The 60,793-nt window shown below is 46.9% G+C and overlaps 2 protein-coding genes across 3 annotated transcripts in view; both read left to right on the top strand.

The window, feature by feature from the left end:
• The first annotated feature begins 9,336 nt into the window (after positions 1-9,336).
• On the top strand, positions 9,337-49,103 carry dldh (dihydrolipoamide dehydrogenase). 2 transcript variants are annotated; one of them, XM_055652751.1, is made up of 14 exons: positions 9,337-9,464; positions 11,899-11,971; positions 17,073-17,152; positions 19,435-19,503; positions 20,771-20,840; positions 26,570-26,670; positions 28,104-28,247; positions 29,508-29,609; positions 32,552-32,742; positions 33,224-33,394; positions 40,064-40,253; positions 44,839-44,976; positions 45,065-45,154; positions 48,836-49,103. In XM_055652751.1, exons 1-14 carry the CDS (start codon positions 9,444-9,446, stop codon positions 48,899-48,901), a joined length of 1,506 nt encoding a protein of 501 aa, XP_055508726.1. In that variant the 5' UTR covers positions 9,337-9,443; the 3' UTR covers positions 48,902-49,103. The 2 variants fall into 2 exon arrangements, with proteins under 2 accessions (XP_055508726.1, XP_055508727.1); XM_055652752.1 differs by lacking the exon at positions 19,435-19,503.
• Positions 49,104-59,041: 9,938 nt separating this feature from the next.
• nopchap1 (NOP protein chaperone 1) overlaps positions 59,042-60,793 on the top strand; it is a 7,943-nt gene continuing 6,191 nt past the window's right edge. The window contains exons 1-2 of the mRNA XM_055652750.1: positions 59,042-59,187; positions 60,271-60,354. Of these exons, the coding sequence (XP_055508725.1) occupies positions 59,118-59,187; positions 60,271-60,354 (154 nt within the window). The 5' untranslated portion in view covers positions 59,042-59,117. The remainder of the gene's footprint in view (positions 59,188-60,270; positions 60,355-60,793) is intronic.

Genomic DNA, 60,793 nt, shown 5'->3' with positions numbered 1-60,793 from the left:
CATCTCCAAGTTTGCGGATGACACGAAGCTGGGGGGCAGTGTTAGCTGTGAGGAGGATGCTAGGAGGCTGCATGGTGACTTGGATAGGCTGGGTGAGTGGGCAAATGCATGGCAGATGCAGTATAAACATAGAAACATAGAAACATAGAAATTAGGTGCAGGAGTAGGCCATTCAGCCCTTCGAGCCTGCACCGCCATTCAATATGATCATGGCTGATCATCCAACTCAGTATCCCGTACCTGCCTTCTCTCCATACCCTCTGATCCCCTTGGCCACAAGGGCCACATCTAACTCCCTCTTAAATATAGCCAATGAACTGGCCTCAACTACCCTCTGTGGCAGAGAGTTCCAGAGATTCACCACTCTCTGTGTGAAAAAAGTTCTCCTCATCTCGGTTTTAAAGGATTTCCCCCTTATCCTTAAGCTGTGACCCCTTGTCCTGGACTTCCCCAACATCGGGAACAATCTTCCTGCATCTAGCCTGTCCAACCCCTTAAGAATTTTGTAAGTTTCTATAAGATCCCCTCTCAATCTCCTAAATTCTAGAGAGTATAAACCAAGTATATAATGTGGATAAATGTGAGGTTATCAACTTTGGTGGCCAAAACAGGAAAGTAGACTATTATCTGAATGGTGGCCGATTAGGAAAAGGGGAGATACAACGAGACCTGAAAGTCATGGTACACCAGTCATTGAAAGTAAGCATGCAGGTGCAGCTGGCAGTGAAGAAAGCGAATGGTATGTTAGCATTCATAGCAAAAGGATTTGAGTATAGGAGCAGGGAAATTCTACTGCAGTTGTACAGGGTCTTGGTGAGACCACACCTGGAATATTGCGTACAGTTTTGGCCTCCTAATCTGAGGAAAGACATTCTTGCCATAAAGGGAGTACAGAGAAGGTTCACCAGACTATGAAAGTGCTGGGATGTCAGGACTTTCATATGAAGAAAGACTGGATAGACTCGGCTTGTACTCGTTAGAATTTAGAAGATTGAGGGGGGATCTTATAGAAACTTACAAAATTCTTAAGGGGTTGGACAGGCTAGATGCAGGAAGATTGTTCCCGATGTTGGGGAAGTCCAGAACAAGGGGTCACAGTTTAAGGATAAGGGGGAAATCTTTTAGGACCGAGATGAGAAAAACATTTTTCACACAGAGAGTGGTGAATCTCTGGAATTCTCTGCCAGAAGATAGTTGAGGGCAGTTCATTGGCTATATTTAAGAGGGAGTTAGATGTGGCCCTTGTGGCTAAAGGAATCAGGGGGTATGGAGAGAAGGCAGATATGCTGAGTTGGATGATCAGCCATGATCATATTGAATGGCGGTGGAGGCTGGAAGGGCCAAAAGGCCTACTCTTGCACCTAATTTCCATTTTTCTATGTTTCTATATTACAATTTATCAGTGAATACTAGTGAGGTGCTGGAAGATGAGGATGGCAAATATTGTGCCTGTATTTATTAGGGGCTGCAAGGAAGAGCCTGGGAACTATACACATTTGTGGTATGCAAGTTACTGGAGAGTATTCTCAAGGATTATATATATATATCCATTTAGGGGCTGATTAGAGATAGTCAGCATGGTTTTGTATGTGGGAGATTTGGTATGAAAGATGAAGATACACAAAGTCTGCTGAGGGCAGAGCTGTAGACGTGATCGATATGGGTTTCAGCAAGGCATTTGATAAGGTTCTGCTTGGTAGGCTGCTCTTGAAGGATTGATCGTTTGGGATCCAGGGAGATAGATCCCGACTGGTTAGAAAAGAGATGTCGGGGACAATGCTGGATTGGGCAGTCCCACACCAACACTCACACTAGGGCGAACTCACGTGATATTTTATTTACAGTGGTCAGAATGTCCAGGACCACATGTCAGGGTTGCATGTGTGGCGGCACTGGTAATCTCGGGCTTGTCCCGGCAGCTCAGTCCTGATCACCATGAAGGAGGTGTGGCGATATCAGGCTTCGCCCTGCAGTTCACACTTGCCTCGAGAGGAGGCGCTGGCAGTCCCAGGTTACCCTGGCAGCTCAGCTCAGTCTTCTGCCTCTGAGTGTGGGGGGCGCAGTCCCTCGTGGCCGTGGGCAGGAAGAGGCACTGGCATCTCAGGCTTGCCACAGACACTCAGTCGAGCCTCAGTAAAGACTTAGCCTCAGTTTGGGGCTTCTTCCTGACAACATAGTCTTGACCACATGGTGGCGCTGGTGGTCCCAGGTTTGACCCAGTGGCTCATTCCTCTCAAACCTGCAACAGGGAAACACAGCGAGCAGGGAGGCAGCCCACTCTCTCTCCTCTCTCCTCCCCTCTCCCCCTCTCCCCTCTCCCCCCTCCCCCCCCCCCCCCCCCCCCCCCCCCCCCTCCCCCCCTCCCTCTCCCCTCTGGTAGATGCTTGGGTTTAAAAGGAGGCTGATGAGGCACAATTGGGTCAATGTGATATCAGCTACTTGAGCCCAACTGTTAGCAGTGATGCTGAGGATTGGCCTCTCCTGACCTGCCAGCCAGTGATGTGGATCACAGCCACAAACGAGGGAGCGTTGCTGTCACATTTCCCGCCCCCTGTCCCCCCCCCCCCCCCCCCCACTTAGTCCACAATCATAGAAACATCGAAAAACAGGTACAGGAGTAGTCCATTCAGCCCTTCGAGCTAGCACCACCATTCAATATAGTTAGTTAGTTAAACATCTTTAGTTCAGTCTAGTTTAGTTTAGAGATACATTTGTGGAAACAGACCTACTGAGTCTGCACCGATCAGCGATCCCCACACTAATGCTATCCGACACACACTGGGGACAATTTCCAATTTTTAACAGAACCAAATAACCTACAAACTTGTACATCTTTAGAATATGGGAGGAAAACCAGAGCTCCCGGAGAAAACCCACGCTAGTCTCAGGGAGAACGGGCAAACTCCATACACCGGGACTGCAATCCTTCAATTGGATCTCTTCTCCCATAGTGTGAGTAACTAGGGTGGTCTTGCCCACATTGGCATCGGTGTAGTGTCAAGGATAATGCCAGGGTGGGCAGTGACCACACCCACAATTACAATAGGGTGAACTCACATGCTATTGAGGGAGTGCAGCGTAGGTTCACCAGCTTAATTCCCAGGATGGCGGGACTGTCACATGATGAAAGAATGGAACGACTGGGCTTGTATTCACTGTAATTTAGAAGGATGAGACGGTATCTTATAGAAACATAAAATTATTAAGGGATTAGACACGCTAGAGGCAGGAAACATATTCCCAATGTTGGACAAGTCCAGAATCAGGGGACACAGTTTAAGAATAAGGGGTAGGCCATTTAGAACTGAGATAAGGAAAAACATTTTCACCCAGAGAGTTGTGAATTTGTGGAATTCTCTGCCTCAGGCAGTGGAGGTTGATTCACTGGATGCATTCAAAAGAGAGTTAGATAGAGCTCTTAGGGCTAGTGGAAGCAAGATACTGATGGGGGGACAGGAAGTCCTACTGATTGTGGATAATCAGCCATGATTCACATTGAATGGTGAGTAACTAGGGTGGTCTCGACATTGGCATCGGATGGCCTACAAGGATAATGCCAGGGTGGGCAGTACCACACCCATGCTTCAATAGTTTGAACTCACATGCTATTGAGGGAGTGCAGCGTAGGTTCACCAGCTTAATTACCAGGATGGCGGGACTGTCACATGATGAAAGAATGGAACGACTGGGCTTGTGTTCACTGTAATTTAGAAGGATGAGACGGTATCTTATAGAAACATAAAATTATTAAGGGATTAGACACGCTAGAGGCAGGAAACATATTCCCAATGTTGGACAAGTCCAGAATCAGGGGACACAGTTTAAGAATAAGGGGTAGGTCATTTAGAACTGAGATAAGGAAAAACTTTTTCACCCAGAGAGTTGTGAATTTGTGGAATTCTCTGCCTCAGGCAGTGGAGGCTGATTCACTGGATGCATTCAAAAGAGAGTTAGATAGAGCTCTTAGGGCTAGCGGAATCAAGTGATATGGGGAGAAGGCAGGAACGGGATACTGATTGTGGATAATCAGCCATGATCACATTGAATGGTGATGCTGGCTCGAAGGGCCGGATGGCCTACTCCTGCACCTATTGTCTACGTATCCATGCTTCTATGTTTCTATGTTTCTATGTTTCTATCTTGTATTTACAGTGGTCAGAAAGTCCAGGAGCACATGGGGGCCTGTCCCTGACCGTCAGGATTCATGTGAGGTGGGGCTGGTGGTCTCGGCCTTGTCCCAGCAGCTCGGTCATGGTCTCGAAGGAGGAGGCATGGCAATCTGAGGCTTCTCCCTGCAGTTCACCCTTACCTTGAGAGGAGGCGCTGGCGGTCTCCTGATTATCCTGGTGGTTCAGTCGTTGCCTCTGTGTGTGGGTGCAGCCCTCTCATTGTTCGTGTGCAGGAAGATGCACTGGCATCTCAGACTTGCCACTCAGTCTTAGCCTCAGTTGAGGCACTGGCTGTCCAGAGCTTCATCCTGGCAGTCCAGTCTTGACCACATGGTGCCACTGGTGATCTTGGGTTTGTCCCAGTGGCTCAGTCTTCCTCATACCTGTGACAGGGGAACACAGTGAGCAAGGAGGCACCCCACTCCCTTTCCCTTCCTCTCTCTCTTTCTTCCTTCTTCCTAGGGATTAGAGTGGCATCGAGGGAAGGAGTTGCTGTGACATTCCCCTCCCCCCTACTCCCACCACATCTTTAGCGACCATCCCAGGACATGAGAGCATATTTACAGCAGCGATTGTCGAGTTAGTTAAACATCTTTACTTTAGTTTAGTCAACGCTGCCAACGTTAGGTGAGAGTAGAGAGTGAGAAATTGCGAAGGAGTGCAGCGACCAAGCCCGAGGGAGTGTAGCGACCAAGGGGGGGAGGGTGTGGGAGGGGGTGTTTTGTTTTGCATTTTTCAGTTTGAAATTGTGCAATCTGGTGCATAATGTAGCGAGTCTTTTAACTTACACTTGAATGCAACATTTAAGCTTTAAATTGGATTAGTTATGAATAAGGTTAGGCTAAATTACATTCCTAATTACATTCCACAGCAGAGCCAGGCTCTGATCAACAAGTGCAGCACATGAATGACCTTAGTATGTAGGGAAATCAGATTATAATTCTTGCTGTTATGCATATATATATATATATATATATTTATATTTATATATATATATGTGTATGTGGAGAGAGAGAGAGAGAGAGAGAGAGAGAGAGAGAGAGAGAGAGAGAGAGAGAGAGAGAGAGAGAGAGAGAGAGAGAGAGAGAGAGAGAGAGAGAGAGAGAGAGAGAGAGAGAGAGAGAGAGAGAGAGAGAGAGAGAGAGAGAGAGAGAGAGAGAGAGAGAGAGAGAGAGAGAGAGAGAGAGAGACACACACAAGAGGAGTGGGACTTCCATCACTGTTCTGCACAAATAAAATTAATCAACCTTACCCTTTGACTATAGAAATAAGACTAAATAATGCCGCATATTCAACCAAGTATATGGTTCAATTAAATTAAAGTATATATGTAAAACATAGATATGGAAACAGGCCCTTCGGCCCACCAAGTCTACACCGACCAGCAATCTACCATACACCAGTTCTATCCTACACGCCAGGGACAATTTACAGAAGCCAATTAACCTACAAACCTGCACTTCTTTCAGATGTGGGAGAAACCGGAATATCCAGAGAAAACCATGTGGTCACAGGGAGAATGTACACATACTGTACGGACAGCACCCGTAGTCAGGATCAAATCTGAATCTGTGGTGCTGCAACTCTACCGCTGCACCACCGTGCCACCCCATTAAATTATTTTTTCTGTAATATATTTATTATGGTGTTATGTCAATAAAGATGAACACATGATTCTGATTTCTGCCCATGTCTGTCCTTTTTTCTTTTTGTTATTTTTACTCAAGTTTATTTTCGAGTTTATTTTTGGAGGTCTTTTAGTCTTTTTTTATGTGGCGGGGAAACTGTTTTCTTAGTCACTTCCTGGGCGAGGATGCGACCATTCTCTGAACCGCATCTCCCACCCCCTCATCGCGGCCTACCACTTGGATTGGCGCGGCCTTTACTGCCAGAGACCGGCTAGAGCCTCAGCTTCAGCAGCAGTGGTGCAGCACTGGATTTCATCATGGAGCGAACGATGCCTTACCAGGGTCACCATGTTGGAGCTCCGGGGTGCTGGGACTGCCGACTTTGACACCGTGGAGCTGTGGTCTGCGGAGCTTTCAGCCGCGGGTGGCATTGACTTTCCAGCTGCTGCCTTTCCAGCAGTGTGCGGTGCTGACTTTAACATCGCAGAGCCCTGGGATCTCTTGCCGAGGTCGCCAACGTTGAATCTTCATCCAACTCAGCCTGTGGACTTCGGAAACCGCGGTCTCCGGTAGGAAGCGGCCGATTCGGAGGCTCTGGGCCGCTGAGAGTGTTCTTCCGTTCGAGGGTCTGAAACATCGGGCCGCTGTTGCGGCGACTGCGGAGGCCTCAAATAGGCCCCGACCACTGGTGAACAGAGGAAGAGGACTGAACTTTGGTGCCTTCCCTCACAGTGGGAAACGTTGCTCCCTCTTTATGTTACATTCTAAAGTGTTGTGTTTATCTTATTTGTGTGCTGCATGGTAACTCAAATTTCACTGCACCAATTGGTGTATGTGACAATAAATGTCCTTTGTCCTTTGTCTCATAATATTATTCACCACAACTAAGTATTTTCTTTGAGAATACAATCCCAGTTATCAAATCTTTCTTCAAAGTGAAAAAAAAATTACAGCCCTGCCAACATCTTCATAAATCGCCCCTGGATCCTCTCCAGAGCAATTGCACCCTTTCTACAATATGTCATAGTCTTACTGCATGGAAACAGGCCCTTCATCTCAACTTGTCCATGTAGATCAAGATGCCCCATCTAAACTAGTCCCATTTATCCGCCTTTGGCCCATATCCCTTTAAACCTTTTCTGTCCAGGTATCTGCCCAAATGTCTTTTAAATGCTGTCATTTTACCTGCCTACCTGGCAGCTCGTTCATGACATACCCACCATCCTCTGCGTGAAAATGTTCCTATTAAATTAGGTTCCCATTAAATCATTCCTCTCTCACTTTAAACCAGGGATGTCAAACTCACTTTAGGTCACGGGCCGGATTGGGCAAAATGCAACTTTATCAGTTGCGCACGCGCAAACGCACCCTTTGCATCAATAAATCATTTGAAATGGAACATTAGCAAATACAAATGTAGACCTAACGAAACAAATTGTAAATGTAGGCTACACAACTGCACCTAATTTTTAGTAGCCTGCTTCCAGCAATCAAACTCAGACAATGAACACAGTTAGCCTCTAATTTTTATCGAAGTGATTGAAGTGAGGGTGTGTGCGCAGGTGTGTGAGTGTGTTGGTGTGTGTGAGGGTGCGTGTGAGGGTGTGTGTGAGGGTGTGTGTGAGGGCGTGTGTGAGGGCGTGTGTGAGTGTGTGTGTGAGTGTGTGTGTGTGTGTGTCAATGTGTGTGTGTGTCATAGTGTGTGTGTCAGTGCATGTGTCAGTGCGTGTGTCAGTGAAGCGGCAACAACACCCAGAGTGAGCGGACATTTAGAGACTTGGTGATGTCCGGGGAGCATTTCCCTTTCTTCCACCCCCCCCCACCCCCACCTCTTCCTCTCCCCGGGAATGCGGGCCAGCCCATGTGTTGTGTCCTGCTGGGGTCAGGGGGAAGTGAGTGACCTGGGGGTCCGGGGCAGTGGAGGGTCAGTGACCCGGGGGGTCAGGCATCGGAGCAGAGCCTTAGCCCGAGATCCATCCCCGCGGCTCCAGAGGCGACACCGACGCCCCTACTCACCCGGTCCATTCCTGGCTCCTGGCTCCTGGCTCCTGGCCAGGATTAAAACTCCATGGGGTGTGAACAGAGCAGCCGACGGACACAGAGCCGCTGGTGCATCAGAGGTCGGTGCTGGGACTTCCGCCGTGTCTCACCTACTGCACCATCTGCACGGGAATGTGTAGTCTAGTTTAGAATCTAAACTAGACTCTAAATTAGATTCTAAACTAAACTACTTTTTCCCTCAAACCATTCCGCGGGCCGGGTTGGACCTCTTCACGGGCCGGGTTGGACCCCTTCACGGGCCGGTAGTTTGACACCCCTGCTTTAAACCAATGCCCTTTCGTTCTTGAATCACATACCCAGGGAAAAAGACTACGTAGGTATGGTACAAAACTTACCATCAGCGGCGCTGCAGTTCTGCCACTGGCCGTGTGCACGACTTTGGCGCCTTTGAGGGAGAGGGGGGCGGGGTTAAAATGCGTTTTTTTCCTACCTGTCCTGGATATAATTTCTCGGAGTGCAAGCTTTTGCTGAAGAATTGTTCTGACGGCCGTTCTGTGATTTTTTTTTTTAAATCGCCAGACAATTTCAGCACTGGTTTAATTTAAAAATCAGCTTCTAAAGCCGTCAACGCCGACAACGGGGATGGATTTCACGTATGGTACAGGTAAAGGAAAGCCGTTTATTTTACATATAAACGTGCTTCTTAGGATGACCTTAATCCACATTTTACATGATTTAGGCCCCCATACGAACCGGCAGTGTTTTTCCTGCCGATATGGGGTTTAAATTCACCGCAACCACAACGTTCCAAACGATTACGTTCCTCAAAATCCCACTCGCAAGATGATTTAAATGGCCATTATTTTATGGGAATTCAACACTAAACTCCTTCCATTTGGCCTATAAATTAATGATAATGAGATTTTAAAATCATGTTATGTTGTGAATTCTTGTGTGAATGTTATTTGGACACTTAGGCTATTTAAAAATGTTCATCTTTTCTTAAGAAATGGATAGATGTTTAGATCTAGTAATTGAATTTTGTAATTAGCTACAATTCGGTAACTAACTAATCATATGCTTTAATTTCAGGTCATCCAAGTAAGATTGTTTCAAATTTGTTTCAGAATGCTTCAATCTATAATATCTGAAAATTTCTTTCAGTTCTCTTAATTTTTAAGAAAGTTATGGGCTTTTGACTGTCCGAGATCACAGCTTTTGTGTTAAGTCAATGGAAAAGCAATAGGGAACAAGATGCTAATTTCCGAGTATGGAAAATGGCCATAACTTTTTTAATACTGAAGATATGAAAGTGAATTGGGTGTCAAATTCCCCCCCCCCCACACGTGACCTCCTTCCCGTTGCTGGGTGACGCGCCTCGTCCACGTGACGAACGTTTCCTCCTTCACGTGACGCACGCTATCCCCCTCCACGTGACACACGCTTTCCGTGACGCACGCTTTCCACGTGACACACGCTTTCCGCTTCCACGTGACGCACGCTCCCCCCCCCTTTACGTCACGCGCACACACGCGTCCTACGTGATGGCTCCTCCCCCTTCGCGTGACGGGCGTGGTGTCGTGAGCGCTGACGGATCGCGCCTGCGCAGCGCGCTGTGGTGCCGAGGTGGAGCCGGGTGGCCGCGATGATCCGCCGCTTGTTCAAGGTCAGCGGCCGGGGCCAAGCGTCCGACCCAGGGGCCGACCGACCGGCCGGCGGGTTGCGGGTGTCGTCGGGCCGCATGCGGCTGCAGTGGCCGGTCTCAAGCCTCACTCGCTCCTGCAGCCTCTACGCTGCAAAGGCCACGGCCTGCGGCTCCAGGCCGAGCCGCCGCCTCCTTTACCCTCTACATACCGGCTCCTCTACCCGTTCTTATACCAACTCGGATACCCTCTCTTATACTTGCTCCTATGCCCGCTCCTATGCCCTCCATTCCCGCTCCTTAACCCCCTTCTACACTCTCTCCGTTTTCCGGACAACCTCCCCTACCCTTTCCAAAACATGTATACCTGCCTCCTCCTCCTCCTCTCCCACACCTGACTTGCATAATTTTGCCCTGTCCAGCCAAGTGACTCCCATCCATCCCCTGCAAGACCTTGCTCATAAGGTCATACGTTCATGCCGTAGGAGAAGAATTAGGCCATTCGGCCCATCAAGTCTACTCAATTCATTCGATCATGGCTGATCTATCTTTCCCTCTCAACTCCAGCCTTCTCCCAATAACACCTGACACCTTGCCCTTGCTTCTTTTCCCCTTCCTGTAGTTATACAATGATATACACTTCTTAACCAGTCTAACAGTTATACACTTCATAGCAAAAGGATTTGAGTATAGGAGCAGGGAGGTTCTAGTGCAGTTGTACAGGGTCTTGGTGAGACCACACCTTAAGGATAAGGGGGAAATCCTTTAAAGCCAAGATGAGAAGAACTTTTTTCACACAGAGAGGTGAATCTCTGGAACTCTCTGCCACAGAGGGTAGTTGAGGCCAGTTCATTGGCTATATTTAAGAGGGAGTTAGATGTGGCTAAGGGGATCAGGGGGTATGGAGAGAAGGCAGGTACGGGATACTGAGTTGGATGATCAGCCATGATCATATTGAATGGCGGTGCAGGCTCGAAGGGCCGAATGGCCTACTCCTGCACCTAATTTCTATGTTATTGCGTACAGTTTTGGTCTCTTAATCTGAGGAAAGACATTCTTGCCATAGAGGGAGTACAGAGAAGGTTCACCAGACTGATTCCTGGGATGTCAGGACTTTCATATGAAGAAAGACTGGATGGACTCGGTTTGTACTCGCTAGAATTTAGAAGATTGAGGGGGGATCTTATAGAAATGTACAAAATTCTTAAGGGGTTGGACAGGCTAGATGCAGGAAGATTGTTCCCGATGTTTTCGGAAGTCCAGAACAAGGGGTCACAGTTTAAGGATAAGGGGGAAATCATTTTAGGACCGAGATGAGGAAAACATTTTTCACACAGAGAGTGGTGAATCTCTGGAATTCTCTGCCGCAGAAGGTAGTTGAGGCCAGTTCATTGGCTATATTTAAGAGGGAGTTAGATGTGGCCCTTGTGGCTAAAGGGATCAGGGGGTATGGAGAGAAGGCAGGAACAGGGTACTGAGTTGGATGATCAGCCATGATCATATTGAACTGCGGTGCAGGCTCGAAGGGCCGAATGGCCTACTCCTGCACCTATTTTCTATGTTTCTATGTCTATGTTTCTATGATACAGTGTGGAAACAGGCCCTTTGGCCCAACTTGCTCACACCGGCCAACATGTCCCAGATACACTAGTCCCACCTGCCTGCGCTTGGTCCATACCCCTCCAAACTTGTCCTATCCATGTACCTGTCTAACTGCTTCTTAAAAGATGGGGCAGTCCCAGCCTCAATTACCTCCTCTGGCAGCTTGTTCCATACACCCACCAAGTGTGTGAAAAAGTTACCCCTCAGATTCCAACTAAATCTTTTCCCCTTCACCTTGAACATATGTCCTCTGGTCCTCAATTCCACTACTCTGGGTACGAGACTCTGTGCATCTACCCAATCTATTCCTCTCATGATTTTGTACACCTCTATAAGATCACCCCTCATCCTCCTGCGCTTCAACAAATAGAGACCTAGCCTACTCAACCTACCTATAGCTCACACCCTCTAGTCTTGGCAACATCCTGGCAGCTTGCAGTTTTCTGTCAATTTTCTCTCTTCCTGTTGTGCAAGGTTTGTGTCAGTTTCCTACTATGGGATGGATTACTGTCTTTGATTATATAGTCCACAAATATTCAACAATAATTAATTTCTCCACTGTGCAATATCATCATATTTGGTATGTGCCCTCAGAAAGTTTTAAACAATCTTCTTCTGACTGCTTCTGGTTAAAAAGTCAGAACGGCTGCAGGGACTTTGCACAAGTTCATTAAAGCAGTGACAGCAACTTGAGTAATGTCTGTCCAATGAGTGTCTGCAGTGGTTCACTGGATTTAAACAGCACTTGTGCAAGAGGCAGTCTCCTCGATCCTGGGTGGTATTTTGAGGAGTCTATCGGAGCTTCGAATAGTTATGTGTAATAGATATTTTCTAATGATTGTGTTCTGTTATGCAGAGTGGAAATGTTTGCAGCCGATTCCAAGGTCTTCCGGCTATCAGGTTGCGGACGTATACAGATGCTGCACTAGGTATGGAACTTACCCTCGGAGCCAGGCCGTCCGGGTTTAACTTTTGTTATTTCAAGTACTGATTATGTACCCGGGGCTCGGTGGGCTGAGGAATGGTTGATGGAATTTAATACAGAGAAGTGTGAGGTGTTGCATTTTGGGACGTCTAACAAGGGCACGACCTACACCGTGAATGGTAGTCCTCTGGGTAGTGTGGTAGAGCAGAGGGACCTAGGAGTGCAAGTGCATGGTTCTTTGAAGGTCAAGTCGCAGGTAGATTAGATGGTCAAAAAGGCTTTTGGCACTTTGGCCTTCATCAGTCAGAGTATTGAGTATAGCAGTTGGGAGACCTTGGTATGACCACATTAAGAGTATTGTGTTCAGTTCTGGGTACCATGTTTTAAGAAAGATATTGTCAATCTTATAGTATAGGGTGATTTCACTAAAGGTCACTGGAGCGTGGATCCGCACCCACGTGACCAAAATTCTCAGGTGGAGGACACATCCGGGTCCCGGTACATGTTAGTGGATGGGAAAAATCGCATTTTCCCACCCGTTAAAAACATAGAAAACGGCGAGGTTGAGAGCTGCAATTTACTGTGCCAGTCGGGGTGACTGTGAGGCACAGCTACCTAGATTTACAGGGGAAAAAAAAGATAGCAAGTAAGGTAAATTCAAGAGGGAACTGAAGGTGCCTATCCACCGGAAGTCAGGAGCCGACAATTGCCGAGGATATTTAAAGGTCCAAAATATCGGGAAATATCGCGTTTTCCCGCTGAATTTCATCAAAAGTAAGGCATTATATACTTTTTTTATCTTTATTCATTTGTTAGATGAGAATTTTTAAAAGTGAAAAATCACTCAGTAAAAGTTCAAAATCGGCCATGGTTCTCAGGTTGGTTTTAACATGCAAAATCAAAACGCCTCTGAAGCTGCATTTACCATTTAAATAATGATAAACTATCAATGCATTTTTAAATAAATTTCACTCAGATGCAAGCTAAGGAATGTGATAATTATCAGCTGTCAGTTAGACAAAATTAGGACATTTTATTATTTGCCAAAATATATTTCTCAATGTTTCTTGTTTAAAGCCTGCACATTCACCCAAACAACTTGTGTATTAATTGGGTGAATGTGCAGGCTTTAAACAAGAAACATTGAGAAATATATTTTGGCAAATAATAAAATGTCCTAATTTTGTCTAACTGACAGCTGATAATTATCACATTCCTTAGCTTGCATCTGAGTGAAATTTATTTAAAAATGCATTGATAGTTTATCATTATTTAAATGGTAAATGCAGCTTCAGAGGCGTTTTGATTTTGCATGTTAAAACCAACCTGAGAACCATGGCCGATTTTGAACTTTTACTGAGTGATTTTTCACTTTTAAAAAGTCTCATCTAACAAATGAATAAAGATAAAAAAAGTATAAAATGCCTTACTTTTGATGAAATTCAGCGGGAAAACGCGATATTTCCCGATATTTTGGACCTTTAAATATCCTCGGCAATTGTCGGCTCCTGACTTCCGGTGGATAGGCACCTTCAGTTCCCTCTTGAATTTACCTTACTTGCTATATTTTTTTTTTCCTGTAAATCTAGGTAGCTGTGCCTCACAGTCACCCCGACTGGCACAGTAAATTGCAGCTCTCAACCTCGCCGTTTTCTATGTTTTTAACGGGTGGGAAAATGCGATTTTTCCCATCCACTAACATGTACCGGGACCCGGATGTGTCCTCCACCTGAGAATTTTGGTCACGTGGGTGCGGATCCACGCTCCAGTGACCTTTAGTGAAATCACCCTATACAAACTTAAAGCACACAGTATTGGGGGTTCAGTATTGATGTGGATAGAGAACTGGTTGGCAGACAGGAAGCAAAGAGTAGGAGTGAACGGGTACTTTTCACAATGGCAGGCAGTGACTAGTGGGGTACCGCAAGGCTCAGTTCTGGGACCCCAGCTATTTACGATATATATATAATGATTTGGACGAGGGAATTGAATGCAACATCTCCAAGTTTGCGGATGACACGAAGCTGGGGGGCAGTGTTAGCTGTGAGGAGGATGCTAGGAGGCTGCAAGGTGACTGGGATAGGCTGGGTGAGTGGGCAAATGCATGGCAGATGCAGTATAATGTGGATAAATGTGAGGTTATCCACTTTGTTGGCAAAAACAGGAAAGTAGATTATTATCTGAATGGTGGCCGATTAGGAAAGGGGGAGATGCAACGAGACCTGGGTGTCATGGTACACCGGTCATTAAAAGTAGGCAGGTACACAAAATTGCTGGAGAAACTCAGCCGGTGCAGCAGCATCTATGGAGTGAAGAAAATAGGCGACGTTTCGGCCAAAAGTAGGCATGCAGGTGCAGCAGGCAGTGAAGAAGGCGAATGGTATGTTAGCATTCATAGCAAAAGGATTTGAGTATAGGAGCAAGGAGGTTCTACTGCAATTGTACAGGGTCTTTGTGAGACCACACCTGGAGTATTGCCTACAGTTTTGGTCTCTGAGGAAAGACATTCTTGCCATAGAGGGAGTACAGAGAAGGTTCACCAGACTGATTCCTGGGATGTCAGGACTTTCATATGAAGAAAGACTGGATAGACTCGTTTTGTACTCGCTAGAATTTAGAAGATTGAGGGGGGATGTTATAGAAACTTACAAAATTCTTAAGGGGTTGGACAGGCTAGATGCAGGAAGATTGTTCCCGATGTTGGGGAAGTCCAGAACAAGGGGTCATAGTTTAAGGATAAGGGGGAAATCTTTTAGGACCGAGATGAGGAAAACTTTTTTCACACACAGAGTGGTGAATCTCTGGAATTCTCTGCCGCAGAAGGTAGTTGAGGCCAGTTCATTGGCAATATTTAAGAGGGAGATAGATGTGGCCCTTGTGGCTAAAGGGATCAGGGGGTATGGAGAGAAGGCAGGAACAGGATACTGAGTTGGATGATCAGCCATGATCATACTGAATGGCGGTGCAGGCTCGAAGGGCCGAATGGCCTACTCCTGCACCTATTTTCTATGTTTCTAAGCTTGAAAGCTTCAGAGAAGATTTACGAGGATGTTGCCAGGAGTAGAGGGTCTGAGCTATAGGGAGGCTGAGTAGGCTGGGTCTCTATTCCTTGGCAGTGCAGGAGGATGAAGGATGATCTTTTCGAGGTGTATAATATGAGGGGAATAAATCGGGTGGATGCACAGAATCTACAGGGGAATCTGCAGAAACAGTAGGGGAATCGAGGACCAGAGGGCATAGGTTCAAGGTGAAGGGGAAAAGATTTCAAAGGTTCAAAGATTCTTTATTAGTCACATACACCAATTGGTGTAGTGAAATGTGTATTGCCATTGCAGCACATAAAAAAGAAAACAACATAACTATAATAAAGGCATTTATCAATAATAAATAAATTTAATTGGAATCTGAGGGGTTACTTTTTCACACAAAGGGTGGTGGGTGTATGGAACAAGCTGCCGGAGGAGGTAGTTGAGGCAGGAACTATCCCAACGTTTAAGAGAGTTAGATAGGTACATGGATAGGGCATATTTGGAGGGATATGGACCAAATGCAGGTAGGTGGGAGTAGTGTAGCTGCGACATGTTGGCTGGTGTGGGCGAGTTGGGCCGAAGGGCCTGTTTACACACTGTATCACTCTATGACTCTATTTCCAGAGGATTTGTAGTACTTTTTTCACCCAGAGAATGGTGAGTGCCTGGAATATGAGAGTTTTGGAAGCAAGAGTTGTTGACAGCATTTTTGAAGAAGTGTTTGGATGAGCACTTAAATGACCCAGTTGTCAAAGGTGGTAGGCCAAGCATTGGAGGATTGGGTTCATATGGATAGGTGTGGATGAGTTGGCATGGGTGTAGTGGGCCTGTTTCCATGCTGTGTGACTGTATTTTAATTATTCATTAAGCAAACCATGTTGACATTTGAAATAAAAAGTATGGTTGTTTTGGTGAAAAGTTTTTTGTTATAAATTTACATTCAACAGAACAGATTTAAAATCAGTTTACGCAGATTAGCGGTAGATTTTGTTTGCAAATCCTAGTTCACTTATTAAGCAGTTTTTTGTTCATTGTGTTACAAAGTTCCTACTTGTGTGCTGGATCCCACATTCCATCTGAAAATGTCTCCTATACATTTGGCCTTGACATTCTACTGGAGCTACAGAATGGTTTTAGTGCAGGAAAAGGATTTTTTAGTGCACTGTTTAGTTAGTTTAGAGAAACAGCGAGGAAACAGGCCCCTCAACCCATCAAGTCCACGCTGACTAGCGATCCCTGCACACTAACGCTATCCTTCACAATGTACCCCACCCAAGCCTCATAATTGTATATCTATCATCATATCAGTCTTCGCTACAGGAAATATTCCCAGATTCTGTAATCTATCCTCGTAACTGTAGTCTCTATCACAGAAACCTTTTATACTTTGGAGTACAGCACGGAAACGGGCCCACCCAGTCCACGCTGAACAGTGACCATCCCGTGCACTATCCTACACACTAGGGACAATTTACAATTTTACTAGAGCTAATTAACCTACAAACCTGCACATCTTAGGAGTGTGGGAGGAAACCACAGCATCCGGAGAAAACCCACGCGGTCACGGGGAGAACGTACAAACTGTGTACAGACAGCACCCGTAGTCAGGATGGAACAGGTCTCTGGCGCTGTAAGGCAGCAACTCTGCCGCTGCACCACTGTGCCGATTCACCGCGTGTCTGCGGAAATCTTTCCCCGGTCATCTGTAATGCCTTCATGTCATTCCTATAATGAAGCAAACTATAAATGAACAGTTTTCCAGTTGAGGTCAGACAGTTTCTTTATGATATTCCTGTGTTTATATTCTGTTGATGGAGCCCGGAATTGTGCATGTTTCCACTGGAGCTTTTCCAACCTGCCCATCCACTTTTTAATAATATGTGCACATGTATTCTTGGGTCTTTCTCCGCCTTTTCTGCTTTTGTATCAAACCTCTTCAATCTGCTGCAAAAATGCACCAACTGCTATTTCTCAAACACTCAGCCCTGTATTTTGTGTTGCGGATAATGTGATAACTTTCCTTCAAAATTGGTTGTGATGCAACTTACTTTGAGGGTATTATCTTTTTTGTTGCAGTTGATGCAGATGTCACAGTTCTCGGCTCGGGCCCAGGCGGTTATGTTGCTGCTATTAAGGCTGCACAGTTGGGGTTTAAGGTAGGTAAGAGATTGTCTAATTCTAAGTTGACATCATGTTTACAGAGAGCCACGTATCCATGTTTTCCCTTCACAGATGTGCTGTGTTGAGATATTTGTAGATGTGAACAGGTGAAGTGATCCGAATTGTGGCACAACAAAAAAGCTTTTCACTGCACTTCAGTACCAGTTTGTACTGGGGCAGAATGGTGGCGCAGCGGTAGAGTTGCTGCCTTACAGCAGCAGAGACCCGGGTTCCATCCTGACCAGTCCATACCCGCCCGTACCCTCTCCCTCTTCCCCCCCCCCCCCCCCCCCCCCCCCACGTACCCTCTCCCTCCCCCCCCCGTACCCTCTCCCTCCCCCCGTACCCCCCCCCGTTACCCTCTCCCCTCCCCCCCCCTTACCTTCTCCCTCCCTCCCCCCCCCCCCCCCCCTCCCCCCCCCCCCCCCCCCCCCCCTCCCCCCCCCCCCCCCCCCCCCCCCCCCCCCCCCCCCCCCCCCCCCCCCCCCCCCCCCCCCCCCCCCCCCCCCCCCCCCTCCCCTCCCCCCCTTACCCTCTCCCTCCCTCCCCCCCTTACCCTCCCCACCCCCCCCCCCCCTTACCTTCTCCCCCCCGTCCCCCCCCCCTTACCCTCTCCCTCCCCCCCCCCGCTCCCTCTCCCTCCCCCCCGTACCCTCTCCCTCCCCCCCCCCCTACCCTCTCCTCCCCCCCCCCCCCCCCATCCCCCCCCCTCCCCCCCCCCCCCCCCCCCCCTCCCCCCCCCCCCCCCCTCCCCCCCCCCCCCCCCTCTCCCCCCCTCCCCCCCCCCCCCCCCCCCCCCCCCCCCCCCCCCCCACCCCCTCCCCCCCCTCCCGCCCCCCCCCCCCCCCCTCCCCCCCCCCCCCCCCCCCCCCCCCCCCCTCCCCCCTCCCCCCCCCCCCCCCCTCCCTCTCCCCCTCCCCCCCCCCCCCCCACTCCCCCCCCCCCCCCCCCCCCCACTCCCCCCCCACCCCCCCCCCCCCCCCCCCCCCCCCCCCCCCCCCCCCCCCCCCCCCCCCCCCCCCCCCCCCCCCCCCCCCCCCCCCCCCCCCCCCCCCCTCCCCCCCCCCCCCCCTCCCCCCCGCCCCCCCCCCCCCCCCCCTCCTCCCCCCCCCCCCCCCCCCCACCACCCCCCCCCCCCCCCCCCCCCCCCTCCCCGCCCCCTCTCCCTCCCCCCCCCCCACCTCCCCCCCCCCCGTACTCCTCTCCCTCCCCCCCCCGTAACCCTCTCCCTCCCCCCCCGTACCCTCTCCCTCCCCCCCCCGTTACCCTCTCCCTCCCCCCCCCGTACCCCCCCCCCTCCCCCCCCCCTCCCCCCCCCGTACCCTCTCCCCCCCCCCCCCGTATCCCTCCCCTCCCCCCCCCGTACCCTCTCCCCCCCAGACCCGTACCCCAGGCCCGTACCCCCCCCCCCCCCCCCCCCCCAATCCTACATTAACTTCCCAAGATGAATCACTTCATCCTTGTTGGAGTCTATTTCCATCTGTCATTTCACGGCTCATTTTCACAGTTGTACCCTATCCAGTTGTAACCTTCAATAACCTTTTTCACTGCCCACTATGCCAACAACATTTGGAGACATGTGCAAACATAGTAACCCAGCTAACTAGATTCTCATCGGAATTGTTACAATAGATAATGAACAACATTGGATCACCATTGACAAATGTGACACATTACTGGCCACAGTCCCAAAAGAGTATCTCCTGTTATCCAATCAACCAATGTTACCAAGAGTTGCTGCCTTACAGCGCCAGAGACCCAGGTTCCATCCTGACTACGGGTGCTGTCTGTAAGAAGTTTGTACTCTTCCTGTGACCTGCGTGTGCTTTCTCAGGGTGCTCCAGTTTCCTCCCACAATCCAAAAATGTACAGGTTTGTAGGTTAATTGGCTTGGTAAAATGGTAAATTGTCCCTTGTGCATGTAGGATGGTGTTAGTGTGCGAGGATAGCAGGTCGGCGTGGACTCGGTGGGCCAAAGGGCCTGTTTTTGCGCAGGCAGGACCAACGTATGCGAGCATCACAGAGCTCTCCACCCAGCCATGGTGAAGTGATATTTGAAGTACGAGCGCCATCCAATATGATTGAATTACAGCAATTTATTTCAATTACGTTTCTAAATAAAACCATTTTGAGACTTTAATAACTGTCAAAAAACAACAAAGTCAATCAAAAAAGGGAATGGTCATCAAAATATTTTCCACGTATTACATGCGTGCGATAATCCAGCTGACCTTTTTAAACCATGTAAAATATGTTGCTTCATTTTAAAATCCCTCAGACCGTGTGTGTGGAAAAGAATGAAACATTAGGTGGGACATGTTTGAATGTAGGCTGTATCCCGTCCAAAGTGAGTACCCGTTCAATTTGAATCCATGTATAATTTTTAATCACTGTTGTATGTTTGGATTGTAGCACATATTGATGCTTTGTTATACTAGTCTGTACATTAATATATTGTAATGGTCCATGTATACTGTGCAGATCGGTGTATTGATATGCAGATGCTGTTGATTTGCCTTTGTGTTAGCTTGAGAGGAGAGAAATTGAACCAGTAGAAACATCTTCATTAGATTGTAGACCCTCTTGATATTCGTCAGGTTAGACACGGGGATAGGGGGTGGAAAGTCCAGGGAGGTCTAAGGATAATGGATAAGCAATTTAAGACCGAGATAAACATTTTCTTCTCCCAGCAAGGTGTGCAAAAGGAGGAATAGATTGGTAAATGTGGAGTCTCGTGTCTGAAGTAAAGGAATTGTGAACCAAAGGACATAGGTTTAGGGTGAGCGAGGAAACATTTAATAGAAACCTGAAGGGCTAGATTTTTTACACTGGGTGGTACGTATATGGAATATGGGGAGAAAGCAAGAACAGAGTACTGATTTTGGATGATCAGTCATGATCATTTTGAATGGTAGTGCTGACTCGAGGGGCAGGTGGCCTACTCCTGCACCTATTTTCTATGTTTCTATGAAACGGCTTCCGGAGGTGGTATTTGAGGCAGGTACCTTCATAACATGTAAGAGACATTTGCACAGGTACATGTATACGACAGGTTTAGAGGGTTATGGGCCAAGCGCGAGACTGGTGGGACTAATGTAGTTGGTGCATGTTGGTCGGCGAGGGCATGTTAGGTCGGTGGGCCTGTTTCCACGCTGTATGATTGACTCTAAACAGTTCGATATTGGACTGAGGGTTTAAGGGATATGGGGCGGAAAACTGGAAGAATGCATTAAATTCTTGTGTTTAAGAAAGAACTGCAGATGCTGGAAAAATCGAAGGTAGACAAAAAATGCTGGAGAAACTCAGCGGGTGAGGCATCATCTATGGAGAGAAGGAATAGGCGACGTTTCGTGTGGAGACCCTTAACGTCGCCTATTCATTCTCTCCATAGATGTTGCCTCACCCGCTGAGTTTCTCCAGCATTTTTTGTCTACCATTAAATTCTGGTGATCATCTCTGATTATATTAATGGTGAAGGCTGGAAAAGTATAATGGTCGGACCCTGCTCCACTTCTATCGTAATGTTACTCTGTTCCAAAACACTTTTGCACAGGGTTTTAATGTTTAATGCATTTCCTGTAAACTGTAATCCGAGTGGTGGTTATTGTTCTTAGGCTTTGCTGAACAACTCCTATCTCTATCACCTAGCCTATGGAAAAGACTTTGCGAGCAGGGGAATTGAAAGTAAGTAGATCTTCAATTTGTCTTTCCTTTATGTGAAGTTTTGCACCAAGATTTGACTAATAATTGAAAGAGTAGATGGAATTTAACTTTCTCAGATGTTTCTCTTTTCACATTTTCGTGTTCTATGAGGAGAAAACAAGGAATAAACTGATTTTTACAAGAAAGCCAATTTTACTTTGTGACTGAATATACAGAGATTTTCATTCATAGAGCATAAGAATAGGCTCTTCGGCCCACAAAACCCATGTTGAACATGGTGCCAAGATCATCTCTTATCTACCTGTGCATGATCCGTATGCCACCGTTCTCTGCATATCCATATAACTATCCAAAGGCCTCCTAAATGCTGCTTGTGTATCTGCCTCAACCACCAACCCAGGCTTTCTCACTCACCACCATCTGTGTATATAAGAACTTGCCCCACACATCTCCTGTAAACTTTGTCCCTCTTGCCTAAATGCTTTGCCCCTCGAGTATTTGAGTTTTCCATCCTGAGAATAAGGTTCAGACTATCTACCCCATCTGTGGCCCTCATAGCTTTATATTTGTAGACTTGGAATATTGTGTGGTCAACAGTAGAGTTGCTGCCTTACAGTGCCAGAGACTCGGGTTTGATCCTGACTACAGGTGATACTTGTACCTTCTCCCTATGGCCACGTGGGTTTTCTCTGGGTTCCCTCCCATGTTCCAAGGACACGCAGCTTTGTAGGTTAATCGGTTTCTGTAAATAGCTCCTCGTGTAGGATAGAAATTAGTATATGGGAGATCGCTGGTCGGTTGAGGTGAAGTTGATTGGCAGATAAAAGCCAGATGGGGGAGAGGATAAGTGGAGATGGCAGCAGGCTGTGATGTAAAAAGTGGAGGACAAAAGATCATATATTTGTATATTATCAGCAAGAGTCCCAGTACCAATCCCTGTGGAACATGTCCCAGGCAATCAATTATAAAAGACCCTGCTAAAATCGACGACTGTCCTCATCAATACACTTTTTTGCTTCCTCAAAAAATTCAGTTGGATTGGTTAGACAAGGTCTATCCCTGGCAAAGCCCTACTGGCTAACACTGATCAATCCCAGTCTTTCTAAATGATCATTAGTAAGGTCCAAGGTAGACACAAAATGCTGGAGTAACTCAGCGCGTGAGGCAGCATCTATCGAGGGAAGGAATTGGCGACGTTTCGGGTCGAGACCCTTCTTCAGACTGACGTCAGGGGACGGGGCGAGACAATGAAATAGTGTAGGCTGAAACAGTAGGACTAGTGGGAGAACTGGGAAGGGGGAGGGGAGAGATAGATAGATAGCCTTTTATTGTCATTCAGACCGAAGTCTGAACGAAATTGCAGCAGTCATACATATAATACAATACAATAAAACAACAATAAACACATATTAACATCCACCACAGTGAGTCCACCCAGCATCTCCTCACTGTGATGGAGGCAAAAGTCTTGGGTCTGCAGTCTCTTCCCTCCTCTTCTCCCTCTGCGCTGGGGCGATACCCCCCCCGGGCGATGTTAAAAACAGTCCCGCGGCTCAAACACCGTGGCCCGGGGTGGTTGAAGCTGCCGCCCACCAGTCCTGCAGAAACAGCTGCTGGCCCGCGGCCGAACCCCGGACTCAGGCCACCACCGCCAGAACACCGTCCCAGCCACCCTCACGTGAGTACTGCGCCGTCTTCAGCCTCGGGCTGGGCAGCCCCGGACATGGGCGTCGCTTCTTCCCCGGACAGGGCCGCCCGGACTTGGGCGTTCGTTCTTCCCCGGGCTGGGCTGCCCCGACTTGGGCGCCGAACCTCCCTCGGGCTGCCAGCGCCGCACCTCCCCAAGCTCGGCCGCTCCGATGGGAGCCTCGTTCCTCCCTCGGGCTGGCCACCCTCACGGGAGCGTCCCAACCTCTTCCAGCCCTGAGCCGGACCACCCTCACGGGAACGAGCTCAGGGCGAGTCCTGGCGGGCTCTGCCTCCGGAGCCTCGAGGTCGTCAGCTCCATTAGGCCTAATCGCAGACGGAGGCAGAGAAGGGGAATACGACAAAAAGGTCGTATTCCCCCGCAGGGAGATACTGCAAACCCCGTTTCAACCCCCCTCCCCCAAACATAAACTAAAACCAAAAAACTAGACTAACCAAAACAAAATAAACAACATAAAAAACACAAAACAACGGGACTGCCGGTAAGCCGCTGCAGCCAGAGCCGCGCCGCCACTCCGAGAGGGAAATCAAGGGCTACCTGAAGTTAAGTACCTGGTTAGTAAAGTCCTGTCCTTCAGAATGTTTTCTGGTGACTTTCCTACTGCTGATGTTAGGCTCGCAGGTTAATAGTTTCCATGCTTTTCCCTGCTGCCCTTCTTGAAAAGGGCCACAACATTTGCCATCCTGTTATCACATAATTTCTGACCAGCGAAGATTTAATAATCTTACAGAAATCTCTGATCTGGTCTTCCATAACTGTCTGGGATAACTCTCATCTGGTCCTGGGGATTTGTCCAGATTTAGGTCCATTGGTCATAAAGTGATAAATGATCGGTAAAATTAGGCCATTCGTCCCATCAATACTACTACACCATTCAATCATGGCTGATCTATCACCCCCCTAATGCCATTCTCTTACCTTCTCCCCATATTCCCTTTCACCAGTACTGATCAAGTACATTCTCCTCTTTATTAATGGAGAGTTGTATAAGACATTCACCTACTCATTTGCTGAATCATCCAACTACAACTACCGTATTTTAGAATACTGATCAAAGTCATCATTTTAGGGCCTCGCATTCCTTTTGGCTCCATGTGCAAATTGCCTTCCGGTCCAGAATGGATTCCATTCTTTCTCTTGTTATTTTTTTCACCTTTATATATTTGTAAAATATCATCCTTAATCCTGCCGATGATATTTTATGACCCCCTCTATGCGTTCCTAATTTTCCTTTTTCAGTGTCTCAACATTTTTTAGACTGAGCTCTTTTGTCTTTTGTTCTCTGTCCTTACTACATGCTTTCCTCTGTATCTGACCCTTGATATCCCTCGACATCCAGGGTTGTAACTATGCATGTTATTTCTGGTTTTCATTCTTGCAGGAATATTTTAGCCCTGTACTTAAGTTCATGTGATAGGAGCAGAATTGGGCCATTCGGCCCATCAAGTTCGCTCTGCCATTGACAAATGGCTAATTATCTTTCTCTCCTAACCCCATTCTCCTGCCCTCTCCCCACAACCTCAGACACCCGTACTAATCAAGAATCTATCTATCTCTGCCTCAAAAATATTAATTGACGGCCTCCACAGCCTTCTGTGGCAATGAATTCCACAGATTCACTACCTTCTGACTAAAGAAATTCCTCCTCATCCATCTTCCTCAAGGAATGTCCTTTAATTCTAAGGCAATTACCTCTGGCCCTAGACCTTCCCACTAAACATCCTGTCCACATCCTATCCAAGCCTTGCACTATTCAGTAACTTTTGATGAGATTCTGCCCCCTTCATCCTTCTAAACTCCAATAAGTGGAGGCCCAGTGCTGTCAAACGCTCATCATATGTTGACCCACTCTTTCCTGGGATCCTTCTCGTAAACCTCTGGACCCTCTCCAGCGCCAGCACATACTTCCTTGGATATAGGGCCCAAAATTACTCTCAATACTCCAAATGTACTTACTTGATATGTGTCCATGATAAACCAGACTATGCTTTCTTAGCTCTACAATTGCTGCATAAAATACTGTTGCATCTTTTGCTCAACACTTTCATTTCACATTCCTTGGTTCTTGACCACTGCCAGCCAGTTTGTCAGTATATACAGTTTCCCTCGGCCACATTCTTCATAATTTTAAGTATCTCTATTGCTATATTCAAGTGATTCACCCAAATGTCATGCCTGGTGCACCACTCTGCCATTCTCTTGACCATTTGCCATTGCACCATTTTCAATCCTTTTCTCTTTATCCAATACAGCAAATACAGACATTTGCCTCTCTTAAACATAATAATGAATGAGTGAAATATAGAATGGCTCGCTACTACAATAAGCAAGTTCGGTATCTCGATAAATGCAAGGAATCATGGGATTTGTCTAAGGTCATTCGGGATTTTAAAATAGCGAACGCAGTGCTATATAAACTGTGTATAAATTGTTAACTATTCCACCAAGAAATTCATCTAGAATTCTGTGAACTTAATAGCTTCCTTTCTTGTTCTGCTGTTCACACACTACTCACACAGTCCCAGCTCTAGTTCACTTCATTAATCTGCAATTATGAGATATTCACAAAGTTAAAGAGTTTATTATTTTCATTTAATCCTTAACGTGTTTGCTACTGGAATAAGAAAATATTACTTGTGTTTGAAACATTTTCTTATATTTATTCCTATTGTCTGTTGTCTATTGTCTATAATTTATGTGTAAAAATATTTAATCTGAGGCAAGCAGCGACTGTATCGGTGTGATGTGGGCTGATGCTTTACCTACAGGTGGTGTGAATGTACCGTTAAGGCAAAGATTCATCTCTGAGGAAAACTGAGTACAGGGTTGGCCCTGTGAAGGAGCCGCCAATCCGATATAAGACATTAAACTGTGAAATGCCTGCCCTTTAGTATTGGATAGATTGAGTGGAGGGTCTGTGCTGTTCCAAGTTTGCGGTTGTTGCGGTGCGTTTCCCCCAGCCATCTCGCCCAGTGCAAGTTGACCAGCACAGTTCACCAGCCCTTGTTAGCAGAGGCTCTTTGTGCAGGTGTGACCCGAAGCCCAAAGGTTTTGTGGAGGTTCAGCGTTAGGATCGGGCTCGTAGCGAGCTAGCGAGAGGGCTGTCAGATCAGATCAGCCCAGGTTGCCGAGTGGCCGAATGGTGGATTGTAATGGGTCGTTATTAAACTGTTCCGTCTGTGCGGCATCGACAGCTCTCCGTCTACAGATCCCCCACCCCAACTGTCGACAAAATCTGACTGAGAAAATGCTTCCATTCATATTACGGGTTGGCTCCACGTTTGCCCACTCGCTGGGGCGGGCGGCATCTCCTTCAAAGAGACTGAGAACAGGTCTGGTCAGCTGGGGAGCTGTGACCCACTACTGAGTGAAGCCTTTAGTTTGGTTGCGGTTCAAATGGCTGCAAATTCTCATAATTTTCACTGCCCGTTCACCCGGACCCGGCTCCCAACTGTGTGCCCTGACAGACTGGAACCAACCCCAGAGGTTAAAGCAACAGCATCTTTATTTAAGCCAACCCACCTCGAAAGTTTAACCAGCCTGTTCGAATCCAATCTAAACTTTCCAACCTTCCCCCACACAGCACATTCTCCTCGTTTCCTTCAATCCAGGAAGGTAGTTTAGATAGGAATGTGTCTCTAATTGGTTGACCACACAACTTGTAATTCGTGTAAATCAATATCGAATTTGAATGGGTGTGTCCAGGGATTTGATAATTGGCACGTTTTCAAGGCTGGTGCTGTATTGAGTCAATAATTTAAATAGATACAATTGTGGATTTGTGCAGCCTGCAGTACACTGGCCTACTGCTGACATATTTGGCAGATACATTTATTTATAAATCTCATTGAAATGAATATGCACGATTGTGTACACACACAGCGACTCAGCTGGCGAGGATATTATCCTGAGTGACCCATGACCTGGGCATGCGCAGTTGTAATACTGAACTCGCTTATTACGTGACAAAGTATTGGAAGAATACGTTGAAGGTGTGAGAAAAATATCTTCCTCTAATAAATGATTAAATGTTATTCTAAAGTCACAGGAATGAATCTTAATCTGGAGAAGATGATGGAACAAAAGAGCAGTGCAGTGAAGTCGTTGACTGGTGGAATTGCCCATTTATTTAAACAAAATAAGGTTGGTTTTGTATATTGATATAAACCCTTAAACTGATGAGGGCCATTGCAGATGCTAGACACAAAATGCTGGAGTAACTCAGCAGGACAGGCAACATCTCTCTCAAGAGAAGGAATGGATGGTGTTTTGGGTCCGAAGAAGGGTCTCAACCCGAAACGTCACCCATTCCTTCTTTCCAGAGATGCTGCCTGTCCCACTGAGTTACTCCAGCATTTTGTGTCTATCTTCGGTGTAAACCAGCATCTGCAGTTCCTTCCTACACATTGCAGATGCCGTTGGGGTGAGAGATCACTCTGTTTTATCTCCTGGTCGGGTAATATAGAACGCAAAGGATGTGATGGAACTGGCTCAAAGATAGATTAATTGCGTTATATATGTTCTTTGGCTTCATATCATTAGATCCCTGCTCTAAATATTCCGTTCAAAATGAGAATTGATTTAAAAAAATATTTTTAACGGCATTTTTAAAGATCGCACATTTTGTAAATGGGAGAAATTTCTCAAATTGAGCAAGACCGCACATTCAAAATGTTAAACATGCATGGTAGAACACCTCAAATAGGACATTTTGCACATACTCCCTAATCTGTATTGTACTTGATCTTGTTTTTTGCTCTGCTTCGTCTCACTTGGTCACCACCACTCACTGCTTTTTTCTGGGATCTTACTAAAGGGAGAAGGCTTCGTGTCCAAATGAGATGCTTAATATTCTGACCACTAACAGTTTAGTTTATTGTCACGTGTGCTGAGCTATTGTCACATTTCGTTTATTGTCACGTGCTAAACAGTCAGCAGAAAGACAATATATGATTACAATCGAGCCATTCATAGTGTACAGATACATGATAAGGGAATAACATTTAGTGCAAGGTAAAGCCAGTAAAGTCCGTTCAAACGTAGTCTGAGGGTCCCCGATGAGGTAGATAGTAGTTTAGCACTGCTCTCTGGTTGTGGTAGGATGGTTCAGTTGCCCGATAACAGCTAGGAAGAAACTGTCCCTGAATCTGGAAGTGTGCGTTTTCACACTTCTATACCTTTTGCCCGTTGGGAGAGGAATGAAGAGGGAGTGGCCAGGGTGCGACTCGTCCTTGACTATGTTGCTGCCTTGCCGGGGCAGCGTGAGGTTTAAATGAAGTCAATGGAAGGGAGGTTGGTTTGTGTGATGGTCTGGGCTGCGTCTACAATTCTCTAGTTTCTTGCAGTTTTGGATGCAGCCTTGCTGTGATGCATTCCGATAAAATGCTTTCTACAGCGCATCTGTGGAAGTTGGCTGTAGTTGTTGGGGACATGCCGAACAGTTTCACTTGGATTCTAAAATGTGCAATCTTACTTTGTTTCATTCTCTCCCTCGCCTTTCCAAATGTGACTATGTTTGAAGAGTTTTGACATGACTGGATAAAAGAATCCTGACATTTGCATCTTTTCTCCACAAGGTAACCCATGTCCAAGGCTATGGTAAGATTACTGGCAAAAACCAGGTCACAGCTCTCTGTAATGATGGCAGCACACAGGTCATCAACTCCAAGAATATAATCATCGCCACTGGATCAGAAGTTACTCCTTTCCCTGGGATTCAGGTACACCCATTGACACAAAATAACTCATAGGTTTCGAGACTCAAGACACTACGCAATTTTGAGCAAATCACAAAGTGTTGGAGGAGCTCTGAGTTGGGGCGCATGTGTGGAGGTAATGGACAGGTGACGTTAATGGTTGAGACCCTTCTTCAGCCTGATTCAACAGGCAATGTTTCGGATTGGGGCTCATCTTCAGACTGATTCCAATCCCGAGTCCCGACCCAAAATGTTCTCTGTCCATTCCCTCCACAAATGCTGCCTGACCCACTTTCCTCCAGCAGTTTGTTTTTATACTTGACCTGCTTTAGCCAATTACTGTGTTGATGTTAAGTATGCAATAGCAAGTTGTCCACAACTACCCTCTAACTCCATCTACCACGCACATGTTGTATGTAATTAGCCACCTCGCTCTGGATCCCGTGTGATCAAATTTTCCAAACCAGCCTCCCTTACGAGACTTTATTTAAAATCCTTGCTAAAGTAAATTTAGACAAGTTCTCCCACCCTGTCCTCATCAATCCTCTTCAAACACTCTCAGTCAAATTCATGAACCCATGCAGTTTAGTTTAATTTAGAGATACAATGTAGAAACAGGTATCCTTTGGCCCCCTGAATTCACGCCGACCAGCGATCACCCATACACTAGTTCTATCCTACACACTAGGGCCAATTAACCTTCAAACCTGCTGTCTTTGAAATGTGGGAAGAAGCCGGAGTAGCTAAAGGAAATCCACGTGGTCATAGGGAAAATGTACATACAGCACCCATAGTCAGGATCGAACCCGGGCCTCTGGTGCTGCAAGGTATATATAATATGTGTTCTATGATGGCCGGGTCTGGATTTCAGCCCCAGTTGCAGACCGAGAGCCTGAAGAAGAGTTTTGAGCCAAAATGTCACCTATCCATGTTTTATAAAGATACTGCCTGACTTGCAGAGTTAGTCCAGCATTTTGTCCTTTTGTGTATTAACCATAATTTGTAGTTCTTAGTTTCTACTACTTGTGCAATGATAGTCTATTACTCGGTAATCCCATACTCAGTTATAGCAAACAATCGGTAATAACAGACTCCATCCCACCGCCCCCCCCCCCCCCCCCCCCCCCCCTTTATTGTGTCCTTTATAATGAGGATAGTGAACTGGCCCCTCCTCGCCCAGTTCTGTGTAAGATCCCTTGGTTTCTCTTCCCACAGATGCGGCCTGACCTGCTGAGTATTTCCAGCGTTTTCCAAATTAACCACATATTGATGGTATTTTCACAGGTTGATGAAGAGACTATCGTATCCTCGACAGGGGCATTATCTTTGAAGCAAGTTCCTGAAAAGATGATAGTTATTGGTGCTGGCGTCATTGGTGTTGAATTGGTAAGAAACTAAAGTGTGGATGAAAAGTGTTCTTTCAATTATATCAAAGGCCCTGACCCAAGGAGCATCTGGTGCTGCAAGGTATGGGATGATGGGATGAATGAATGAATGAAACTTTATTATCATATGTGACATGTCACGGTGAATTTCATTGTTTTGCATCTCATACTCAACGTAAGCAAAGAGCTGGTATGTACAGGGTGCTGGCAAAGTTAGAAAATGTTCAATGCAGTCCCAATGGTCTCTCGTTCTTCTCTCTGCCCTCCACGCCTGTTCTCTCAGCCCCTCATGCCTGCTCCCTCTGTTCTCTCTGCTCTCTCGTTGTGCTCTCGGGATGGTGCAGAAGGAGGTAATTGACTCCTGTGAAATTGGTAAAACTAGCTGATTAATCCCACTTCCCTGCGTTTTTTCTTCAGCATTTTTACCCATTTGCCTTAATTTGAAAGTGCTTCTCGGCAATGAATTGTAGATTATAACATACTATCTTTTTTTTGCAAATTATTTACTTCCATAAAAAGTTAGTCATAGAAAAGAAAGCACTGATGCTGGCCCTTCAACCCACCATGTTCATGCTCACCATGTACCTGTCTATAATAATCCTATGTGCCAACACCTGATTTAAAGCCTTAATTTTGTTTCGAGATACAGCACACAAATGGGCTATTTGGCCCACCGAGTCTGTGCCAATCAATTGTCCCCATACACTAGCACTATCCAACACCCTAGGGACAATTATAATTTTACAGAATCCAAGTAACCTACAAACCTGTACGTCTTTGGAGTGTGTCTATACCCTGGTGATTAAATTGCATATCCAGATGCTTCCTAAATTTCGCTGCCTCCACCACTCTCTCGGGCATCTGTACTTCCACTGAATTGTGAAAAATAGTCCAATACTCCAGAGATGGAAACAGGTTTGCTGGAGTAACTCAGCGGGATAGGCAGCAATTCTGGATAGAAGGAATGGGTGACGTTTCATGTCGAGACCCTTCAGGCAGAGTCAGGGGAGAGGGTGTCTGTGGAAACGAGGCATCAAAGGGGACGAAGCTCAAGGAAAATGTGGAACACATCATTGTTAACGAGGTGAATGTGACAACGAAACATACAAAGATCAAATTTAATCAGAGACGGTCAGACTGGTCAGAGAACTAGGATGGGGGAGGGATGGATAGAGAGGGAAAGCAAGGGTTACTTGAACTTAGAGAAGTCGATATTCATACCGCTGGGGTGTAAGCTGCCCAAGTGAAATATGAGGTGCTGTTCCTCCAATTTGCGTTGGGCCTCACTCTGACAGTGGAGGAGGCCCAGGATAGAAAGGTCAGTATGGGAATGGGAGGGGGAGTTAAAGTGTTTCGCGACTGGGAGATCACGTAGGTTTAGGCGGACTGAGCAGAGTGTTCAGCGGAATGATCGCCGAGCCTGCGCTTGTTCCACACCTGGAACAGCAGATACAGTTGATGAGGTTGGAGGAGGTGCAAGTGAACTTCTGCCTCACCTGAAAGGACTGTCTGGGTCCTTGGGCGGAGTTAAGGGAGGAGGTATAGTTACATCTCCTGCGGTTGCAGGCGGAGGTACCTGGGGAGGGGGTGGTTTGGGTGGGAAAGGATGAGTTAATTGGGGAGTTGTGGAGGGAACGGTCTCTGCAGAAAGCAGAAAGGGGTGGAGATGGGAATATGTGGCTGGTGGTGGGATAACTTCCTGAAAGCATGGACAATTTGAACAGGAGCACCATTGCCAATTTGGGGACACACATTAGCAATCTGTTCCTTCTCACCTATTTCCTTCTGCCTCCAAGTCTATGAACAGTAATGTGGTTTTAATGTACTGCCATTCAGCACAGGCATTCCATTGTCTTGTCTAGAAGTTGAGTTTGCGTTTGGGGTGTCCCAGAACATGTCCCCAAGGTGCTGGTGATGAAGCCAAATAAAGTTACAAAAATAAGAAAAAATTAAAATAGGTTTCAGGGCTAGCTTACAGTTTATATTTAGTGTCAAATTAGGCTTGTCTAAGGTTGCGGGGTGTGGGAGATAATAAATCCTATAACATTGTCTCCCAAGTGACAGGCAGAGAGAGAAGGAGCTAAAGATATCTTTGAAGTAGAGATCAAATGACCAATGTTTATGGGGAGGAGGCAATAAAGGAAGAAGAGGAATAGGCAGTCACATCTTTGTAAACAGATGGCCTATGTTTAGGAGGGACCAAGTGACAAGGGAAAACCAGGAAAGTGGAGACCAAATGACCAATGTTCATGGGGAGGAGGCAATAAAGGAAGAGCGGAATAGCCAGTCACATCTTTGTAAACAGATGGCCTATGTTTAGGAGGGACCAAGTGACAAGGGAAAACCAGGAAAGTGGAGATCAAATGACCAATGTTTATGGGGGAGGAGGTGATAGAGGAAGAAAGACATAGGTGGTCACATCTTTGAAGCAAGAGGCAATAAACCAGATGTCCTATGTTTAAGAGGGACCAAGTGACAAAAGAAAACCAGGGGAGTGGAAATAAAATGATAAAGCAGATGGTCAATGTTTTTAGTATATCTTGTACCATGTAAACAAAAGGCCTTTGATGTGATGCAATCTGTGGAAACCTTTTCCTGTACCTCTGACATGATTAATGTCTGTGGAAGGTGTTAAGGGGAAAAAACCCTATTTAAGGCAATGTAATTCTGTTGTTCAGAGAAGAGGACCGGGGACAGTTGAGTGTCTACATTGGTCACTTAGCTGGAATCCTCGCTCCCTTCCATCGGCCGATGTTAAGTAAAGTTTTGAACTGGTCTACCAAACAGTTTGTGTGGTGTCTGTTTATTAAGAAGCGAACCTGGTTTAGTTGTTATAAAAGTAACTTTTTCACTGGTGCAGAGATTAGACGACTGGACATGAAGTGGACCAGTTTTGTCGCTGAGTTGGTAACAATTTGCAGAGCTGTCATCTCTTGTCCCTAGGGCTCCGTGTGGCAGCGGCTCGGTTCTGAAGTGACGGCCATTGAATTCCTGGGACATGTTGGAGGAATTGGGATCGACATGGAGATTGCAAAGAATTTTCAACGTATTCTCCAGAAGCAGGGTCTCAAGTTCAAACTCAACACAAAAGTCACTGCAGCAACAAAAAGACCTGATGGGAAGATTGATGTTAGGTGAGTACGACAGGAGCACTCGCGTTGATTGCGTCGGTTAGGCCCCTGTCCCACTTAGGAGACCTAAACAGCAACCTCTGGTGACCTTGGCCACCACCCAAAAAAAAATCAAGGTCGAGGTGACCTGCAACCTCCTACCACCTCCCACGCATATGTTGAAAACCTTTCTCGACTATGAAGGCTTCGACTAGACCTGCGACTAAAAAATTATCGATTTTTAAAACGGCAACCTATTTTTAGTCGAGGCCGGTTTTAAACATGATGAAAAAGACGAAGCCTCGACCACATGGAAACCACTTCCGATCGTTAGGGAGAGTGACCAAAACTTCCGGTGACCTCATGGAAACCTTGGGTGGCGGGCAAGGTCACCAGAGGTTGCTGTTTAGGTCTCCCAAGTGGGACAGGGTTTAGGGTCATGCGGGGATCACTATTTTCTGTTTGCATTGACAAACTCCATCTAAAGTGTGACATCTCTCTCTAGTTTTGAGGCTGCGGCTGGTGGAAAGGCAGATGTGCTGACTTGTGATGTGTTGCTGGTCTGTGTTGGCCGCCGTCCCTTCACAGAAAACCTGGGACTGCAGGAGATGGGAATTGAGCTGGATAAGAGAGGCCGGGTCCAGGTCAACAACCGATTCCAAACCAAAATCCCAAGGTAAGTTCCAATGGGACAAATGGCTGGAGAACTATTGACACAATAGCAACATACCGTTAACCCAGAGATATTTCCATGATTTGACACTTCAATGGTTTCCTGAGTTTTAGGCCCTTGATCGGGTGGGCCCATGGCCCTGGCGGCAGCCACTGGAGCAGGTGGGCAAATGTTCCCCAGAGTTTAGTTTAGAGATACAGCATGGAAATCGGCCCCTCGGCCCACCAAGTTGCACCAACCAGTAATCTCCGCACACTAACATTATGCTACACATACTAGGGACAATTTACAATTATACCGAGCCAATTAGCCCACAGACCTGTACGTCTTTGTAGTGTGGGAGGAAACCAGAGAAAACGCACGCAGGTCATGGGGAGAACGTACAAACTCTGTACAGACAGCACCCATAGTCAGGATCGAACCCGGGTCTCTGGCGCTGAAAGGCGCCACCGTGCTGCCCACCCAGTGGTGGGTGCATGAGAAGTTTGGCGCATTTTCTGTGTGGTCAGTTCAGTTACGTGGTTCAACGTGTGAGGCTGGTTTGTCAGCCCAGTAATTCACTGACTTGGTCTCTGTTTCACAGCTTGTGTTCAATGAGTAACAATGTGTTCCTGCTATGAATAGATGCAGGAGTGAACCATTGAGGTTTTTGTATTTCAGTGAGTGTATTGGCCTACTTACCCCCATGTAATTTCCTGCACTGACCCCACTCACTGAAGGCAAGCAAAGATCTTTAGACCTCTGCTTGAAGACTTCTTGAGTCCCCACAAGCCTCTGAGGTAGAAAATTCCAACGGTTTACCTTGCTTTGTGTGGGGGGGGGAAAGCAATTCTCTTCTGTCCTAAACTAAGTTTGCTGATGACACTAAAGTAAGTTGGACAATGAAAATGTTGATCAAGAATTACAGATAAATCTAGATCAGCTGGGAAGGTGGGCTGAGGCTTGCAATTGCAGTTTATTTCAGATAGGTGTCAGGTGTTGCTTTTTGGGAAGTCAAACCACAGCAGAACCTTCCAGTGAATGGTAGGGCCCTCAGAAGTATTGTGGAGCAGAGAGAACTAAGCATACAAGTGCATTGTTCCCTGGAATTAGGGCTCCAAGTAGATAGGTTGGTGAAGAAGGCTTTTGGGATGCTGGCCTTCATCAGTCAGGGAATGGAGTATAGAAGCTGGGATGTTATGTTACAGTAGTATAAAATGTTGGTGAGGCCAGACAGAATATTGTGTTCAGTCTTGGTTACCCTGCCATTGGGAAGATGCATTAAGATGGAAAGAGTGCAGAAACGTTTTAGGATGTTGCCAGGACTTGAGGGACTGAACTACTGAGTGAAATTTGACATGCTTGGACTTTATTCCTTAGAGTGCAGGAAACTGAGGGTGATTTTGTAGAGGTGTTTACATTTATTAAGGCAATAGATAAGGTTAATGCGCATAATCTTTTTTCCAAGGAAGGGGAATCGACTAGAGGGAATAGGTTTAAGGTGAGAGGAAAGGTTTAATTGGAACCTGAGGGCAACTTTTCACGCAGTGTGTGGCCAGGATGATGTGGGTCCTTAATGATGCTGGCAACCGTTTTGAGGCAGCGACAGCGATAGATCCCCTCGATGGTAGGGAGGTCAGAACCGATGATGGAATGGGCAGTGTTTATGACTTTTTGCAGCCTTTTCTACTCCTGGACGCTCAGGTGGCAGTACCAAGCCACGATGCATCTGGTCACCATGTTATCTGCTGTGCACATGTAGAAGTTCGAGAGAGTCCTCCTTGACATAACGACTCTCCGTAATCTTCTCAGGAAGTAGAGACACTGATGTGCTTTCTTTATGATTGCATCAGTGTTCTGGGACCAGGAGAGATCTTCGGAAATATGCACGCCCAGGAATTTGAAGTTCTTGACCCTTTCCACCATCGACCTGTTGATATAAACGGGACGGTGGGACCCCATCCTACCCCTTCCGAAGTCCACAATCAGTTCCTTGGTTTTTGAGAGCCAGGTTATTGTGCTGGCACCATTTGGTCAATTGGTCGATCTCACTTCTATTCTCTGACTCGTCCCCATCAGTGATACGTCCCACAACAGTGGTGTCGTCGGCGAACTTGATGATGGTGTTTGCACTATGACCGGCTACACAGTCATGAGTATACAGTACAGGGTGGTGAATCTGTGGAATTCTTTGCGACAGATGACTGTGGGGGCCGTCAATAGATATTTTTAAGGCAGAGCAAGATGGATTTTTGATTAGTATGTGTGTCGGGGGGTTACGGGGAGAAGGCAGGAGAATGGGGTTGACAGGGAAAGGTAGATCAGCCTTGATTGAATGGCGGAGTAGACTTGATGGACCAAATGACCTAATTCTACCCCTATTACTTATAACCTTGTGCAGTGCCAGTGTTTATTGTCCATTTCTGTCGATAAGGCCCTCACATTTATTGCTCAATCTGCATTTAATTTCTTCAGTGTTAAATCCTCTCCCCCAACGCTGTGCCATCTCTTCACCCACACATCTGAACTATTTATCTGAACATTCCTCTTCTCAATAGAGAATAACACCAGAAGAATTTGAAGATTACAACCTTGGCGGTCCTGCTTTTTAGTTTGCTGCCTTGCTCCGTAAATTGTGTTACCAAGCTGTGGGCAATTTCTTTTGCGTTACCAACCCAGCCCTGGACAGTTCGTTTGTGTGATTTTTGTTTCCAACGGAAAATGCTAGAAACACTCAGCTGGTCATGTTTAAGGTCGAAGACCACGTTAGAACTAGGAGAGAGAATACGAAAATACACACAAAAAGCTGGAGCAACTCAGCGGGTCCAACAGTATCTCTGGAGACAAGGAATAGGTGACGTTTCGGGTCGAGACCCGTCTTTAAACCGAGTCAGGGGAAAGGGAAATGAGAGATATAGACGGTGATATAGAGAGATATAGAACAAATGAATGAAAGATATGCTAAAAAGTAACTACGACAAAGGAGACAGGCCATTGGTAGCTGTGGGCTAGGTGAAAACGAGTGACAGACAATGAGACACAACAAGACCACTGAACCTAATGCAATGACTTGGGTGGGGGAGGGGTGGAAATAGAGGGTGTGCAAGGGTTACTTGAAGTTAGATGAATCAATATTCATTCCGCTGGGTTGGAAGCTGAATTGTAATTGTAAATTGTAACTGGGTTGTAAGTTGAAACCAAATTAGGTTTGATGTTACTGAAAGGGTGGAGAAGTGACAGGAACTAGTGTAGTTCCCTCAAGACTGACTGGTGCCAGACCACAGAAATTGCCCTCTCTCAGCAGCCTCTGAGCAGCAAAACTGTTCTTTTTAACATAGACAACCTGGGTGTTCCTGGAACAGTCTGTAACTTGAAGTTTTCCTAAATAGGAAGTGCTGGGAGCAGTGATGTCAAAGGCTGCACTGGTAGATCAATCAGCCACAGATGAATACAGATCTTAGTTAATTGTAGGTTGCAGTTATAATGTAAATTAGAGCAGATCTATCTAACACACGGCAGACGTGGGGAGCTGCCCGCCCAATATCAAAGGAAGGAGATTTGCAAGTGCTACTCATAAAGGGCGGCACATTGACACAGATGGTAGAGCTGCTGCCTCAGTGTCAGAGACCCAGGTACAATCCTACACCTGGATTCTGTCTGTGTGGTGTTTGCCCATTCTACCTGGTGCTCCGTTTCTCTCCCACATCCCAAAGATGTCTGGGTTTGTAAGTTAACGGATCTCTTTAAATTAAATTGTGTTGGGAGTAGATAAAGTGGCATAACCAGTGCAGTTGATCAATGGTTGGCATGGACAAAGGCGTTTGATGAAGGAGATTGGCCACAGATAGTGGACGTTGTACACATGGATTTTAGTCAGGCTTTTGATAATGTCCCTCATGGTAGTCTGATCAAAAAGATGAAGATGTACGGGATTCACGATGGCTTGGTCGTATGGATTCAGAACTGTCCTATTCATACATGCCGGGGTTGTGGTGGAAGGGTAATATTCTGGCTGGAGGTCTGTGACCGCTGGTTTTCCGCAAGGATCTGTGCTTGGACCTCTGCTGTTTGTGATATATATAAATGACTTGGTCGTAAATGTTGGTGAGTAGGTTTGCTGACGACACCAACACTGGAGGAGTTGCAGACAGTGAGAAATGCTGTCAGAAGATACAGCGGGATATAGATCAGCTGCAGAAATGACAGATGGAGTTTAACCCGAACAAGTGTGTGGTGTTGCACTTTGGGAAGTTGAATGCAAGGGGGGAGTATACAGTTAACGGCAAGATCATTAACAGCATTGATGTACATTGAGATCTTGGAGTTCATAGTTCACCGAAGCACAAGTAGATAGGGTGGTAAAGAAGGCTAATGGTGGGCTTGCCTTCATTGCCAGCGACATTGAATGTAAGATTATGGAAGTCATGATGAAGCTTTATAAGACTGGTTAGGCCACATTTGGAGTATTGCATGCAGTTCATTGCCCAATTCTAGGAAGGATATGGAGGTTTTGGAGAAGGTGCCAACTATTTATCAGAATGCTTCCTGGATCAGAGGGTTTCAGGTATAAGGATAGGTTGGATAAACTTGAATTGTTTTCTGTGGAACATTGGAGGTTGAGCGGAGATGATGAAAATATATAAAATTATGGGAGGTATAGATAGGGTTTAGTTTAGAGATACAGCGCGGAAACCAGCCCTTCAGCCCACCGCAGCACATTGAACACTATAATGCACACAATAGGGCCAATTTACCCTTACACCAAGCCAATTCACATGCATACCTGTTCTTTTTTGGAGTGTGGGAGGAAACCAAAGATCTCAGAGAAAACCCACACGGAGAATGTACAAACTCCTGTAGTCTGGATCGGACCCGTGTGTCCAGCCAGCGCTGTAAGGCATCAACTCTACCGACGCGCCACCGTGCTTCCCAGACACTAACGGTCATAGGTATCTTGTGAGTGGGATAAGGTTTAATAAAGATGCGTGGACAATGTTTTTACACAGAAGGTGACTGGGGCGTGGAATGCATTGTGGGCGGTGTTGGAAGCAGATATGGTGGTGGCATTTAAGAGGCTTTTAGTCATATGGAAGTGCAGGGAATAGTGGGGTATGGATCATGTACAGGCAGATGAGATCAGTTTAACTTGGCATCATGTTTGGCATAGGCATCGTTGTTCCTGTGTTGTACTGTTCTACGTCAATGTTCTACCTGTCCCTAAGTTACTTGGACGTGGGCTGGTGTTATAGGGAGAGGCGGATAGGCTGAGGATTTTCGTATTGAGCATAGGAGGGCGAGTGATCACCTTATTGAAGTGTACAAGAGCATGTGGAGCATGGATAAAGTAAATGCTCAGAATCTTTTTTGCAGGATATAAGATAATCAAATTTTAGGGCATAGGCTTGAGATGAAAAGAGATATTGAAGAGGAATCTTGAGAAACGTTTTCACTTGGAGGTAGACCATCTGGAATGAGCTGCCAAAGGAAACAATGTAGAATCTCAAAGATGTTTGGACAGCTCCATGATTAGGAAAGGTTTAGAGGGATTGGACCAAATGCAGGTAAAAGCAATTAGCCCAGAATGCCAACGTGCTTGGCATGGTCATGGTAGGCCGAAGGGCCTGTTTTCATGCTGCATAGCTGGATGACATTACAGAGAATGTCCGATCATAATGTTTCAACTTGTATCTCTGACAGGGTGAGCTGGGGTTGTTGAGGAGATAAGCTCTTGAAGTTACCTAGTTGATAGGTTAATAAAGGGCTTGTCACACTTTCACAATCTAATTCACGACCTCTGCCGAATTTGCCCTTGACTCGTACTCGCAGCATGGTCGTCACAAGGTCATATGTAGTCGTAGGTACTCGTGGCATCAAGTAGGTCGGGGCGTTTTTCTAGCCTGATGAAAAATGTCCACGAGTATAAAAGGTTGTGAATTAGGTCGTGAAAGTGGGACAGGCCCTTAAGGCTCGGCGGACAACCAGGGGGAACTTTTTTTACTCGAAGGGTGGTAGGTATATGGAACGAGCTGCCACAGGAGTTGAACTGAGGCAGATTCTATCACAAGGTTTCAAAAACATTTGGACGGGTACATGGCTAAGATAGGTTGGAGAGATATGGGCTAAATGCAAGCAGGCAGGACGTGTGGATGGGGCAAGTTTGACTGAAGGCCCATTGCACTATGACAATGTAGGTTGTAAATCATGTTCATAGGTTAAGACAGCACAAAAGAGGCCGGCCCACTGTCTTCAAACAACAATCTAGTTGGTCTCTTCTCTTTCACCATCTATGAAACATCGCTTTTCATGTCCTTAAGTGATAGAAGCATTTTGACAGAAGGCCGTTCAGAGCATCATCTACTCCGCCATTCAATCGTGGCTGATCTATCCAATCATGGCTGGTCTATCTTTCCTTCCTAACCCCATTCTCCCCATAACCCCTGACCACCTGTACTCATCAAGAATCTTATCTATCTCTGCCTTAAATATTGATGGCCTCCACAGCCTTCTGTGACAATCTCCTTCCCAAAGGAACGTCCTTTTATTCTGAGGCTGTGGCCTCAGACTCTCTTAGACTCTCCCACTAATGGAAACATCCTCTCCACATTCACTCCATTCACTGCACATGACAATAAACGGACACAGACTTCATTACAGGAAAGTGAATCTCACCAAGTTGAATCTTCCTTTACACAGCATCTTTGCCATTGGAGATGTGATTGCTGGCCCAATGCTGGCCCACAAGGCTGAAGATGAGGGGATCATCTGTGTGGAGGGCATGGCTGGAGGAGCAGTTCACATCGACTACAACTGTGTTCCTTCTGTTGTATACACTCACCCAGAGGTTGCATGGGTTGGAAAATCTGAAGAGCAGCTGAAGGAGGAGGTAATTGCCAATCAGTCCTAATCTTCATGCGCTTCCATGCTGCTCTGTCATTTATATCATTCAATTATATTTTGACGTATATAATTATTTAAATCTATGTCCATTGCACTGAGGTGTCTCTGATACTTAGATTTAGACACAGCTGTTGGTGTCTTTTAACAAAGGGCCATAGTATGGATCATCAGGAGAGTTGTAATCCCACTGAATGGTGGTATAACAGCATCAATCTCATAGGTTCTTGGAGCAGAATTAGACCATTTGGTCCATCAAGTCTACTCCGCCATTCAATCATGGCTGATCGATATATCCCTCCTAACCCCATTCTCCTGCTTTCTCCCCATAACTGCGGACACCCGTACTAATCAAGAATCTTTCTCTGCCTTAAAAACGTCCATTGATGGCCTCCATAGCCTTCTATGGCAATGAATTCTGCAGATTCACCACCCTCTGACTAAAGAAATTCCTCCTCATCTTCTTCCTAAAGGAACATCCTTTAATTCTGAGGCTGTGGCCTCTGGTCCTAGACTCTCCCACTAGTGGAAAAGTTCTCCACATCCACTCTATCCAGGCCTTTCACTATTCGGTAAGTTTCAATGAGGTGTCCCCTCATCCTTCTAAACTCCAGCGAATACAGGCCCAGTGCTATCAAACACTCATCACTCTCGTAAACCTCCTCTGCACCCTCTCCAATGCCAGCACATCCTTCCTGAGATATCAGGGCTATTTGAACACTAATCCCATTTCACGTTGTAGACTTCTTTGCCAAACACTACCGTTCTGTGCACCAAGGCTTGCTGGAACTCCTGGTTGCTAGCCATTTTAACTCTACTTCCCATTTCAATGCAAACCTTCCTCCATTGCCAGGTGAGGCCACCCACAAACGCAAAGGATAACACCTCAAATTCCCCCCCACACACACCTCTCGTTCCCCCCCCCCCCCCCCCCCACCATCCTGTGTAGGAAAGAACTGCAGATGTTGGTTTAAATCGTAGACACAAAATACTGGAGTAACTCAGCGGGTCAGGCAGCATCTCTGGAGAGAAGGAATGGGTGACGTTTAGGGTCGAGACACAAAACATCACCCATTCCGTCTCTCCAGAGATGCTGCCTGACCCACTGAGTTACTCCAACATTTTGTCTACCCCATCATCCTTTGCCCTCTTTATGCTCATCTCCCATCCTTCCCATCTGTGTCCTCCATTTACCTTTTGTCTCCCCTCATCCCCTTCCACTTTATCCAGTTCAACGCATATCTTTCCCTCCATCTTTACATTTCACTCTTCTCTCCTTATCTGACACCCCTTTATCTCCATTTAACCTCTAGCCGTTGCCTCCATCCCCACCCGTCTGCCAGTCACCCCCTAACTCCCTCATCCACCTAATTTGCCCCCCCTCAGATTCTGTATTCAAGCTTTCTCTCGTTCTCTACCACCCCTCCCTCCCCTCCCCTCACTCCAACAGTCGGAGGAAGAGTCTGGACCCGAAAAGTAATCTGTCCATTCCCTCCTGACGTGCCGAGTTCCTTCAGCAGTTTAGATTTTTCCCATTTACTAGTGCTTGGGTATGTAGCTTCCAATGCGTTGGCAATTCAATTGCTTGTCCAGATACTTTTAAAAGGGTTTTGGCCCGAAACGTCGCCTATTTTCTTCGCTCCATAGATACTGCTGCACCCGCTGAGTTTCTCTAGCAATTTTGTGTACCTTCGATCTTCCAGCATCTGCAGTTCCTTCTTGAACACTTTTAAAATACTGCCCGTCTCTGCTACACTCTGGGCACCAAAGATACTAGAGCAAGAGCATTTCAACAACTTCTGGGTCTAAAATAAAATTCTCCAAATCCCCTCTAGCCTCCTTGCTTCTCACCATAAACTTATGCTGCCTAGGTTTAAATGTCTCCGTTATGGCAAAGTTTTTTGCTATCATGAGTTCTAGGAGCAGAGTTAGGCTATTAAGACTAACTCTAACTAGCCAATCAATCATAGCTGATCTATCTTTCCCTCTCAACCTTATTCTCCTGCCTTCTCTCTATCACCCCCGACACCCGTACTAATCAGGAAGTTGTCAATCCCTGCCTTAAAAATATCAATTGACGACCTCCACAGCCATCTATGGCAATTAATTCCACAGATTCACCAGCCTCTGACTAAGTAAATTCATTCTCATCTCCTTTCTAAAGGTACGACCTTTTATTTATTCTATGACCTCTGCTCCTAGACTCTCCCACTTGTGGAAACATCCTCTCCACATTCACTCTATCCAGGCCTTTTACTATTCGGTAAGTTTCAATGAGGTTCCCCCCTTGGTCATCTATGCCCGTCATAACTTTGTACCTCTTGCCAGGTCCCCCCTCAGACCACTCCAAGGAAAACAAACAAACATAGCCTCCTGCCGCTGCTCATAACTGGAGCCTCCATCCGAGGCAAGATCTTGGTGAACCTCATCTGTATTGCAGCCATGTTGTTTTAGTAGGTTGCAAGTTCATGTTTTTTAGTGTCTCAGCAGCCTTTTAACAGCCAGTGTGTGGAATTGTGTTTGACTACTCTTTCAAACTTTAGCTCTATTAATGCATATCTGTCCTTCCCACCTTGCGAACGCTCAACACATACAGTCTGGATATATGAACGAGTGTTTGGGATTTTGCAGGATGGATGTAGCCTTTACCATTTTAGAGCTCACTTCGAGGCAATATCCCAATGGTTAACTACAAATATTTCTTGGTTGGCCTGGGATTTTATTTAAATATTGCCGGCTGGTTTTATTTCTGACTTCCAAGCTGTTTGGGTTACTGGTCTCTGGAACGAAACCCTGTGATAACCTGGTAAGGAGGTGCAATTGATGTTGGCTTAACATTCCAGGTTAATTCATTGCCACAGACGGCTGTAGAGGCAAGTCAATGGATATTTTTAAGGCGGGGATAGATAGATTCTTGAATAGCAAGGGTGTCGGGGGGGGGGCGGGGGGGGGTTATGGGGCGATGGATGGAGAATAGGGTTGCGAGGGAAAGATAGCCATGATTGTATGACGGAGTATGATCGGCCGAATGGCAGAATTGATGGGCTGAATGGCATTATTCTGCACCTAGTATTCATGAACAATGCCAGTTTATTGTTAGCCCTGGAGGACTGGGAAGAAGGAGGGGGAGATTAAAAGCAAGGTTTGTGGCCCTTTGTCCAGCATCTGCTGCTGACTCCCCCCCCCCCCCCCCCCCCCCCCCACCTGTGCTCTGATTCCCAGCCCACAGGACGAGCGGGGGCCAGGCAAGGGCGGGCATGAGGGGCATGTGTTTGGGATACAGCTGGGTTCCCGGGTCGAGTCCCAGGCTACTGCAGGGCCTCACACTGCCTCCGTCTGTGTGCCAGTGAGCTTACCGGCCCTCAGTCCATTCCCTCCTCTGCGACACTGGGCTCTGCTACAACATCACCGGGCTGGTTCTGGGCACCGGAGCCGCCAGCCAGGCCCATTGTCCGGCATGACCCTGGTCACGGCACGTGGGGAAGCGACCTTAATGGTCATCAATGGTGATGAGCTGCTGAAATGTATAGGAAGGAACTGCAGATGCTGATTTCCACTGAAGTAGACACAAAATGCTGGAGTAACTCAGTGGCGGAGACAGACAGCATTTCAGGAATAGGTGACGTTTTGGGTCAAGACCCTTCTTCAGACCTTTGGGTCTCGACCCAAAACATCACTTCTATCAAGAGATGTTGTCTGTCTACTGGACATTACTGGACATCTACTGGACATACAGAGATAGGTTGAATAAGTTAGGTCTTTATTCTCTGGAGCGCAGAAGGTTAAGGGGGGACTTGATAGAGGTCTTTAAAATGATGAGAGGGATAGACAGAGTTGATGTGGACAAGCTTTTCCCTTTGAGAATAGGGAAGATTCAAACAAGAGGACATGACTTCAGAATTAAGGGACAGAAGTTTAGGGTAATATGAGGGGGAACTTCTTTACTCAGAGAGTGGTAGCGGTGTGGAATGAGCTTCCAGTGGAAATGGTGGAGGCAGGTTCATTGGTATCATTTAAAAATAAATTGGATAGGCATATGGATGAGAAGGGAATGGAGGGTTATGGTATGAGTGCAGGCAGGTGGGACTAAGGGGAAAAAAAGTTGTTCAGCACGGACTTGTAGGGCCGAGATGGCCTGTTTCCGTGCTGTAATTGTTATATGGTTATATGGTTATTATTACTATCTTCAGTGATGATCTGCTGAATCTGGCAGGTTATGAAATGCCTGTGGAAGATGAGATGCTGCGTTGCCAACTTATGCTGAGCTTCATACCAACTGTATAAAAATTGAAGACTAAAAGCAAATGGGGTGTAAGATGAAAGAGCAAGCATCTTAACCTTTTGAATTATTTGTATGGCCTGAATGACAATGGCTTGCAAAACTATCGCCAAAGCTGCTCATACCAAGGCAAATAAAACAAGAGTTTTGTACAATGTGTATCCCGCTCATTTTAACTACGGATTCATTTGTGTGTGGTTTATATTCGACAAGTGCAGGACTACTGCACAGGTACAGTTGAAATTAAAAGTGTGTATGACCCTGTTGTAAGATGTAAGGCGTTCTCTTCCCATAGGGAGTTCCATACAAAATTGGGAAATTTCCATTTGCTGCCAACAGCAGAGCCAAAACCAACAACGACACAGACGGTCTGGTGAAGATTCTCAGTCATAAAGAAACAGACAGGATGTTAGGAGCGCACATCCTTGGAGCCGTGAGTACTGAAACTTGCGTATCAAGAGACTGTAGATGGCGGATCCTCTTTATTCAGTTGTTTTACAAGTGTTTTTCTTCTTTGTCAGGGAGCTGGGGAGATGATCAATGAGGCCACGCTTGCTATGGAATATGGAGCGTCTTGTGAAGATATTGCTCGAGTTTGTCATGCCCATCCGGTAAGTATCACTGGTGGAGTACCTTGTGAAAGTTGGAGATTACTGGTCCCAGAGTTGGCCCCGCCAATCCCATACCCTCCATTATCTACCCAATTACACTAATCCTACTCTCATCCCGTTCAATTCTCCCCCACTTTTCCCATCAGCTCCCCCGCATTCTACCTTCTGTCCATGTCCAATTACCCTAAAGGCCAGCACATCTTTGGGATGTGGAAGGAAACGGGAGTACTCTGGGGAAATCCATGCAGTCATAGGACAAATGGGCAAACTCCACACAGACTTGGCAGAGGTGAGGATTGAACCCAGGTCGCTAGAAATCTGAGGTCATGGCTCTGCTACTGCACCACCGTCACAACCCTCCCTTCCAGAGAAAAGATCAATAGATGCTGAGAAGTGTCCTGCAGACTCCCAAATCCCTTCTTTTTCTCCAACTGAATATTGAAATTATATGACATTAGCTTCACAAGCGCACATATAGTGTAATCGAATAGTGAAAGGCTTGGATAGTGTGGATGTGGAGAGGATCTTTCCACTAGTGGGGGCGTCTAGGACTGGAGGTCATAGCCTCAAGAATTAAAGGACGTTCCTTTAGGAAGGAGATGAGGAGGATTTTTTTTTTATTCAGGAGGTGATGAACCTGTGGAATTCTTTGCCACAAAAGGCTGTGGATGCCAAGTCAATGGATATTTTTAAGGCAGAGATAGATGGATTCTTGATTAGTACGGGCTTCGGGTTGTGGGGAGAAGGCAGGAGAATGGGGTTAGGAGGGAGAGATAGACCAGTCATGATTGAATGGTGTAGTCGACTTGATGGGCCGAATGGCCTAATGCTGTTCTTATCACATGACCTTATGACCTTGTATCCCATGCTGACAATATGATTTGTTTTTAAGAGATAAGCAAGGAGATATATGTTGTGTATTTGGACTTTAAGGTATTTGACAATATGGTAGGTAGGCTGATCCAGAAGATCCAGGATGAGGGGGCTAATTGAATGTATGCAGATGATACTAAGATAGGTGGCGTTGTGGATAATGAAGTAGATTTCCAAAGTCTACAGAGCGATTTAGGCCATTTGGAAGAATGGGCTGAAAGATGGCAGGTGGAGGTTAATGCTGATAAGTGTGAGGTGCTACATCTTGGCAGGACAAATCAAAATAGGACGTACATGGTAAATGGTAGCGAATTGAGAAATGCAGTTGAACAGAGGGATCTAGGAATAACTGTGCATAGCTCCCTGAAGGTGGAATCTCATGTAAATAGGGTGGTAAAGAAAGCTTTTGGTATGCTGGCCTTTATAAATCAGAGCATTGAGTATAGAAGTTTGGATGTAATGTTAAAATTGTACAAGGCATTGGTGCGGCCAATTCTGGAGTATGGTGTACAATTTTGGTCGCCTAATTATAGGAAGGATGTCAACAAAATAGAGAGAGTACAGAGGAGATTTACTAGAATGTTGCCTGGGTTTCAGCAACTAAGTTACAGAGAAAGGTTGAATAAGTTAGGTCTTTATTCTTTGGAGCGCAGAAGGTTAAGGGGGGGCTTGATATAGGTCATTAAAATGATGAGGGATAGACAGAGTTGACGTGGACAAGCTTTTCACACTGAGAGTAGGGAAGATTCAAACAAGAGGACATGACTTCAGAATTAAGGACAGAAGTTTAGGGGTAACATGAGGGGGAACTTCTTTACTCAGAGAGTGGTGGCTGTGTGGAATGAGCTTCCAGTGAAGGTGGTGGAGGCAGGTTCGTTTTTATCATTTAAAAATAAATTGGATAGCTATATGGACGGGAAAGGTATGGAGGGTTATGGTCTGAACGCAGGTGGATGGGACTAGGGGCGAATACGTGTTCGGCACGGACTAGAAGGGTCGAGATGGCCTGTTTCCGTGCTGTAATTGATATATGGTTATATGATACTTAGAGATAATATATATAAGCATTTGGATAAACAGGGTCTGATTCGGAGCAGTCAACATGGATTTATGCCTGGAAGGTCATGTTTGACTAATCTTCTTGAATTTTTTTAAGAGGTTACAAAGGAAATTGATGAGGGTAAAGCAGTGGATGTTGTCTATATGGACTTCAGTAAGGCCTTTGACAAGGTTCCACATGGAAGGTTGGTTAAGAAGGTTCAATTGTTGGGTATTCATAGTGGAGTAGCAAGATGGGAAAGAAATGGAGGGTTATGGTCTGAGTGCAGGTAGATGGGACTACTGGAAAATAAGTGTTCGGCACGGACTAGTAGGGCCGAGATGGCCTGTTTCCGTGCTGTAAATGTTATATGGTTATATGAATGGACAATTGGCTTTGCAATGGGAGGAAATATTAGTCTGTGACCAATATTACACTGATGGATCAGGGCTGGGATCTTCACTCTTTGTGTTTTATACCAAGAACTTGAATGTGAATGTCAGAAGTATGATTAAGTTTGTGGATGAGAGAAAAATTGGTGGTGGTATCAATAGCAGACAAGATTGTCCAAGGCTACGGCAGAGTACAGATTTGATGGACAATTGGGCAAAGCATTGGCAGATGGGTTCATGGTAATGCATTTTAGGAAGCCAAATAGAGTAGGACACACACGCAATGAATGGTAGGCCACCAAGAAATATTGATGAACAGAGAGGCCCAGAGATGCAAGTCCATAGTTCCCTCGTTGCAATGCTGGTAGATAGGGTGATGAAGGTGTTACTACATACTTGCCTTTATATACAGGATACTGAGTTGGATGATCAGCCATGATCATATTGAATGGCGGTGCAGGCTCGAAGGGCCAAATGGCCTACTCCTGTACCTATTTTCTATGTTTCTATAAATGGCAGAGAATACAAGAGCTGGAATGTCACTTTACAACTTTATATAACACTGCTTAAACCACAATTGGAGGACTGCGTGCAGTTCTGGTCACCACACTACAGGAAGGTTGTGCTGGAGAGAATGCACAGCAGATTCATCAAGAGGTTGCCTGCTTTGGACAAATTTAGAGAGATTGGATAGGCTGTGCTTGTTTCCTGGAGTGAAGAAGTCTAGGATACCTAGGTAGAAATATACAAGATTATGAGAGGCACAGATAAGGTAGATGGTCAAAATCGTTTGCCCAACATTAAAGTATCAGAAACAAGATGACATTGGAGTTTTGCAGCAGGTCTAAGGGGTAAGGTCTTTAGTGGTTCATGCTCAATTTTAGGTTTCTCTTCCACATGTTTCCATTTTCCATGTACTGAAATCTATCAGCTGCAAAGATATGCCCCATAGCTTATGGCCCTATGACTTGCCTGCCTCTTCCAACACCAACCAAGCTCCACTTCCCAACCCTATATTCCGTATCAACATAGAGCAGCACAATGGTGTCGTGGTAGAGCTACTGTATGTCAGCGCCACAGACCAGGATTCCATCCTGACTACCGATACTTGTCTGTACGGAGTTTGTACGGTATCTCTGTGACCTGCATGGGTTTTCTCCAAGATCTTCAGTTTGTAGGCGAATTGGCTTGGTGTAAAAGGTAAAATAGTCCCTAGTGTGTGTAGGGTGGTGTTAATATGCAGGGATTGCTGGTCGGTGCGGACCCTTGGTGCCGATGGGCCTGTTTCCATGCTGTATCTCTAAACTAAAACTAAACCATTTGTAGCGAGTGACTAAGCTGCTGTTTCCAACTAATAGTTTCTATTTTCTCTTCCAGACGGTCTCGGAAGCTTTCAGGGAGGCAAACTTAGCCGCTTCCTTTGGCAAAGCCATCAACTTCTAAAGTGCTCTGTGATTTGTATATAAACTGTAACTTGGTGTTTGGCCTATCACAAAGTGGACATTATGATAAAGAATTAAGTTAACTGTTGTCAGAATTTTACACAACTGTTGAAGAGGGAATTATAACAAACAATCTGTTGTCTAATGATGTCACATCACATGTATTTTAACAGGAAATAAAACCGAAGGAATGATGTACAGATTTCATTTTTAATAATTGCGGCAATTTTTTCCAGGTGTTTAACGTAACCAAGGGTGAGTGGGAGAATAGAAAGTTGCTTTGTTACAAAGACCTCATGACAGCCCCGAATGACGACTAGTTCCCGATACTGGAAGAGTTCTGGCAGATAAAGTTCACAGAAAGCATTCTCAAAAAGCACTAACACCAATCAGGTGATGTTCTACAATGTCTGTTATATAACAAGTGTAACTTATAGTAGGTAAAAATTATAGGCATTAGACCACCCACTGCTGCCCTTGAACACAGCAAAGTCCTCCCAGCCTTGGTGATGTTACTGAGGTGCTGTATACATCCTAGTTCTTGCAACTATTTACTGTGGACTAAATTGCTGTTGATACACTGGTTTAGGTTTGAGATACAGCACGGAAACCATCCTACCCACTCTAGGGACAATGTACAATTTTACCGAAGCCAATTAACCTACAAATCTGTACGTCTTTGTAGTGTGGAAAACCGGAGCACCCGGGGAGAACGTACAAACTCTGTGCAGACAGCGCTCGTAGTCAGGATCGACATCGGGTCTCTGGCGATGTAAGGCAGCAACTCTACCGCTGCGCTACTGTGTGCCTTTAAAGGCAAAGAAGATTACTTAAAGGCCTCTGTAGATGCAGCGATGCCTCCGTTCCATGCCTAAATGTAAAAAAGGGCACATAAAGTCTACAGATATCTACATTGGGGCAGTTCTTGCTCACAGCTGTTGAGCAGGAGCTTGATAAGATATACTTGTGGAATGAGTCCTTGGAGACAATGTAGCAGACTGGCCCATTGCAGTTTCTTAGTACTTTCCTTTAGCTCATCTGGCAAACATATCCCTCTCTGCCCTCCTGATTTCCCAAAGAGGTTCCACAAGCACATCAATAGAGTAGATTCACTGAAGTATCAATGTGGTCATCTATTTGTGGAGATACAGGAGATCGGCACAGTTGTGAACATTTCTCATTTGTATTTACTATGGAGAAGGTCATAGGTAGACAAGGAATAGGCGAAAGTTTCAGGTCGAGACCTTTAACGTCGCCTGTTCCCTCGCTCCATAAATGCTGCCTCACCCGCTGAGTTTCTCCAGCATTTTTGTCTACCTTCTCTCCAGCATCTGCAGTCTGAAGTATTCAGATTTAGCAGCCGAGGCAGAACAACGCGGCTGGCGTACCCAGGTGCTCCCTGTAGAGGTTGGTTGTACAGGGTTTGTAGCCATGTCAACAACCAGATTCATGAAGGCAATGGGAGTTGGAGGACAGGCCTTCCGGCAAGCTGTCAGGCTGCTGTCAGAGGCTGCCGAGCGAAGCAACAACTGGCTATGGCTGAAGAGGAAGGACTCCAACTGGGCTGCAACATGGCCTACAAGAGGGGTAAAACGGAGCGCCAGGTGTTGCTGTTAAGCCTAATGGAGGTGTCGTGGGCCTATCAACGAAACACCAAGGAAGGGGGCTTCCCACCTGATGACCCCAATGAAGTCTTTACCCCTACCTCCACTCAAGGTAGTAAGAAGGTGCCAATTATAGTAGGGATTGTAATATCAAGTCCTATAAGCTCAACTTAAACATGGAGAAGGTCATGAAATGTTAAGGAATTAAGGGGAATAAATAGTGAAGCCTTGAAATATATTGAGATTACAAAAGGAGATGGTGGCAATGTTAAGGTATATTAAGGTGAATAAATCCCTGGGGCCTGATCAAGTGGATCTGAGGGCGCTGTGGGAAACTAACAATGCAAGGACTGATTAGAGCGCGGCTTTCTGTGTGGGAAACTCACAGATGAGTTATTTTATAGGTACAGAAGCAGAAGGCTATAAAGTAGAAATTGTCCACATTGACTTTAGCAAAGCCTTTGACAAGGTGATGGGTTAGTCCAGAAGGTTAGATCACATGGGATCCAGGATGAGCTAGCCCACTGGATGTTGGGTTAGATGATGAGATTAGAGGCGTGGGATCAAAGCTGAGCCCCTGTTGGTCATCTGTGTAAATGGCCTGGATGACAATGGCATTAACATGCTGGGTAAATTTGCAGGTGACACAAAGAGTGATTGTGTGTACAGGGAAGGGTATCTCAGATTACTACAGGATGTATTAGGGAATGGCACAGAATGACATAGAGCTGCTGCCTCACAGCGCCAGAGACCCAGGTATGATCTGACCTCGGGTACTGTCTGTCGAGTTTGCACATTCTCTCTGTAACCACATCCCAAATACATGCAGGTTAGTAAATTAATTGGCCATTGTAAGTTGTCCCTCTTGTGTAGAGTGTCGATATAAAAGTGGGATAACCGAATTAGAGTGAATTGGTGGGGGCAAAGTGCCTGTTTCCATGCTGTATCTCTAAACTAAACGGGAAATTAACCAATGAAATGTTGGTGGAATTTAACTCGGAAAAGTGCAACTCTTGCATTTTGGTAATTTTATTTTAGAGATGTGGCATGGAAGCGGGCCCTTGTAGCCGCTGAGTCCAACCGCGCGGACCAGCGATCACTCATAGACTAGTTCTATTGGGGGGGGGGGGGGGGGGGAAGCCTGAAAAGGAATATGGGGCAAAGTCTGACAAGTGACAGGTGGGGAGAGGAGATGTGGCAAGTCTGGGTACTACACTTCTTCCCACCCTGCTTCCTGCAAAACTCCATCTCCTATTCCCAATTCCTCCATTTCTGCTGCATCTGTGCCCAAGATGAGGTGTTCTCGTTCTTTAGAGAATGGGCTTCCCCTCTCCCATCATAGATGAGGCCCTCACACATGCGTCCTCAGTACCCTGCAGCTCTGCCCTCATCCCCCCCCCCCCCCCCCCCCCCCCCCCCCCCCCCAGTCGCAATAGGGAATTGCTGCAGCAAGCAAGAATTTCATTGTCCTATCTGGGACATATGACAATAAAATACTCTTGACTCTTGACAGAGTCCCCCTAGTCCTCACCTGTCACCTCATCAGCCATCACAAACAACACATAATCCTCCGACACTTTCACCACCTTCAACAGGATCCCACCAATAGCCACATCTTCCCATCTCCTCCCCTTTCCGCAGAGACCGTTCCCTCCGTAACTCCTTGATGAACTCATCCCTTCCCACCAAACCGCCCCCTCCCCAGGTCCCTATACCTCCTCCCTCGACTCCATCCAAGGACCCCGAGTCATTTCAGGTGAGGCAGGCTCACTTGCACCTCATCTACTGCATCCGCTGTTTCAGGTGTGGACTCCTATATATCGGCGAGACCAAGCACAGGCTCGGTGATCGTTTCACTGAACACTTCCGCTCAGTCTGCCTAGACATTCAGTATATATGAAAGTGACTGCAGCATCAAGGATGGAAAGTTCCAGCATTTTTGTGTACCTTCAGCAAAATGAAATTGGGAGAGGTGGAGGGAGATGCTTTTGTAGACTGGTGAAAGATGTACACAGGAATTCCCCCTAGTGGGCAGTACCAGGACTACTGCCTTCCCTAAAGCACATCGGGAAGTGATTTGGAATTGTGAGCACAGCACACAATCTGGAATATACAGATGAAAGAAAATCCGCAGGTGTAGTGGACTGTGAGGAAGATGGTTATAAACTTCAAGCAGATGGAAAACAAAACTATCGCCTTCACATTCCCACACTGACCTTTCTGTACCATTGAAACATAGACAATAGGTGCAGGAGGAGGCCATTTAGCTCTTCGAGCCTGCACCACCATTCATTGTGATCATGGCTGATCATCCACAATCAGTAACCCGTGCCTGCCTTCTCCCCATAGCCCTTGATTCCACTAGCCCCTAGAGCTCTATCTAAATCTCTTTTAAATTCGTCCAGCGATTTGGCCTCCACTGCCCTCTGTGGCAGGGAATTCCACAAATTCACAACTCTGGGTAACTTTTTTTTTCTAATTTCTGTTTTAAATGGCCGCCCCTTCATGGTTAGACTGTGGACTCTGGTTCTGGACTCCCCCATCACTGGGAACATTTTTCCTACTTCTAGCTTGTCCAGTCCTTTTATAAAGAAGGAGGGTTTTGGCCCGAAACGTTGCCTGTTTCCTTCGCTCCATAGATGCTGCTGCACCCGCTGAGTTTCTCCAGCATTTTTGTGTACCTTTTATAATTTTATATGTTTCTATAAGATCCCCCTCATCCTTCTAAACTCTAGTGTTTAGCGGCAGGCGCGGGCACACCGCGACGCCCTGTGTCTCCCTTTCAAGGGAGATGCTAAAAATGCATTTCGTTGTCTCTGTACTGTACACTGACAATGACAATAAATTGAATCATTTCATTTTTTTTCATTAGTGAATACATAGAAACATTGAAAATAGGTACAGGAGTAGGCCATTCGGCCCTTCGAGCCTTCACCACCATTCAATATGATCATGGCTGATCACCAACTCGGTATCCTGTACCTGCCTTCTCTCCATACCCCCTGATCCCCTTAGCCACAAGGGCTACATCTAACTCCCTCTTAAATATAACCAATGAACTGGCCACAACTACTTTCTGTGGCAGATAATTCCAGAGATTCACCACTCTCTGTGTGAAAAATGTTTTTCTCATCTCGGTCCTAAAAGAATTTCCCCTTATCCTTAAATACAGAACCAGTCTTTCCAATCTTTCCTCATATGACAGACCCGCCATCCCAGGGATTAACTTCGAGAACCTATGCTGCACTGCCTCAATAGCAAGGATGTCCTTCCTCATACCAAAACTGCACAATATTCCAGATGTGGTCTCATCAGGGCCCTGTACAACTGCAGAAGGACTTCTTTACTCCTATACTCAAATCTTCTCGTTATGAAGTCCAACATGCCATATGCTTTCTTCACTGCCTGCTGTACCTGCATGTTTACTTTCAGTGACTGGTGTACAAGTACACTCAGGTCTCGTTGCACTTCCCTTTTTCCTAATCTGAGACCATTAAAATAATAATCTGCCTCCTTGTTCTGGCTGCCAAAGTGGATAACCTCACATTTATCTACATTATACTGCATCTACCATGCATCTGCCCACTCACCCAACTTGTCCAAGTCACCCTGCAACCTCCTAGCATCCTCTTCAGTTCACTCTGTCACCCAGCTTTGTGTCATCTGCAAATTTGCTATGCTACTTTTAATCCCTTCATCCAAATCATTAATATATTGTAAATAGTTTTGGCCCCAGCACCGAGCCTTGTGGCACTCCACTCGCCACTGCCTGTCATTCTGACAGTGACCCGTTAATTCACTTTGTTTCCTGTCTGCCAACCAATTCTCTATCCATGTTAATACCCTACCCCCAATACCATGTGCTTTAATTTTGCCCACTAATCTCCTATATGGGACCTTACCAAAGGCTTTCTGAAAGTCCAGATACACTACATCCACTGGCTCTCCTTCATTTTACTTGTCACATACTCAAAACATTCCAGAAGATTAGTCAAGCAGGATTTCCCCTTCATAAATCCATGCTGACTTGGACCAATCCTTTTACTGCTCTCCAAATGCGCTGTTATTACTCCTTTAATAATTGACTCCAGCATCTTTCCCACCACCAATGTCAGGCTAACTGGTCTATAATTCCCCATTTTCACTCTCGCTGCTTTCTTGAAAAGTGGGATAACATTAGCTACCCTCCAATCCACAAAAACTGATCCTGAATCTATAGAACATTGGAAAATTATCACCAATGCATCCACGATTTCTAGAGCCACCTCCTTGAGTAACCTGGGATGCAGACCATCAGGCCCTGGGGATTTATCAGCATTCAGACCCATCAGTCTACCCAATACTTTTTCTCGGCCAATGCAAATTTATTTCAGTTCCTCTGTCTCCCTAGATCCTCTGTCCTCTAGTACATCTGGGAGATTGTTTGTGTCTTCCTTAGTGAAGACAGAACCAAAGTACCCGCTTAACTCTTCTCCCATTTCCTTGTTCCCCATAATAATTTCACCCGTTTCTGCAGTCACGGAACCCACATTTGTCTTTACTAATCTTTTTTTCTTAACATACCTAAAGAAGCTTTTACTATCCTTCTTTATATTCTTGGCCAGCTTACCCTCGTACTTCATCTTTTCACCCCGTATTGTCCTGGGTCTCCTCCACTGTCAGAGTGAGGCTAAACGCAAATTGGAGGAACAACATCTCATATTTTGCTTGGGCAGCTTACACCCCAGCGATATGAATATTGATTTCTCTAATTTCAAGTAGCCCTTGCATCCCCTCTCTCTCCGTCCCTCCCCCCACCCAAGTCATCGTACTAGTTCCACTGTCGTCCTGCTACGTTTCACCGTCAGTATAACTCGTTATCACCTTCCCCGCAGCCAACAATGGACCATTGTGGGCTCCACATTTCCTTGATTATGATTGTTTTTGCACATCCTCCATTCACTTGTCCTAAGTACTGTCTCGTTCCCCTCTCCCTTGACTCTCAGTGTGATGAAGGGCCTCGACCTGGAACGTCACCTATTCCTTTTCTCCAGAGATGCTGCCTGTCCCGCTGAGTTACTCCAACTTTTTGTGCCTTTCAGTTTAAACCAGCATCCGCAATTCCTCCCTACACCAAAAATATTCAGCAAGGACGAGAAACAGAGTTAGTTTTGTGTCAGAGACCCTTCATGAGACTCTCTCTGTATCCTTCTGAACCTTCTGAATTTTGTAGTCGGCAGGGCAGTACTCTGCATATCGCCAACTTTGGACATTTTTTTTTATCAAGCCAATTAACTTACAAACCGGTACGTATTTGGAGTGCGGGAGGAAACCAAAGTTCTCGGAGAAAACCCATGCAGATCACGGGGAGAACGTACAAACTCCATACAGTCAGCACCCGTAGTCAGGATCGAACCCGGGTCTCTGGCGCTGCATTTTGCTGTAAGGCAGCAACTCTACCGCTACGCCACCGTGACTGCCGAGTATCTCAAATTGATGGAGCTGTGGAGAGAGTGTGGATGTGTAACAGGGTCCCGTGTATAGAGCCAGGAGGCTTGCTGAGCTCAGTGGCCTTTCATGCTTTAATAACAATGGGATTCAAGGAATTGGTGCCGAACAGCCAGTGGGTGGAAAGGGGGTGGAGATGGGAAGATGTGGCTGGTGGTTCCTGTTGGAGCTGAGGGAAATGTCAGAGAATGATGTGTTGGGTGCGATGACGGGTGGGGTGAAACATAAGGAGCAGAGGAAGTCTATCCTTGTTCTGTCTGGTGGGAGGGTGAGCAAGAACAGAATTACAGGACACAGGAGATGCATGTCAGGGTCCCTCTGTGAGAGAAGGATGGAAGCCATGTTTACTAAAGAAAGAGGATATCTCGGATGTCCTAGAATGGAAAGTCTCATCTTGGGAGCAGATGCGGCGGAGACAAAGGAATTGAGAGCAGGAAGAAGTGTCTTGGCAAGAGGAAGGGTGGGAGGAAGTGTAGTCCAGATAACTGTGCGAGTCAGTAGGTTTATTGTGGACGTCAGTTAATGGAGACTGGGAGGTTAGGAAAGGGGAGAGAGGTGTGGGAGTGTTGAGTTTTGTAGTGGTGCAGGAGATGGGGGACTGGGCCAGAACAAGGAGAGTTGAACGTAACCAACAAAAGAACAAGCATAACTGGGGCCCATGCAAGTGCCCACGGATACTCCTTTAACTTGTAGGAAGTGAGAAGAGTTGGAAGAGAAGTTGTTCAGGGTGAGGACAAGTTCTGCCAGACAGAGAGTGTTAGTAGAGGGAAATTGATTGGGTGTCCATTGGAGGAAGAAACGGAGAGCCTTGAGTGGTGGGGGATGGATGTGTAAAGGGACTGCTCGCACCAGGGTCTCTTCCATACCCCGCAACACTGCCCTCTCTCCCCATCCCCCCCACTCGCAACAAGGGTAGAGTCCCCCTAGTCCTCACCTTTCACCCCACCAGCCGTCACATACAAATAGTAATCCTCCGTCAGTTTCGCCACCTCCAACGTGACCCCACCACTCGCCACATCTTCCCATCTCCCCCCCTATTTGACTTCCGCAAAGACCGCTCCCTCCATAACTCCCTTGTCAATTCTTCCCTTCCCTCTCGTACCACCCCCTCCCCGGGCACTTTCCCTTGCAACCGCAAGAGATGCAACACTTGTCCCTTTACCTCCCCCCTCGACTCCGTTCAAGGACCCAAGCAATCGTTCCAGGTGCGACAGAGGTTTACCTGCATCTCCTCCAACCTCATCTATTGCATCCGCTGCTCTAGATGTCAGCAGATCTATATCGGTGAGACCAAGCGGAGGTTGGGCGATCGTTTCGCCGAACACCTCCGCTCGGTCCGCAATAACCAAGCTGACCTCCCGGTGGCTCAGCACTTCAACTCCCCCTCCCACTCCGTCTCCGACCTCTCTGTCCTGAGTCTCCTCCATGGCCACACCGAGCAGCACCGGAAATTGGAGGAACAGCACCTCATATTCTGTTTGGGGAGTCTGCATCCTGGGGGCATGAACATCGAATTCTCCCAATTTTGTTAGTCCTTGCTGTCTCCTCCCCTTCCTCAGTCCCCCTGCTGTCTCCTCCCATTCCCCAGCCTTCGGGCTCCTCCTCCTTTTTCCTTTCTTGTCCCCGTCCACCCCCGCCCCCGATCAGTCTGAAGAAGGGTTTCGGCCCGAAACGTTGCCTATTTCCTTCGCTCCATAGATGCTGCTGCACCCACTGAGTTTCTCCAGCTTTTTTGTGTACCTTGCGGGGGAACCGTTTTGTGTGTGTGATATAGTGTTATATTCATGATTCATATTTCTGTTACTTTTTGTTAATGATTAATATGTTAATAAATTATAATTCTGTTCATTTTCTTTTTTAATGTTTTGGATTCAAAATCCCGGGATTGGGATCGGACTGTGCAAGGGTGGAGAGGGCACTGAGGGCAAAGAGGCTGTGCCCACACGGCAGTGTAAAAGGGGAGACCTTTCCAATCCACGCTTCCCTCTTTCTGTCTCCCCTGTGCCTTTTCAAAATTAGTTGTTTATTTTTTCCGCAAAAAGAGCAGAGCGGTCCGGAGTTTGGGAGCTGGGCAGCGAGCGTGATGGGGAGGAAACCGTAGGGCCGTCTGTTCTCAGCTTCGGATCTCATGCCCCCCCTCTTTCCCCCCCCCCCCGCATCAGTGAGTCTCTTTAACGGGGCAGAGAGGCAGAGAAAAAATGAGGAGAAGATTTTTACCAAAGATCTTTGATTTTTACAAGGATGTTTACGTAAATGGCTTCCGTCTCCGCACTAGTATCTTTGCTCCGCTATGGGATCTTTGTTGCGGAGACGGAAGCCGGTTACGGAAATGGGGCCGAACATTACCCATGAATCTACCCAATGACCATAGTATGTATTTTTCGTCGAGTGCACTGTCTTGCTTGCTATAGGACCTTTGACTGCTACTAGTCGGGTCGAGGGGACTGTCGGGTCGGAGCGCCGCGTCTGACCCGCCTCACCCGTCCCGACGTAGTGCAGCTCATGGAGTGCAGCAGCAGACCCTCGCCCGTGGCGCCGTTGGTCAGTCGACAGCCCGGCCAGCCGATCGACATTCGGACCTTCGCTTACCGCCGACACCACCACCCCTCCTTCTCATGGCCGATCATCGGTTCATGTGTTGGATGGGATGCCGGACCAAAACTCCTCAGCTGCCCCGCCGGCTGGGCTTAGTGTACAGTCCAGCACCCGGGCCAACTCATCATTCACCCAGCCACGGCCGAGTTGGTCAACGAATTGCCGTCTGGAATTTGTCCCATATTTGGACCTTTTGTCCCTGAGTAAGTTGGCAACCACACACTATAGCTATATTTAACACCCTTAGTCCTGCTCACTCCCAATAATTAGACAACAAAGACGTTTTCTGTATCCACGATGGACATCATGTGGACATTTTGGCTGCACAGGGATCTTGACATCCTGTCACACTTTCTCTTGATCCGATCCTGGTTATGTCGACCCATAGATGGCTCCGTGTGTTGTGGATCCGTTCCGGGTGTTGTGGATCCGCTCCGGGTGTTGTGGATCCGCTCCGGGTGTTACTGATCCGCTCCGTGTGTTGTGGATCCGCTCCGGGTGTTGTGGATCCGGGACACACGCGGCCTGGTGATGGCGGCCCAGCAGCGGGAGCGGGAGGTGTCGAGGTCCACGGAGCTGCTGGGGGCGGGGGGACAGGCGGGTGAGTGAGAGAGAGAGAGAGACCCTTCATCCCTCTCCCACTGCCGGGGCCGCCCGCCTGGCGCCAACTCCCCCAGTCTCACCCTGACCCTTCTCATCCTCCCCCCCCATCCCTTCCCCTCGTCCCCTAAACCCTTCCCTTCTTCCACCCCCTTGTCTTCCCTCACACCGACCCCTCTTACTCCCCAGCCCCTACCCCTACCCCTACCCCTACCCCTACCCCTACCCCTACCCCCTACCCCTAACCCTACCCCTAACCCCTACCCCTAACCCTACCCCTAACCCTAACCCTACCCCTACCCCTACCCCTACCCCTACCCCTACCCCTACCCCTACCCCTACCCCTACCCCTAACCCTACCCCTAACCCTACCCCTACCCCTACCCCTACCCCTACCCCTACCCTACCCCTACCCCTATACCCTAACCCCTACCCTACCCCTAACCCTACCCCTACCCCTACCCCCTACCCCTAACCCTACCCCTAACCCTACCCCCTACCCTACCCCTACCCCTACCCCTACCCCTACCCCTACCCCTACCCCTACCCTACCCCTACCCCCCCTAACCCTACCCCTAACCCTACCCCTACCCCTACCCCTAACCCTACCCCTACCCCTACCCCTACCCCTACCCCTACCCCTACCCCTACCCCTACCCCTACCCCTACCCCTACCCCTACCCCTACCCCTACCCCTACATCTCCCCTCTTTCCCCCTCCTCCCTCTTCTCTCCTCTCACCCCCAGTCGCCGACTACTCTTCTCTCCCCCACCATGGATTCCCCTCACTCCCTTCTCCACTCATTTCTCCCTTCAACGACTACTCTTCCACAACCCCTCCTCTGCCCCTTTCCCCTCTTTAGACACGGGGTGCTGGAGTAACTCAGCGGGACAGGCAGCATCTCTGTAGTGCAGGAATGGGCGACGTTTTCTCTCCACAGATGCTGCCTGTCCCGCTGAGTTACTCCAGCACCCTGTTTCACCTTCGGTTTAAACCAGCATCTGTGTTTACCCCCTGTCCCCTCCCCCCTGCCGCCCAGCTGCTCTACTGTACAGTAATGCCACCTCACTGTGTTTGCCTGCAGGGATTGAACAGAAGCTGCTGATCAGTGGGCAACATCCCAGGAGCCCAGGCCCTCCCAACATCGTCCGGCTGCCCAGAAGTCAGGGTGAGTGCTCATCCTGGCAACTGGTGTGGACGGCTGCCGCCACTCTCCCAGGCTCTGATGTGCATCCTCAACTGCATTGCCAATGTGGCACTCAAAGTGCTGGAGTAACTCAGCAGTCGGGCAGCATCTCTGCAGAACAAGTGTCTCAACCCGAAACATCACCGATCCATGTTCTCCTAGGATGCTGCCTGTCCCGCTGGATTAATCCAGCAATTTTGTCTCTTTTTGTAAACCAGCATCTGCAGATCTTTATAATTGTTCTGTCACGCACTTGCATGGATGACCCTGGCTTTTGGTTCCGTGTGGAGTGGGAATGGGTGACGTTTCGTGTCGAGACCCTAGTTCAGACTGTGGGGAAGATGTTTTATTTGCGAGTTATCTTGGAAACGAGTATTATAGAGTTCCGGGCAGTGGGACTGGCATGTGTACTGCAACAAGG

Source organism: Leucoraja erinacea, chromosome 22, assembly GCF_028641065.1.
Source record: "Leucoraja erinacea ecotype New England chromosome 22, Leri_hhj_1, whole genome shotgun sequence".
NCBI lineage: Eukaryota > Metazoa > Chordata > Chondrichthyes > Rajiformes > Rajidae > Leucoraja > Leucoraja erinaceus.
This window is presented reverse-complemented; position numbering and strand designations above follow the sequence as displayed.

What these genes read in the sequence shown, in the direction of transcription:
- dldh (XM_055652751.1), top strand. Translation starts at nt 9,444, where the DNA reads ATGATCCGCCGCTTGTTCAAG. An exon ending in GCGTCATTGGTGTTGAATTG is followed by an intron (nt 29,610 to 32,551) that starts GTAAGAAACTAA and finishes TCTTGTCCCTAG; the next exon opens with GGCTCCGTGTGGCAGCGGCT. An exon ending in TTCCAAACCAAAATCCCAAG is followed by an intron (nt 33,395 to 40,063) that starts GTAAGTTCCAAT and finishes TCCTTTACACAG; the next exon opens with CATCTTTGCCATTGGAGATG.